This window comes from Solanum verrucosum, unplaced genomic scaffold, assembly GCF_900185275.1.
Source record: "Solanum verrucosum unplaced genomic scaffold, falcon-dt-bn FXZP01000058.1, whole genome shotgun sequence".
NCBI lineage: Eukaryota > Viridiplantae > Streptophyta > Magnoliopsida > Solanales > Solanaceae > Solanum > Solanum verrucosum.
This window is the reverse complement of record NW_026020303.1, coordinates 652,800-724,888: the sequence shown is the minus strand read 5'-3', so window position 1 is coordinate 724,888 and position 72,089 is coordinate 652,800. Positions and strand designations below refer to the sequence as shown.

Below are 72,089 nucleotides of genomic sequence, written 5' to 3'. Positions count from 1 at the left end.
TTAAGAGGTGATGTTCCGCCCACTTCTCTGGAGTATGAATTAGAGTCACCGGATCAGGTCCCTCCCAGAAGTGAGCCTATTTTTGACCAAACTCTAAAATCATTTGATGTTGGAAGCGATAAGGAAGAAAAAGAAGAGATTCCATTAAAATGGCACTCTAGGGGAATACGTGGAGCAAACCATTGTCAAATAAATGTTTCTGAGTTGGAAGCAATTAAAGGTACATCTGAGGTTGACATTGTTGAAAAATCTGATAAACGAGAAAAGGAGCAACAGAGAAAGGGGAAGGGAAAGTTGGTACTGTCTCTCTCTAAAGGGGACAAAAGGAAGTATGTTACAAGGAGCGAAGCACAAAAGGTTATGGGAAGTGCTATTGCTGCAAGCAAAGCCCACATGGAAAGAAGTAGGAAGAGGAGAAGAGAAGAGAATGGCTTAAACCTGAACAACCTGCCTCTACTCCACTGTCTATTGAGAACAGTGAAACTGAATATGAAGAAGCTGTGAAGTATGTGGCAAAAATGAGGAGAAAAGCTGAGGAAGAAAGGACTAAAACAAAGGGGAATCAAAAAGGGGGAAAGAAATCTCCTACAAAGAGTGTGAAAGTTAACAAGCAAAAATCTCGTGCAAAGGGAGAAAAAAGGAAGAAAGCAGTTAGAGAAACAAACCGTAAAAGGACCTGGTCTCAAGGTTAAAAATCAAATCGAAGAGAAGGACTTGACCAGAAAAGAGCGGGTAGAGAAAATGGAGCAACAAAAGGTCTTGAATGGTAGAGTCTTTGACCCTGTCATTCTAACACAGTTTGGTATGGGAAATTTGGTTGATGCTGTTACCATTCAAGGCTGGAATCATTTATTTGAACCACCAGTTCCATACTTACACGAACCTAAAGTGCGTGAGTTCTTCTATAAAATGGAACTACTGGAAGGAGGTGGCATCACAACTACTGTCAGGAATGTGGAGATTCATCTTGATGAAGAAACTCTGGGAATTATTCTTGGAGTGCCTGTAATGGGAGTTCGAACTATTGAGGGATGAAAACCATCTGGTGATTTTTCGAAGCTTGCTACCAAACAAGGAGATGTCAAGCTTGTAGGGCTCCCTAAGAAGTTTCTTAAAAGGGAGTATCAATTGATGTTTGAGTTCATTAACAAAGTCATGGTGCCCAGGACTGAGAAAAGAATCGTGGCTTCTGCTGCTGATCTTTTCCTCATGGAAAAACTTGATGAGCTTGAGGAAATCAACCTCCCTGCAATTATGCTGGAACATATGCATAGAGTAATGATATGGAAGAATGCTAAGCAAGGGATTCCCTATGGGTATTTGCTAAACTTTATCTTCAACCAATTTGAAGTTCCAGTGGGAAAAGGGGTACCTGATACTACCAAACAAATGTTCACTATGTCTACTCTACTAGAATGTGAGTGCATTAAGGAACATACTAGGGGAACATCTTAGGTGGCAGATGTTTTAGAACAGTAGGCTACTCTTAGAAGGGAAGTGACTGATCTCACTAAGATTCTGAGTGATAAGGAGGTTGAAATCACCAGGCTGAAGTCTGAACTGCAGAAGGCCGTTTCTAGGGGCCTGGTACCAGTGAGGGTCACGAGCTAATGCTCAAAGAGTTAAGGGATGAAAACACAATGTTGCTGAAGACAAATGCCTCTCTCTACGAGGAAATTAAGTCCCTAAACAAGCAACTGATATAGGCCCATGAGAGTGCAAATGAGCGCATGATGTTATTGATGCGTACTTTTACTCCCTCCACTCCTCCATCCTAAATGTCTCTTGTTTCTTTTGTTGTCTGTCTTTTCTTTTGAAGTTCCACCTTGTCATCACATACTCTTGTGGCTTTTTGTTAGTATGACAAACTACAGTGGTCAGTATATATGATATGCAACTCTCTTTTGTTTTGTCCCCTGTTCATGTGTAGTTTAATTTTCTCTTTATGCTTACATACACATGTTATGTGTGGCCCAAAGCCTTGAATTCTTTATTTCCTTGCATTTAACTTGTATATGTTTACTGCTTCACCTTTTCAATGATGTCAAAAGGGGGAAGTTTTTGTTGTAAAGTTGGCTGTGGAATAGGAGCACTGAACTAGGGGGGAACTGTGATTGTTAGGGGCACTGAACTAAGGGGGAATTATGGTTGTTACTGGTGCACTGACAAATTGGGAATTTGTTATGTAATTGAATGAATGTGTTTGATATCACTCACGTGAGGAGGTATGCAGGTTGTTTGTCATCATCAAAAAGGGGGAAATTAATAAGTGCTTATGTTCCTAGATGTTTTGATGATCTCTTCACAAGTGCAGGGACCTGGTCCTTTGTAGAGTATGAATTCTCGTCCAGTGGTCAAAGTGCTATACAACTGGAAAGCTGTCTGCGTCAGAAAGTTGGTGAAGCTGCAAAGTACTCCACCAATCAGAAGCGACGAGGTTGCGTGTTCATTGGATAATAACTTTTCATTTCGAAATATATCCAAGGAAAAACAACAAACTAATTCATTCATTTTCAAAGAGAGAAATATTTCAAGCTTGAAGAACAGCAGGGACCTGATCGATTGCTTCAAGTGCTTCGTGTACCAGCTGTTATTTTGTTTGCTTGTAATAGTGCTTACCTTGTAGGATTCGTTTCGTTATGATAAGAAACGTTTCAACTTGTGTGAATCATTGTGAGTTCTGAGTTAAGTTAACTTGGTTCTTACTCTAAAATCTATATTAATCAGGATAGGATTAGTATAGTGGGTAGTGTGGTATCTACTCTAGCTCATCTAAGTAATATGAGGTGTTACTTAGAGCAAGGGTTAGCAGGCTAATCTCGGTTTGTAACTGACTTTTACTTTTGCTTTGAGAAGATTAGTGAAAAACAGTTCTAAAAGTCCTGGCAGGCCAGGTCGTGGTTTTACCCCCTTGAGCAAGGAGGTTTCCACGTAAACTCTCTTGTCAATCCTTACTTTTCAGCACTTGTTCTTTACTGTTTTAGTTTCAACTGTGCTGAGGACCTGGTCCCATTGACACTGGTGGACACATACATTCCAACATTGGCCTTTCCTTTTACCAAAGCTAGGGAAACAACTTTGTGGAAGGAACAAACTTGGAATATTGAACTCTTAGCTGATTCTATTGATCAAAACGTTTTCATTTGGGTACGTAACACATCTACTTATATCAACAATTTATAATACAAAATCGTAGACCATTATTAAAAATACACAATATGTGTAGATTAGTGAAGGAAAATGGATATGCTTGTACTGAGGAAAAGATATTGAATGGATCAGATCATTCACCTCAGCAACGTAGGCTGTTGCAAATGCAGCTTGCGTTCCACTAGAGATGCTCTACGTGGGGAAAAAACCCCAAAGGAAAGAGTCCGGAAGAACTGCTCAATAATCCAAATTGAAAACTTGAGCCACATGATGCAAGACCAAACTCTAATTTGGTTAATTTAGGAAAGGCTAGAAAGCATGTGGCACTCCAGGACTTAACAAGACATCCCAGGTGAAACTGACCCCATCCTTCAGGAAATCGTGACGATTCTGAGCTATGATGGAAGTGATCTTGGATGGGCTGTTTTCAGCCACAGATTGGCTGAAATGACTAGAGGTAAATGTGATATGATAGTGCAAGTTATGAAGGGATTTGATCATTGGAGAGATGAAGTGAGTGACATTACTACATTTGTTCCTGCATTGGACCGTCAACTTCGTGATCTTCATAGTCCTCATCATTGTACTCGACTAATTCTACCGAGTACCACTGGACATGTTCCTGAGAGAGTGGTTTGTGCTGAATGTAGTCGTCCAATGGAGAAGTTTATCATGTACCGCTGCTGCACTGATTGAGGATTTATGGTACATGGATGGAATTAAATTCGTCTCAGTATGGAGTTGTGTTGCTTCTAGAGGACTATATATTTAATTTGAATAAAATGACCACTACTAGTCCTTTGTTTGTGCTTACTTTAACTTACCTTTATGTTTAGAATAAAAATGTCATGTACTTGTTTTTGAGATTTGAGTATGTGATGCATTAATGCTATAGGCTATATTGCCTTATGCAATATTAATGAAAATCAATAAACAATATTTCCAATTATGTAAAGTATTTTTTTGTTTTAAGTTTACCCAAATTGGTTGTGCATGTTATATTGTGAATGAACTCAAAATTAATTGATGGTCAATTGTAGTCACATATTTATTGGATATATCTACAAGACTAGATTTAATATTTGTAATTAAAATAATTTTATTTACTGTTCAGCGGCACTAGCCCCTATATCTCAGTGGTAGAGCGCCAGTCTTGTAAACTGGAGGTCTGTAGTTCGATCCTGCATGGGGCAGTATCTATTTATTTTATAATCATTTGACATTTTTTTCCGACTTTGCCCTCAAATATTCCTTGTATAAATTATTTTTCTCCACTAAATCTGAACAATGGCAGATTTAACCATGAATTTGTGTGTAACACCTCGCTATTTGAAAGAACTAGAAAGAACTAAAATTAGAAAGAAATCGTTTTTGAAATTATCAAATTTGGAAAGTTTGACAAAGTTAAGCAAATTATGAGTTTTGAGTCAACTGCAAACGACCATAACTCCTAGCTCAGAATGAGTTAGGTGTGCTTCTGGATACCGTAGGAAAGATCTTTGAATTATCTTTCCAACACCGCCGAGCTTGCTCAATTCCGAGTTCGTATGAGGGAGATATGTCTATTTGAAGTTGGGATGTCTAGATAAGAAATTTTTTTTGAACTAAGACTCGAACCGTTCTTCATAGTGAGTGAGATTTTACCAAGGAATTAAAAATTTCTTAAGTGTTAAAGTAACTAGATGTAGCACCTTGAGTTCCAAAAAGAACTAAATTGGAAATAACAAAATCTGAAATTTTGCAAGTTATGCTTAAGTTATGAGTTTTGTGTCAACTTCAAACGACCATAACTCTTACGACAAGATGAGTCAGGTGTGCCATAAGATGGAAAATTAAAGGTCTTTGAATTATCTTTCCAACGCCGCTGAGTTTGCTAAGTTTCGAGTTTGAATGAGTGAGAAATGCCCTTTTGAAGTTAAGTTGTCAAGTTAAGGAAAGTTACCCGAAAATAGTGAGGGGTATTTTGGTCTTTTCCTAACCCAATCGGATTTAAACGTTTTTAGTAAGGTTTTAGGAGTCTAACCTGATTAGAATCAGTTTCATTCATCCCCAAAGCATTTAGGGTTTAGAGAGAAGATTCAAGAGGGAAAAAAGTTCAAAGTTTCAAGCGTTCGTTCAAGAAATTCAAGATTTCGCCAAGAACCTTGTTCTTTGAGGTATGTAAGGTTCCATAGTGTTGGGTTCGTTCACCCACACGGCAATCATGAGTTTCTTTTGCGAATCTATCCATAAATATTGAGCAATTTAATTTCTTGATGAGTTCTTGATAAGTGTTCTTGAAGTTTCCTTATCGATTAAGTTTTGATGCAAGATTCTACTTGGGTCAACTTTAAATGACAATATCTCTTAGAATATAAAGAGTTATGTGAGCCATAACCTATGGGATATGAAATTAAAGGTATTTGAATCTACTTTCCAACGCCACCATTTTCGCGTCAATCCAATTTCTGAGTAAAAAGTTATGACTATTTTAGTAACCTATACAATGCTGTTATGAATTAGCCGATGGGAAAACATTAAAAAACATCGTTTCTGTCTTCTTACCTCCAAGAAAACCCTAAACAAATTTCTTTACTAATAAAAGGTTCAAAACAATCAGATTTTCATTTTTTAATCCATCATTCTCTTCTCTCTCAAACCCTAGGGCAAAACCCTAAGGAAAAATCAAATTAGAAGACTCCATTCAAGATTCTTCTTCAAGGTAACGTTTTCTCCAAGAATTCCATTCTTTCTAACTCAAGTTTCTCCATACAATTATGAATCACTAATGAAAATAATAAATCTTAGCCATAGAGATTTCAAGAAACTAATTCAAGAATCTCAAGAAAGGGTTTCTTGATTGTTTACCTTCAAGCTAGGGTTTCAAGGCTTCTAATCAAGTTCTTCTTCAAGATTCTTCAATATTCTTCAAGAACCTTATTTTTTTTAAGTATGTAAGGCTATCATAGTGTTGGACTAGTTCATCCTCACGCCCTACATCTACTTTCGAATCAGTAAAAGAGAAATCTAGGATTCTATACCCCTAGATTTGAGTATTGTTGAGATAAGTTGATTTTGAGTTCTTGAGTTCACGTTTCTTTTAAAAGTTCTATTCCTAATTATCGAATTGCTATATTTTTATTTAGATCTTTCATATCATGAATCATAACTCTTGAATTCATAATTCAAATTCAAGAAAGAGTTAGAGTAAAGTTCAAGAAAGTCTTTGAGTTCAATTGTGAATCCTTTGAGATCAACTGTCGGTTTGAGATAAAGTTTTGAGGAAGTAAGTATGAGAATGAGAAGAGTCGTATACCTGAGTTCTATATTGTTATTTAGACCCTTTCTTTAGCCAAGAAAAATTATTTCTAGTTTGCATGGTCTAATCATTGATCGCGAAAATTTTACAATAAATTAGGTAGGTCACGAGTTGAGTCGTTCATGCCCATAAATTCCGCATGAAATCCATCAGTTGAGTATCTTTGAGAGGAGTAGTATCTTCAAGTTCTAAGTCTTGAGTATTGAGTTCCTAATCATTTTGGGATTTTATTCCTAATCATAGGGATACTACATGTTACCCATGAAGGTCCTTGAGTTGAGTAATTCATGCCCATAATTCCGCATAAACCCTATGAGCTGAGCAGTCTTGAGATGAGAGGTATCATTAACATTCTTGAGTTGAGTCGTTCATGTCCATAATTTTGCATGAACCCTATGATTTAAGTTATAAATTTTGAAAATCTTTTTAAAGCCAACATTTGAGTTCTTAAATTGAGTTTTGAGAAAAGAGTTTCTAAAGAATGATTAGTATGACAATCGAGTATGCCATCAATGTATGAGCAGTATGATATTAGATATACCATTAATGTTTATGCAGTATGACTTCCCGAGTCATCAATGACCATATTATAATATGATTTTCAAATGTTTTGAGAAAAAGTTTTCAAGTATGAGTATAAGGGGACTATGTATTCCCCGAGGCATCAAATTTTACATTGATAAAAGAGAAACTGAGATTTCTGAATGAGTTATGAATTCAAAAGTAATTTCAAGAGTAGTCACCTCTTTTAAGAGGGTAGTTTGAGCAATTATCTCAAACCAGAGGAAGAGTTATATTTTTAAACATATGAGATGAGTATATTTTTGGGAGTAGTATTAAGCACCGATATGGGGACGAGTTTAGATAACTCAAGTCTCCATAAACAATGTAGCCAACGTGGGTAGAAATGGTCATACTTTTTAGATGATTCCTTAATATTTTTTAGCATATACTTGTGGATCCACTTAGTTGAGAGGTTCTATACCCCGGCAAAGTATATGACAGTTCTGACAGCGTGGGTGAGACGTTGTATTATCACATAGCTCTTAGTGATGGTTGTCGGTTAGAGAAACTCCACAGAGTTATATTATATTTATATATAAATACAAACTGAGTTATTATTGTATTCTTCAATACATTGAGTTGCTATCTACTTTTTTAAAAGCTTTCAATATATATTTAATCTTTTACTGTTGCTTTATCCTTGAGTATCATGAGTTGAGTACCTTTGAGTTAAGTATCATATCTTTGAGTTTAATATCTTATTCTTGAGTTGAATTGATTTGAGTGAGTTCAGAAGAGCTACGTATGTTTCCTTTTTATCAAGTTCAAGTCTATGTTTATGCTTTAGAATTTCCCTTACATGCTTGTACATTCCACGTACTGAGCCATTTGGCCTTCATCGTTTCATGATGCAGATACAGGTATTCAGGGTCATCAACATGAGCTTCGTTGATACCACATAGAGTTCGAGTTAGCTATGGTGAGACTCTTTGCTTCCGGAGGGTTCCACTTGTACTTTCAGTTATTATTAGTTGTTAGGATGTCATGGGTATTGTCCCGACTTCCATCTTTGTCAGTTAGAGGCTTCATAGATAAAAAGTAGAGTTGTTTCATTTAGCTTATTAAATATTTTAAAGACTTGAGTTGCCTATTGTTGGCTAGTTGAATATTCTATTTATATTCAGAGTAAATTATTTGAGTTAAATCTTTGTATTTGAGTTTCATGAATTTTATTCAGTTTTTAAGCTTTTGGATGCTTGAGTTTGTCTTCCACTTGTAGTTAGCCAGGATGAGGGTTCGCTTGGGGACCATCAATGGTTCTCGAGTGCCACCCACGTCTAGGGTGTAGACTCGGGTCGTGACAATGAACTCAAGCACCTTTGGTTCCTTCATATCAAGGGGAAATAACCTATTAATAAAAGCAGCCTTAAACTTCTCCCAATCAAGAGGACCCGCATCTTTCAGTCTTCCTTATTTCCATTGATTATACCATATTTGAGCAACACCTTTTAGTTGATAAGCGGCCAACTCCGCCTTTTCCACTAGCGTCACTCCCATGATCATCAAGACCTTGTAGACCTCATCAATAAATTCTTCAGGATCTTCCTCAACCCTAGAACCTTGAAACTCTGGAGGATTCATCCTTATGAAGTCCCTCACTCTAGAACCCGTCGTACCTACATTTGGGTTCACGGGGACCACAACCTCCCTATTGGCTTGGGCCGTCATGGCTTGAGCCAACACTTGGAAAGTAGCCCTAAACTCCACATTTGATACTTGCTCAGCCAAAGGATCGGCCGGAACTTGAGGAGCTTGGGGAGGAGCTTCTTGTTCCGCATTTTCCTCACATTCCTTCTAGTATAAGCTCTTCGAGTAGACATATCATGTAGAGCATCAGGTAAGGATTAGGAGAGAGACTTTATAGAGTTAAACTCTATCGCATGACTTTAGAGTAATGAAAGAAGTGGAGTTCCCTAATCATCTTGTAGCCTCTCATTCATAAATGTGGAGCGCTTTACACTCATGAACAAGACTCTAATAGATGTGGCTTATGAGACATCCTAGGACCATTCTAAACCTTGTGCTCATATTACCAAGTTTGTCACGACCCATGGGTACACTCTAGATGTAACATGGTGTATAGGATCCCGAGAGACCCCATACAAGACACTTAGAATTTATAACATAATAAATAGAACATAAGAAGTAAGGACAACATTTCAAAGTCCAAACATTTTATAAAGAAAAGTGGAAGTCTAGACATTTTGTATGTTTAGCCATCTAATACAATAGAATGAAATTGGGCCTAGCCCATACATCATGTCCAAAACCGAAAAGTAAGACAAAAACTGAAAATAATATAACTCCGTCCTCGAGCATGAGGACTCACCAAAGCTCGGGAAATCAGCCAAGCCAATCACTAGCCGCGAAACTAAGAACCCTAAATATTAGACCCTACATTTGGGGAAATATGTAGGCAAGAGTATGTGTTAGTACAAAACAATGTATCAAGTATGATAGCCATGCATAAAACATTTAAATCATGCTAAAACGGTACATTTCATGACACGCATTTGACCAAGCTAAAACATGATATAAGAAGGTTAGAAAACATAATTCATAAAACATGGTCAATGCAAGCTAACATCTTTCAAACGTTTGAACACATATTAGATACTTCTTGAAGTAATATTAGTTTATTATTCATATTATTGTGGGAATGAGCCTTAACCGACATAAATACCATATGAGCTATAACATGATCCTCCGGTGTCTCCCACACCGAAAAGGGTTGTCCTACTTGCCAAGGTAAGGACCATGAACTTCTAGCTTAAGTGGACCATTAGCTAATCATCCTAAGGGGCACATAGTTTAGGGGATAAGAAGATTGCTACTAGAAACCCTACCTCTACTAACGGGAGAGCTTCCATCTCAAGAGATTGCTTCTAGAAACCCGGCCTCTACTAATGGGAAAGATTCCATCTCAATATAAATATCCACTTGGTGCTAAGCATACGTCCCACAGAATAGTCATTCTTACTTGTTCTTATCATTCATGGAAAGGTACAACTAAGTATCCGATCAAAGCTAAGTTTCATTAAGATAGATCCTTATCTTTGATTCAATTAGGTGAGAAAACCTTTCAACCTTAGAATCCTAAATATGTGAGAAGACCTTTCACAAGTCATGTTTTATAGTGTTTATAAGAAATCCTTTCAACAACACAACAACAATCATCATCATTGATACTTCACTCTCAAAGCATCCTTAAAAAATTTACATTATTCTCATGAAAACATGCTTAACTTTATAATCTCCATCTTCATAATTCAAAACCCACATTACATCATCATAATTGGGAAACATGGGGATTTACATGGGTTAATGGGGAAACATCATAAAAATCATAGTATTTCATCGATTCATGCATAATAGAACATAATTCAATCATTTAAATCTACTTTGAAGAGAACCCATGGCAATTGAAGAAAACCCTAACTCAATTGGGAATTTCTACCTTTGAAAATAGGAGAATTTAGGAACTCCATGGATGAAAACTATCATACCTCAACTCCAACTGCTTATCTTCAATGGAGGAATTGCGACCTTGACTTGAAACCCTAGATGAATCCTTCTTCTTTTATAAGTTTCTAGAGAGAGATTATTTGGAGAGTTCTTCTTTTCGGTGAATTTGGAGAGAATGATTTCTATTGAGATATTTGGGGGTAAAATCCTTATATATGGGTCTTACTTAGGCAAAATGACGTAGTATAGGATTAAAATAATTAGGAAAAGACCCAACTACCCCTTATATAACCGCCAGACCCTGACCCACATAGGCTGATCGATGGACCGTGGACTGGCCTACGGTCCGTCCTGCACGAGCGTCGCAAACTTTAGAGATTTTTGGCTCGATCTACAGACCCTGGACCACGGACCGTGGTCTGACCGACGGTCCGTTGTTCAGGTCGTGGTTCCTCCCTCTGCCAACTTTTGGTTGGACAACCCACGGATCTACCTGTGGTCTGTGGTTCAACTTGTGGGCCATGGTTGGCCTTCGTGGATGGCATCTTGAAGTCCTGAAAAATGGAAACTTTTCCCTAGCTCGAATCCGAGGTGTTACAAGTTCACAACTACTGTCCGTCAAAGTTTATACGTACCGTAAGTCAAACCGTCAATCCTAACTAAGGCTATTTTTTGTGCTTCAGGATGACGGGGCTTGACCTACGATCCTTAGGAATCCTTACGTCCAGTAGATCGAAGTGATCAACGAAAACATTAGCAATTTTTAGGACCAACTTGCATGCAATACACATTTTCAACATCAACCCATCCTATCCTTGTCTGATTATGCATCTTAACATAATTTCATGTAATTCCTTCATCCTTAGGGTTTACAGTTATCATTTAATCACAAAAACAAGTAGCAACAATCATGAAACATTAGTCATGAACACAATTTGGAGTAATTTCTTCACATATTTACACATAATTGACAACACTCACATCTACTTTCATTCCAAGGGTATAATCTAATGAATTTAGGCATACAAAACAAGCATCACATACCCTAGGTCAGGTAGCAACTTCAAATTCAACTAATTTAGTCTAGTTAGGATAAATGTCACACCTTTATATTAATTTCCAAGTTTTGTGAGTGTATCTCCAAACTTTAGATGACTACAATTATATGACCAACTCGATAATTCCCCAGACCCGCAAGTGCCTTTCTTTTGGAGGAGTGAAGATTTGTGAAAAATAGAAGAAAGAATAAAGAAATGGAGAAGATGGGAGGAAGGGATTAAATAGTGGGAGTTGGAATTAGAAAGGGGTGTGATTTGTATGTGAAAGGGTGGGAAAATGGAGGGGTACAATAGTTTTAGAGAGGTGTAATGGTTTGGAAGGGAGGAAATAGGGGATTATTTTTTGAATTTTGGGAGTTTTATTTAGAATGGGTTGTGGATAGGGTCATTAAAATTAAATAGACAGGTCTTACGAAACCCCGTATAGGGTCCGTAGTCAATCCTATGAGCCGTAGATGGATTTTGTCGTTCTACTCAACACTTAGAAAAAATTCAGGAAACATACCTGGGTCTACCAGTGGAAACTACAGATCATCAAAGTTTATACGGTCCATATTGTGCACCCCTAAACTTAAAGTTGTAGCTGTACTTCGACATTGAATTCTAAGAATATTATTTACGGTTCATTGAATGAACATAACTCATAGATAGGAACCGTAGAACTAGTCCTTTAAGACTAACATGACACCAAGATTCTACGGATCAAACCTACGACCCGTAGGTTGCCCTACGACTCATAGGTCCAAACCGTAGTTACTTCTGCTCTTTAACATTTTCAAGAATTTTCTTTTTTTCGTGAACATGTAGCGAACATTAGGACTTACTTTTACATTTTCTTGACTCTTTTTGGGCACGGACCTTAGACTAACCTAATCTAGCCAAAACTCAAACTTAAGAACATAAAGATCATTAGAAACTTTCAAACATAAAATCACTAGAATAGTGTTAAACTAGCTAGATTACATCTTGGGTCGCCTTCTAAGTAGCGCTTGATTTTACGGCGTGGAACGACCCAAACCCATCTTGGATCGCCTCCCAAGTAGCGCTAGATTTAAAATCGTGGCACGATGCAGACCCCTTGACTATTTAGACTTAGTCAAGATCTCATTATTCAATTACCTTTTTGACCTCTTCCAGTTGACCCAAGTAAATTTTGATCCTTTGACAATTTATCTTGAATCTTTTTCCTTCCTCATTCTCATGTTTAACCGTTCTGTGTGAGAGCACTTGTACAACTCTAAATAGTCCCATCCACTTTGAATTTAGCTTGCCAAGAAACAAACACAACCTTGAATTGAATAGAAGTACCAAATCATCGAGAGAAAATTCACTCTTTTCGATCTTCCAATCATGGTAATTTTTCATCTTTTCCTTTTACAAGGATGAAATTTCATATTCTTTTAGGTGAAACTCATAAAGCTCATTCAACTCATTCCACCTTTGACTTGATGCGACATCCCAATCAAGATTCAATTTCTTGAGTGCCCACAACGCTTTATGCTCAAACTCTACTGGAAAGTGACAAGATTTCCCAAACATAAGTTGGTAGCGAGACATACCTATGGGAGTCTTGAATGCAGTTCGATAGTCCCATGGAGCATCTTCAAGCTTTCTTGACCAATTAGTTGTACTCTCTAGACTTGGCTCTTGACTTTCCTTGAATTTGAATTTATGGACTTAAGGTTATGATTCATGTTTATGGATGATATCATGATGTTTATACATACCTTAGAGTGTAGAAATCAACTAGAAAACATAGGTACGTTTCAAGGGAACTCAAACAGAAAGAATTGGGAAAGGGTAGAAGGCAAGATGACCCTGGCGTACTGAGTGGCACCAGGCGCCAGAGCTTGGACAAAAGAACTAGGGTTGGGGCGCTCTGAGTAGCGCACAGCCACAGAGCCCTACCTACAGAACCTGCTGTGGGGTGCTTTGAGTGGCGCGGTTCCCCACCTTCTTTCCTCAGAAACTTGATGATTTTTCTTGTTCGTTTTTCAACTGTACACCTTATAAATTCGATTGGTTCCTTCCCCAAACACTTAGATTCAAATACAACCTTATATCTCATGCAAGTAACTCAAGAACTTCTCTAAACTTCAACAATCAAGATTCAAACGAAACTTTCCACAACATTCATCAAGAACTCATAAACTCTTTTTTCAAGAACATAATTACGCTGAATTAAATCATGATTGGCGCGTGGGTGGAACAAATCCAACGCTATGTGATCTCACATACCTCGTAGGGATCAACCCTTGGCGAAATCCACAAGTGAAAACTCAAGAACGATGAACTTTGTCTCTTTCTCCTCTTTTTTCCTCCTGCGTTCTTTCTCTAAAAACCCTAGCGTGAAATCTTCGAGCGCGTAAACTGACCCAATTCAGCTTAGACCCCTAAGTAATTACCAAAAATGAAATAAATTAATTGGGTAGTGAAAAGACCATAATGCCCTTCTAAAATCCATTTTTGACTTTCCTTATCTAGACAACCCATCTTCAAATGAATATATCTCCCTCATACAAACTCGAAATTGAGCAAACTTAGCGGTGTTGGAAAGATAATTCAAAGATATTTCCTACGGTATCTTGTAGCACACCTAAATCATCCTGATCTAGGAGTTATAGTCGTTTTAAGTTGACCCAAAACTCATAGTTAGCTTAACTTTGTCAAACTTTTCAAACTTGATTGTTTCCAAAAATGGTTTATTTCTAATTCTAGTTCTTTCAAATAGCGAGGTGTTACAAATAGGCTACGTAAAACCACTTATTTTTATAAAGTAGTTTCGTATCAACATTAAAGCCTAATTAATTATTTGTCTCAAGTAGGGCCCATTTGAGGGGTAACGTTCGTACTAAAGATTTTTCTATACCCATGGCTCAAAACTAGGACTTCTTGCTAAAGGAGAAACAGTAACATCTACTGCACCCCATTCTTAAGGTTGTTTCCCCATCCCTATAGGGGTCGATGCCAACCAACTCCCCTGTTTACGAACACAAACCTCAGGTTAATGGATGAGCAATTTTTTTTGTGTGCTAATTAATGGCTGGCTTAAAAAAAATTAAGTTTTAATGTTGGAAAATCTAACAAATTCTTCTTCAGATTTGAGGTATTAGTAGAACAACTGTTGCATTCCTTATGCTCTGGCACTATGATCAGTTTCTCCACATTTATTGCATGCTCAAGTAAGAACTTCTTGAATTGATGGAGCTCTGTTGCGTCAAATGTATCTGTATGACTACATAATGGCATAACATTGACATTCTTCAAATTTTGTAAGGAAACTTTGAATATGTTTACTTCAAAGAAGAGGTACTTCCTATTTTTCAACAACTCATTCACTTCGTCCTCAAAAAAAGGATGCTACTACCAAACAAGGACAAATCAGGTTCATCCTTGAGGCTGTAGGGGATCAATATACATTTGACATAAAGATATTGTGAAGTAAGAAATGAATAGAAAATATACCGTCGTATTAGGAAATATCATCAAATTTTGCAACTTAGGAGTCGTCCTTAAGAGGTTGTCTAGTAGGGGAATGAAAGTTTTGAAATACAAGAACTTATTGTCAACCATTTGCATTTCAGCAACGGTAAGGAGATGTCTTCCTTTTCCAACATCAAATGGAGATTACCTAATCAGAAGAGTGAGGCAGAAAATAAAATAGGAGCTCTATTCACAATCAACATAAAAACACTGGACACATTTGGAATTGATAACTAACCTTGTTCAACCAGGATGACAGTATTAGCTCATTAGCACAATGTACGCTTACCAATAAATCTTTCACTATGTTTTCATCCCTTTCAACAAATTCATCACAGTAGAGATTAAGATTGACATGGTTCAAAGATGACAAGTCCCCTAGCTTAATTTTCGTATAATTAAAAACCCCAAATTTTTTTAAATGTTCAACATATGGAGCAACTATTTCAAAGCAACATGTATCACCTTCGAATGGATACCAATCCCCACAAGGATGACCATGATGGATCAATAACAGTCGCCTACATTTTGGAGAAGTTATGAGCAAGTGATTAAAACAAAAAAAATTTATGTAGCTTCAAAGATTCCAATTGAGGACAATTTGACATTATTTGTTTAATGTGTTCATCCCAGAGAAGCAAATTTTCCAGCATTAAACTCTTCAGAGATGTCCAATTTAGTACACAATCTTCGAATATGCTGCAATTCTTGCAGTTGAATTTATAATCGATGAACTACTACAAAGAACTTATGGCAAGCTATAGGTTGGTCATGAACACTCGGATCAACAATATAACATATATTCAGGCGTAAATCCTCCACTTTCTTTTTCACAACAAATTCAATCTACTTGTCAATTACGGGAAAATAAGATAGGCCATCATCATATCTGAACACAAAGTTTAGACTCAACTTTTTAATGGTAGATCGGCTAATAAAGAGAGGTAGTACATTATCCGTTAAGAAAATGAATTTGTGCACTTCGAGCTATTTGAACGATCATACTCCCCATTGTCATAAACAATGTTGTTGATAGAAGTCCAGAAGTATTGTCAATCTTTAGAGAGAATAGTTGTTTTGAACGCATCTGTTATGGACAACAAAGAAAGAATTTGGACGATAAGAGTATAAGGTAGCTTACTAATCCTATTAATTTCTTCACATTTTGTCTCAATCTTCACTTTTTTCTGACGTGAGTTTTCAATAAGCATACTTTCAGAGTTGCCAGATAATTGGTCTTGGTTGCTCATGTTGTTCAAACTGTATTACTATTGCTGCCTAAAACTGTGGTGTCAGCAAACCACTCCACGACGCTAAAGTACACTAGAATTTGTTTGTGCAGAATATAAAGAATGCATAAAAAAAATTGTTGAAAAATAATAGGAAACCCCTCTATTTATAGACAACAACAGGTAGTGTAAACATGTGCTTATTGTGTCTTATCGGAAAGGTCACAACACCTTGGAAAAGTCACAATCCTTTGGAATAGTCTCAACCATTCGAAATAGTCACTACCTTTCAAAAAAGTCGCAACTCTTTAGAAAAATCACAACTTTTTAGAAAACTCACAAATCTTTATAAAAGTTATAACTCTTCGATCGGTTTCCATTCGCACATTTTAAAATCCAATAGCTCATGGTTGTCATGCTACTTTTCCTTTGTTGAGAAACAACAACTCATGGTTGTCTAGCCAATAAAATGAAAATTTAGTAGTCAATGCTACTAAGATTCTCCCATGTAATAGTATACTAGTTTCTAGGAACGTGCTTTGCACGTTTGTCCTTTTATCATTTGTAATTTTTTTATATTTTTTAAATGTTAAGTTATAAAATATGAAAAATGGTTAAATAAGAAATTATGAAGTCCACAATATTCGAACTTACAGAAGAATGCTACTATATACACGTTAACTCATACAAATCACATATCAGAATCTAAATAAAATATGAATCAATCATTCTGGAGTAGTATTGAACATGATGATTTTCTTAATTAATGGTAGAACATTTAATTAATTATATTGTATAAAAAATTAATTTAGTGTAGAGATAGAATGGTAATTCAACTTTTCACTTTGATACTTCCCACTTTTAATAAGATATGATATGATGATTAGACTTATTTTAACATGACTTAATACTTTTAAATTATGATTATTTTTATTATGACTATTAATATGAAATATTTGTTGTATGAGATTTTTAATTTTGTTAATATTTAGTGATGTAATTAATACTTATTAAACTTATTTTAACATGATTTAATATTTTTAAATTATGATCATTTTTATCGTGACTTATTAATATGAAATATTTATTTTATGGTATTTTTTTGTTTTGTCGTATACATATTGTCATCACTCATTACATATATAAAAAAACCTTCTGACAATAATATACATAATGAGTACTATATATACTAGATACAAAACCCCGGGCGAGCCCGAGCCCAATATATATTAGTTTACTTATTTTAATTTATGTGATATAGATAAAAATAGAAGAATTAATCAATTTTTTAAATATTTTTATTGTTAATTATTTTTATTATATTTTTAACGTAGTTTTCAAATTATATTTGTGGCACATGTGATATTTTGAGAGTAATTAATTTTTAATATATGTTTAAAAATATTTTAAGTTGTTAAATTTTTGTAATTTATGTGTCACATGTGAAATTTTGATAGTTAATCAAATTTTTAATATATATTTTTTTTAAAAATAAGTATGTAATTTTTAAATAATATATGTTATTTCCCTTGTCCCAATTTATGTGGCACATGTTAAATTTTGAGAGTTAATCAAAATTTTAATATGTTTTTAAATACTTTAAGTTGTGATTAATAGTACTTTTAACGTAATTTTCATATATATATATAAGAAAATTACTCCCTTTGTCCCAATTTATGTGGCACATGTGAAATTTTGAGAGCTAATCACATTTTAATATGTTCATCAAATATATTAAGTTGTTAATTATTGTGATCTATGATACTCTTAATGTAATTTTCAAATAATATATGTTACTCCCTCAGTTTCAATTATGTAGTACGGGTGAAATTTCGAGAGCTAACCAAATTTATAATAGGGAAAATTACGCAGTTAAGCAAATTTATACTACTTAATTATTCATCATAGCTATTGTTTGTTATAATTAGCACTCGCGACTAACATTATAAATTAATTACGTGGGGCTGACTTCGAGTTTGTATAATTAGCCACGTTTGTATAATTCGTAACTAGCAATTCTCCGTTTGATTTTTATTTGTATACGATGGTTTATATTTGTATATGACGATGATTTCCTTTGGTTTTTCAGTTTTGTCATCATATACATTCAATCTTTTTGTGTATAACTTTTTAAAATTTGTATAAACGTGTAATTTTCAGAATTTGTATAATATGATTTTTATAATATAATTTGTATAATATATTTTGTATAACAATTTAAAATTCATATGTTTATGTTTGTATCAATTTGTTATTTCAAGTTTTATCATATTTGTATAATTCCAGACTTTATATTACTCAATTATACAAAAACACACGAATTATACAAATTATCGCAATTATATACATTATTGCCCTCTATCGCTCGCATCTCTCAATCTCACTCGCCTCTCTGCTCCCTCTCCCAATCTCGCTCGTCTCTCTCCTCCCTCTCCCAATCTCGCTTGCCATATATACAAATGCATATGTATAATATACAATTATCTAACCGATATACATATACAATTTACCTTCTCCCACTCTCTTCCCTCTCTCGCTCGCCTCTCTCCTCCCTCTCCCAATCTCACTCACCTCTCTCCTCCCTCTCCCAATCTCACTCACCTCTCTCCTCCCTCTCCCAATCTCTCTTGTCATATATACAAATACATATGTATAATATACAATTATCTAACCGATATACATATACAATTCACCTCTCTCTCACTCTCTGCCCTCTCTCGCTCGCCTTTCTCCTCGCTCTCCCAGTCTTGATCACCTCTCTTCTCCCTATAACATGTAGCTACGAATTGTAATTATCAAACTATAGCAATGGAGCGTAATTAGGCTATTTTTGAGTGGCTATATGCGAAAGTTCATCTTTATATTATTTTAAGTTTATTTTTAGTACTCTTTTTTTGTAAATACATTAAAATGGATAAAATAAAAAAATATAGATAGAGGAAGTTGAGGAGAAGGGAAAACCGGTCTATTGATCGGCTGACCATAAGCTCCTCAACATTCACACTTATAATATATAGTATGGAAAACAGTCAAAAATATCATTGCATTATTTGAAAAGATTTATATATATCACTCATTCACCTATTGGGCTAAAAATACCCCGCAATCCTCCTTTTTGGTCCATTTCTACCCTTGAATCTAACACCATTTTTTTTTTTTTAAAAAATTATTATTTATTACGTGACATTTTCTTATTGGACAAAATTAAATCCAAACCCAATTAATTTTCTTCTATCCCCTCCAATCGATTCCAATGCTCCATAACCCAAATCCAATTAGAAGAACCCATTAGAAAGATTGATTTACCATTCTCCTTTAAGCCTAAGAAGAAGAAATGGTTTATAGTTAAAAGACTAATACCGGTAAGTTTATAGTTAGTGGACCAAACTTGATAAAATTTGAGATAGTTAAAGGACTAAATTTGGTAAGTGTATAGTTAAGAGACTATTTTAGACCTACTCCAATAGTTTAGGGACCATTTGTGACATTTAGTTGTATTTTATACATTCTGAGCTAGTTGTTGCATTTCACAATAAATTTTTGACATAATACATAAATACGCCATTTAACTTGCCCTCAACTCAAATTTATGCCCTCTAACATTGGGTGTGCATAATTAGACAATTAAACTTGTATAAAGTTAAATAAATAGACACACACGTCCTACGTGACATCCTACCTGACAATTTGAGTCTCACTGGTGTTCTAAGTGTATTATGCCACATAACTCATGTGTCTACTTATTCAACTTTATACAAGTTTAAGAGTCTATTTATGCACATACAATGTTAGAGGGTATAAATATGAAATGAGGTAAAGTGAAAGTGCATTTCACGTCATTAAATATGCTTAGTTGGCTTACGTACCATGTCAGGCCCCACGTCATTAAATTACTTAGTTGGCTTACCTGACAATTTCTGCATACAAAACTATTTGATTGATTGTCTCAAGAATCTCCAATTTCCTTATAATTTGAAGAAGATGAAGATTGCAAGACGAATTACTGATAATCCGTATCTTGCCGATGATATTCTTGAGAGTATTTTTCAAGTTAAAACTCTGTTGCGATTGAAGTGCTTATGTAAGCGCTATTGCACTCTGATTTCAACCTCGCTCCTGGTTTATCTCAAGACGTTTAATTCAGAACCTGATAACCATTGTATCATTGTTCAGACTGGGCAGAAAGAAATCGTTCGATCCGTATACGAAATCCTGGCTACTTGATAAAGCTTAATGAACCCTGTACATCCAATTATGTTGTTGTAGTTGAGTTCAATCAATGGCTTGGTCTGTTAGTTACTACTACTAGTTCCCGTAAATTGATTTGCCCCTTCCATAAATCAATTCAAGGTGTTCCCTTCTATGAACCATCGAATGACACACTATATTGATGTTAGTATGGGTTTTGGATATGAAAAAGATTCTTAATTTAAAAAGTCATGACTATAAAATAGGTTGGCGATCGACTATACTTCAGGTTTACTCAACCAAACTGGAATCATGGAATGTTGATTTTCACTTTAAAATGAGTACCTGCCGCTGTGATGTAATTGTTGAAGGGTTTACTTACTGGGTTGCCAAAGTAAACTTTTATTCCATAATTATGCTTCCGCTCAATCATTATAATTCTTTTACATGTTTATATTTAGTTGCTCATGACTATACCAGTATCAACAATTTTCTTGAGGTCACTTATAACTCTAAGCACCGTGCTACGACTAGGGGTAGTCTCTGGTCGGAACAGTAATTTTTTGTTTTACTGTAATTACTCATGTAATTAGTTTCAGGTCTCTTGTAATGGAACTAACTTTATGTACCTATAAACTATATGCTACTACTTATTTTTGGATCCACCATTGATTATCCCTATGCATATTCTATTATAAAAGTTAGCTAAATTTCATAAATCTTTTTGGTGCTAAAATGGATTTCCCATTTTTCTAAGGTGTTTGGTATCTGCATTGGAGCCTAACTAATTCTTTGCCTCATGAAGAGGGGCAATTCGGGGGGCGGGGGGGGGGGGGTAACTCTCCATTCTCCAACCAAAGATTTTTCTATATCGAGTTGGAATGCCTTAAACGGATGTGTGGTAATAGGTAAAGCCCGAAGGTTGTATCCATCCTTGTAGGGGGAGATATCTCTCTTTTATAAAAGCACAATTCTTAGGTTAAGGGATGATCAACTAATTATTTTGTGCTAATTAATGGCTGGCATATAATTAAGTTTTAATTACTTTAGTTAATGGAAGCTACATATTTATGCTTTTAACCGGTTCATTTGGATACAATATTAAATCTATGATTTGTATATCACCTCCTGAATGTAACTTGTAACTTCATCAAATGATATTTCCGCATTAAAAAGTGACTAAAGAAATTACTTATCTAGACAACCAACTAAGCAATATCTGAATTACAGTATTATGTGTCTTTATAGAGTTTCAAATATTCTCACAAAAAAATTGTGACGAACTGGTTGTAAGGAAATAATTGCACTTGTTGGAAAAGCAAACAAATTGTTCTTCAAATTTGAGGTAATAGTAGAACAACTGTTGCATTCCTTATGCTCTGGCACTATAACTAGTTTCTCCAGATTTATTGCATGCTCAAGTAAGAACTTCAAGAATTGATCAAGCTTTGTTACGTCAGATGTAGGCATACCACCATATAATGGCATAGCCTTGACATTCTTCAAATTATGCAAGGAAACTTTGATTATATTTTCTTCAAAGTAGTGGTACTTCCTGTCTTCCAACAAATCAATGTCTTTGTCTTCATACTATAGATACCGAAGAAGGACAAATCATGTTAGTCGTTGAGGCTATCGGGGATAGGGCTGGCAGGGGGACCGGGTCGTCCCGCCCCGGCCCGCGATCGGTTCGAGAATTTATTCGATGGACCCACACCCGGTCCCGTAAAGTTTCGCGGGTTGGGAGGGGTTCGGGATAGGGGACCGGTTAGGGGCCGGTTCACCTTTTGGGCCCGGTCCCGGCCTGGATGAACCGATCGGTTCGCGAGATCCCCTAATATTTTATTTTATTTTTGAATTATATCCGTTGGGGCAACGGCTAGTGGCCCCCCCCCCCCCCCAATGGATTTATTCACTGTTTTTTCCCTTCCCCAACACCCTCTACCACCCCAACTTTTAATACTTTAATTTAAACCCTCAAGTTATCATAAATACACTTTAAACCACTTTTAATATTATAAATACCCCTCTATCTCTTATTATTTCTTACAAAATCATATATTCTCTCATCTATTTTTTATATCCTCTCAAGTCTCAATCTTAAGTCTCAATTTTTTATTCCATTTAAGTCTCATATTATATCATAATACATATATTTCAATTCTAAATTTTCATATTATATATCATACTATATATAATTCGCATATTTGCTATCAAATATTGGAGTTCCAAATTACAAGTTACAACAAACTACAAGCTTCAAGAATCGGTTATAACGTCTGCTATTAACGCAGTTTGATACATTCGTTTCATAATATTTATATTTTATTTTTCGTCATTAATTTTTGTGTTATTATTATTTTATATTATACTTTACATATAATTAAATGAGTTCTAACAAAAAAGATACCGATAAAGAAAAAGAGAAAGAACCAAGTGGCATTAGTAGATTATTTAATTTTAATAAAAAAAGTAGTAAGGAAAAAAAATAAGAGTAAATGTGGTGGTACTTCTAGAGTTAGATTTAATACAAATGATTATACTTATGTTGATGATATTTCTTATGATATTGATTCAAATGCTCAACTCGATCGTGAACTTTTACAACAAATTTATGGTGATATTAATCCTTATCTTGATGAAAATTCAGGTGAAGAAGTAGAAGTTGGTTCGGGAGAAGATGAATTAGAAGATACACCTACTAGTCCGGTGACAAATGTTCCAAATGAAACTACAAATTCAACGGAGCAAAATTCTGGACGCCCACCCCTTATACCTCCTACAAGGGAGAAGGTGAAGTATCAACGCCCTAAAACTTCTGTTGTGTGGCAATTTATGACTTTAGATAAGGAAAATTCTATGGCTATTTGTAATAAGTGTAAGCAATCTTTTAAACATAAACAAGGTGGAGGTCAAGGTGGGACGGGGGGCTTAAATAGACATTTGTTATCTTGTGTGCCGATTCAATATAAAGAAGCTAAATCATTAGCCAATAGAAAAACAATGGAATTCCGGTTAATGATTTTGATATTAATGTTAATGAATCGGTAGGGGCTTCTAATATGGTTCAAGGAACATTAGATCCTTGTAACCCCGATGGTCCACTAACACAACGTAAATATAATAAGGAAAGAGATCGCGAAAATTTAGCTAAAATGGTTTCTGTTTGTGGTTTACCTTATAGTTTTCCTTCACATCCCGGTTTTATTGAATATATTCAACAAACTTATAATCCTAATTATAGAGGTTTTTCAAGAAATACTATTAAATTTGATGTTTTTGTATATCAAGGTAAACATTGTCAATATCTTCGTTGTATATTTAGCGTATTAGATTGTAGAGTGTCTACAACTTCGGACATGGGTCGTAGTGTTAATGGACATGATTATTTAACTGTTACAGCACATTGGATTGATCATGACTGGAATTTGCAAAAAAGAATCTTAAGTTATAAAGAATGTGTAGAGAAAAAAACTGGTGCATATTTAGCTTCAAATATTTTGAGTGTTATAGATTATTACATGCTTATAGATAAAGTAATGTATGTCGCATTAGATAATATATCTAATAATGTAAACGCTGCTAGTATGTTAAAAACTAGATTATGTCCAATTGATGTTAATTCTTTTCATGTTAGATGTGTTGCACATGTATTAAATTTAGTTGTACAAGATGGTATTTCATTATTTGAATGTGGTTGTATGAAAATTGAATATGATGTTGCCTGATTTTTTATGCTAATAGAGCTGCTAGAATTAGGGAATTTAATGAGTGTTGTGTACTATGTGATTTGCCACCAAGAAAAATTCCAAGACATATTAAAACAAGGTGGAATTCTTTTTACGAAATGTTTTCAGTTGCTTATGAATATAGAAGACCTATACAAATGGTGTTTAATGCTCATAATGCTGACCCATTAGACAAAATTTGTGAAGAAGATTGGGAAGAAACTAATGAACTATTAGAATTTTTAAGACTTTTTTATCATGCTACAACCATGTTTTCTGGAATTTATTATCCTACTATTTCATGAGTATTAATAAATATTTGTGCTATTTCAATTCAATTTTCTAAATACCAAAAAATTGAAAAATTTAGAGTTGCAATTGAAGGTATGGTTGAAAAATTTTAAAAATATTCTTTTCCTATTCCTCAATTTTTTTTAACTTCTACTTTACTTCATCCTGACTATAAATTACAAGGTGTGCAGGGACTTGTTGACACTTTTTATGATACCTTAGAAATTTTACCGAAAATAAATCCAACTTGTGAAATGTGTAAGTCTAGCATAAAAGTAGAAGAAAACTTTTTGTATGAAAAATATAGAACTACAGGAAATACTCAAGAAGTTGGTCAAACTTCTAATCCTCAGAGTAAAGCTCGAATTTCAAGTTATATGCGAGATTTTCTTGGTCTTAATTTTACTAACCGTGATGATTTTGAAGAATATCTTAATCAATCTTTAGAAACAGTGGAAGATGGAGATGGCAATGAAGAATTATTAGCATGGTGGAGGAGGCGGAGCGTTGCATTTCCAATTTTGAGCAAAATGGTTCGTGATGTTCTAGCTATTCAAGCTTCATCAGTTGCATCAGAGGCTGTTTTTAGTGCGGCAAGGTTTCAACTTGGCAATCATAGACATTCATTGGCGGAAGACAGCTTGGAAATATCAGTTTTATTTAGAGACTAGGTCAACGCAGAGAGGAGGAATTATAATTTGCCAAAGTTAAGTTCCAAACAAGAAGCTTGGATTAATGCGGTAATTGGATCTAGTGATGATGAATTAGAGTTACAAGAGTTTCTAGCAAGTTTGCCAACACCGGAGGATGTTACCATCGATATGATGCGACAATTAGAATTGAATTTTAAAGGAGAATACAAATATTAGATTACATCCGAGAACTAATTGAAACAGAACCCTTCCTAGAAGGTGGTTGCGTAAATTAGTTACTCATCTAATAATTGTAACAAACATTAGTTTTACATATGAGAACTTATTGAAACAGAACCCTTCCTAGAAGGTGGCTGCATAGATTAGTTACTCCACTAATATTTGTAAATTGTAACTTCTAAGTTCTAAGTTGCAATTAGATTTTATTGAATAAATTTGAAGGCTTTATTCAAGTCTTTTTTATATAACTATTGTCTTGCATTTTAATTTTAATATATTCATACATACTTACATATATACTAAACTAACTTTAAAATACTTAATTTAAAAATCGAAATTTCAAGTTTAAATTACTTTAAAATATTTAAAATACAAATTTGAACTTCTCAAATTTGAAATTTGAAAATTGAATTTGAAATTTGAAAATTGAAAATTGAAGTTTGAAATTTGAAAGTTGAATTTGAAATTTGAAATTTGAAGTTTGAAATTGAAATTTGAAATTTGAAATTTGAAAACTTAAGCCTTATTTATTAGCTAAAAATGTTATTGAAAAAAAATCAAATAAACTAAAAATAATATTCAATAACATATAATTTCAATACAAATAAATAAGTATATAAAAAATGAAAAATCCCCCGTCCCGTCCTGTCCCCCCAAAACCCGTCCCATCCCGTATATATAGTGGGACGGGATGGGACCTATTTTTGTCCCCCCAATCCCGGTCCCCCCAAATCCCGCCCGTGCCGTCCCTCATCCCGTCCCATCCCCCTTCGTCCCGTCCCCCTTCATCCTGTCCCCCAGTCCCCGTCCCCTTGTTAGCCCTAGTCGGGGATCAATATACATTTGACATAAATAAATGAATAGAAAACATACCGTCATATTAGGAAATATCATCAAATTTTCCAACGTAGGAGTCGATTTTATGAGGTTGTCTAGTAGGGGGAACGAAAGTTTTGAAATATAAGAACTTATTGTCAACCATCTGCATTCCAGCAACGGTAAGGAAATGTCTTCCTCTTCCAACATCAAATTGGAAATCATCTCAACAGAAGAATGAGGCAGAATATAAAATAGGAACTCTATTCACAATCAGCATAAAAAGACAGTACACATTTGGGACTGATAACTGACCTTGATCAACCAGGATGACAATATTAGCTCATTAGCACAACAAACGCTTACCAAAACATCTTCCACTGTATTTTCATCATAGTAGAGATCAAGATTGGCATGGTTCAAAGATGAAAAGTCCCTCACCTTAATTCTTGTATCATCAAAAAACCCCAGAAATCGTTAAATGTTGAACATATGGAGCAACAATTTCAAAGCAATATGTATCACCTTCGAATGAATACCAATCCCCGCCAAGATGACCGTGATGGATCAATTCCAGTCGCCTACATTTTGGAGAAGTCATGTGCAAACGATTAAAACCACAAAATTCATGTAGCTTCAAAGATTTCAATTGAGGACAATTTGACATTATTTGTTTAATGTATTCATCCCGGAGAAACAAATCTTCCGACGTTAAACTCTTCAGAAATGTCCAATTTAGTACACAATCTTCTAATATTCTGCAATTCTCGCAGTTGAGTTTTAGAATCGATGAACTATTACAGAGAACTTCTAGTAAGCTATAAGGTTAGTCATGCTCCGTCGGATCAACTGTATACCATATATTCATGCGTAAATCCTCCACTTTCTTATTCACAGCAAATTCAAGCCACTTGTCAATTTTGGGAAAGTAAGACAGACCATCATCTCATATCTGAACACAAAGTTTAGACTCAACTTTTTAATGCTAGAGTAGCTAAGGAGGGGTAGTATATTATCCGTTAAGGAAATGAATTTGTGCACTGTCGAGTTATCTGAACGACGATACTCCTCTTCATAAACAATGTTGTCTACACAAGTTCAAAAGTATTGCCAATGTTTAGAGAGAATAGTTGTTCTGAACACATTTGTTATGGACATAGAGATATAATTTGAACAATAAGAGCATCAGGTAGTTGACTGATCCTATCAATTTCTTCACATTATGTCTCAATCTTTGTTTTTTCATGAAGTGAGTTTTCAATAAGCAGACTTTCAGAGCTGCCAGAGAATTGGTCTTGGTTGCTTTGTTCAAATTGTATTACTATTGCTACCTGAATCACAGTGCCAGCGAACCACTCAACCGTAAATATGTTGTTGAAAAATAAGAGGTGTGACCTTGGAAATGTCAAAATCCTTTGAAATAGTCACAACCTTTTCAAAAAGTCACCACCTTTCGGAAAAGTCGCAATTCTTAAAAAAAATTCACAACTCTTAATAAAAGCTACTTCTCTTTTGTTGAGAAACAACACAAGGCTAAGAAGGGGGGGGGGGGGGATTTTCAAACATCAATTCTGAGAATAAGTTTACTTGTAATTATAATTTCTATAGACAATTTCTGTTTCTTTTTTTGTTTATTCTTTCTTTAATGTCCAACTAACAAATTTATATCACATGACACTGTTTTTTTTAATGTGATAATATATGATATTTTCTAATATATTTTTGTTTTAAAAAAAGGGGGTTGGGAAAGGGAAAAAATGAAGGAGGAGATTACAATTAAGGTGAGGAATCAAACGATCTCACCAGTAAAGTGAAAATTTAGTAGTCAATGCTACTAAGATTATCCAATGTAAAAGTATATCATTACAATTTGCAGTGGTTTTAAACCATATTCAAACCATAAAAAAGAGCAATAAGGTATTTTATGTAAACATAATTATTCATCAAAATCTAAACACAAAACTTAAGAAATGAAAGGATAAAGGATACATACACAAGGTAGCTAGACTTTGGTTGCCATTTCAAAATCTTGATTTTTTTTTTGTTGTATTTATATTTTCATGAAAGGGTAATGCCACAGTACTTATATAGTGGCCATGGAGTTGATCATTTAATTTTTTTCTTTTTTTGGTCAGACGTTTATGTCATTAATGGTTATTAGTTGATTATTTATCCTAAATAGGTTGTTGATGTTATGCTAAAATCATTGACGTAATAATTTACTTCTTAAATATTTGAAAAAGATATACACCCTTGTTTCCATTTTGTCACACCTACTTTCCTTTTAAATCCATTTAAAATATAATTATTATTTTTCTTTTTATATATTTGAAAATTAGATATGTTAGATACATGCATCTGATGATCAAAATTTGGCACGCTGATAATTTTGAAAACTCATAAAAATGTACGTATTAGTCCCTAAACAAATAAAATTTGTATTGTTTACCTTATTAAATTCAATAATGTTGAAAGCAAAATTCATGGGATAATTAACATTTAATAAATTTGACCAATAAAATACAGTAGAAAAATACATTCAACCTTTCCCTCTTTTTGAAATGGTCAAAAAAAGTTATAAAGTGAATTTATAAGTGACATGTGTCACTATTAAACAGTTACCTCTTGTGTCAGGCTATTCCTAGAACAACCATGTATTACTTTTCAAGGGCTATTTTATTATTTTACTAAAGCCATGGAAATGAAATATCTCTTCACGTTTTTTATACCTTTCCACCTAGAAATTTTCTCCTTTATAAGCTCCCCAAATGGCCTAATGGTTTCTCTGCATTGAAACTTTCATTGAGTTTTTCTTTTTCCATTTTATAATTTTTTAGTTTGAAATTCAATATATTTCTCAATTTTTAGATTTTGCTAACATGGAGGAAGCTAAAGTAAACATATGAACTTTTAATGTAGAGAATGAAAATGTGGGATTGAATTTAGGGATTTCATTGAATGGTAATTTTGATGTTCACTCAAAAAAATGAATCATTTTTTTGTGAATAACTAATGAAAAATATTCTTTGATGTTTTCAAGTGGATCTCAAGGAAGTGTTGCTTCAAGTGTAGCTGAGGTTGAAACCCAATAACCACCTACTCAAGGTATCAAAATTTTGTGAATTGATTTATATAGCAAGTCAATTTGAATTTATATCAAAATTAAAGTAGGAAATTATTATTTTTCCTTTAGTTCTCGATGTGAAATCATCTTTCGTTGAACAAAAATCACCTGTATATTCAGAAAATTATATTGCTAAAGGGAAGATAAAAAACGTCATGCTCAACCATATGACTTTTGTTTCCACAAGAGGTAAAGGACCAAATGGAAAGAAGACTGAAGGACTGTTATACCCATGTAACAAGAAAGATGAAGTGGAAATAGTTTGTCTTTGTCATGTTAATCTTCTAAATGCAGTTGAATTTGTCGAACACGCTGGTGGAGGTTATGTCGAACACCCTTTAAACCATATATTTATTTAAGCAGCATTGTTATTGATGTTATTTGATATTTTCTTTTGTTTTTTTACCAAATAAATTCAATGGCTATTTCCAAAAAGGCATTAGATTTTGTATCGTTGTTATTTCATCGTTCCTTTTTTTGTTGTACCGACTAAAGTTCCTCCCGTCAATGTTATATTAAGGTTATTTTCCAATGATTTGGCTTATTGTTTTCTATGTGATGCTTATTTTTTTAAGGCTAATTAATTAGAAGCAAGTGATAGTTTCTATTCTACATAAATATTGACCCCTTATTCTTTTTTTTATTTAAAAAAATCAATCTCAAGCCACTAAACTAAATTAACCTATTTTAAAAACATTACGCTTGTTCCTCAACACGAGAGAGGAAAAGAGAGTTACATGCGAGTGAATATCACCGGGATATTATCATCTGTCTTAACTCGTCTAAATGTTGTAAAATATGTTGTTTTTTAATTATTTCTGTTCAATTATGTGTAGTTTTGTTCCTCTTTTGTAAGATTTTTAAATAGTAATATGTTTATTAGGGTTTGGGGTTTAACTTTTTATAGGATTTCTATGTTATTTTTTCACTAAAAATTTTCATTGCTTGCTAAATAAAAATTGTTTTCTTTAAGTGTTAGGATTTGCTATCAACTGCTACTTTTCTAAGTTTATTTCCCAAGATAGAATTTCTATTTCTTGCTAAATCTGACAATTATGTGTTAATATATGTGTTATCCCTCTTTGATTATGTGTATTTTTGTTCTTCTTGTAAGAATTGCAGTATTTATGTGATAATTAAAATTTGGGGGGATGGCTTTTTAAAGGGGTTTTAAGGAATTTTCTTTTGTTGATAAATCTTGAAATCAATTGTTAAAATACCTTATATTTAGTTGTTTTATTTATGTGTTAGGTTTGGTGTTAACTATTTTAGATTTTTCTGAGTTTATTCGTAGAAATTAGAATTTTCATTTCTTGCTAAATCTAAAAATTATGTGTTAATACATATGTTATTAATTGCATATTGTATTGCGTTGTTTATATATATATATATATATATATATATATATATTTATTTATTTAATTTTTTTTTCCCATATGTGACTGATTTTATGGGTTTTTGAGTCCTAATAAATTTATATTTTAGGGTATAAGGATAGAATTTTACGTAGGCAATTTAGGACACGGATGAACTGATTGAGAGTACTCGATTAATATTTTTATCGCGACGTAGATTTCATTTCTTGATTCCTTATTTAAAAGCTGAAATGTATTTCCTCTGAATATTTTTCAAAATGTGATCCAAATTTTATATTCTTGTGGCTTAAAAAAAGTAGAAATGAGAGACCTGTAAGTGAATCGACTCATCAAGTTTTCATTTTATTCTTTTATAAAGTCAATAGAGTATATTATAAATTTATTTTTATTTGATTTCCTCTGTTAAATAAACTTAACAAATATATCTTAATTCTAGGATCTTTCACAAATGTGTGATCTCACATTTAATTACCACTATGATTAATTTTCTTTTATTTTTTGACTAGTAAAATTATCCGCGCCTCGCTCGGGAGTTCAATATGAAGGAATTTATAAAATAATACTTAAAACCTTCAGTTATTAAAACTAAAACATTATATAATCTTACACACAAGATTACGTAGTAATGAACATTAATAATGTAAAGAAAAATGATAGTTACAACATGTTTTCATTTATCCTTCAGTCAATTATCTTTAATTTGATTTTATAATTTATCCTTTTGCTTCCATGAAGTGTTACTATTTGATATTTTTGGGGAATCAAATGTACATCAACCTGAGATATTAATTTTTCTAATAAATAAATAATCATTGGTGAAGGGATAAATAAATTTTAAAGGGCTGAAAAAAGTGAACAAATATTCTAATTCTAATTTGTAGAAAGTTCAGCCCTACCTTTTGTTTGTACATATATCATTTTAAATTTTTTCATTTAAATATATCATATGTAATTATTAAAATGGAAAACTAAAGGGATTCCACTAACTTCTTCTCCGTCGTATGTGTATACGGTATTTAACAGTCCGTAGTTGTAACATGTTCTCACTAAATTAGCGTTAATTTTTGGTCGTGCAATTAACTTATTATATCCTTGTAACTTTTGTGTCAAATAATCTTGGTTTGGTTCTTTTGTAGTTGATATAGGGTTGCGGTTTAAATAAGTTTGGATTTTGTGTATATTTTCGATATAGGTTCGTGTGATGTAGTTATATGTCTTTTTCTCATTTTGGTTTTGCAAACTATTTGCGTATGTAGATGTTTGTGGTTCTATGGACATATGTCTAGGTGTCCTTTGGGTAAATGGTTTTGCAAATAGCTTGTTTAAGTTCGCATTTTTATGTTGTTTATCGCTAACTTGTTTACTTGTACCTGCATCTGTATTTAAACAAACATTATGGGTTTTAAGGAGTTTCCCATCGTCTCCTTTTAGCTCTGGCTTTTTTCCGTCTTCCGATTGACGTAGCTCCACATTTTTATAGTCATGTTGCTGACTAGCTTTAGACTTCAGATTATCTTCATTTGTCTTTAGCTTTTGTATCTCGTTGTCCATACTATCCACTTTTGTACAAAGTGTAGTAATATCTTTGAGTATCTTTTCGATTGTATCTTCTTCCTCAGTCTCAGTCTGAGTAGCTTTGTCGTGATAGGTAATCTGCAATAACATTCTTATCAGTTTTTATTACTTCAATTGTAAATGTAAAATTTAATATATTTAATACCAATCTCCTTATTTCTTTTGTTGTTACCGAATCTTGTATTTTTCTTGTTAGCCACCATTTTACTTGTGTATTATCTGTTCTTATAATAAATTCGTTATATACAATATATGGTTCAAATGATAATAAACACTTATACACTGAATATAGTTCTTTTCTATTTATTTCCCATTTTATTTCTGTATTATTAAATGTTCCTGAATAATACTTACAATGATGTTCTATCGTATTGCCATTATATCGGTATTTTAATATTCCTCCATAACTTTTTTCACTCGCATATGATTTTACTATATAAGTAAATTTTTTGTTTTCATCCGAAAAATATAGTTTAGGTAAGTTTTTACATAATAATTTTACCTTTTGTATTTGTATTTGGTCTTTTTTATCAAATTGATATTCTATATCTTTCTTTAATTTTTGTTGTAATGGTTTTAAATTCTCTGCTAATTTTGGTATGTATTCTCTTACTTGATTTACTAGTCGTAAGAATGATTGTAATTTCTTTTTTGTGTCTAGTTGTTCATTTGAGTTAATTATTTTTTGTACTATATGTGTTTGCATTTTTATTCCGTTTTTATCAATTTGTATTTCTAAGAATTCTATTTGATTTTTCATTATATCTGCTTTCGTTTTACTTAAACTTATACCTGAATATTCTATGATGTGTATAAATTTTTCTAATAATCTTATATGTTCATCTTGTGTTTTGAAATATAATAATATATCATCTATGTACACTACACAATTTTCTATTTGTTTAAAGTAATTGTCCATAAAGTGTTGATATCTACCTGGTGTGTTTTTATATCCAAATGGTAATACATTCCATTCATATAATCCTTGTGGTACAGTGAATGCTGTTAGTTTTTTAGATTCTTCTTCTAGTTTTAAGTGATAAAATCCTGATTTACAATCAAATTTGCTAAAATAATTATATCTTTGTATTTGTCTTATCTTTAGTATTTTATTTGGTATCGGATAATTATATGTTTTAGTTTTTGCATTTAAATTTCTATAATCAATAACCATTCTGTTTTTTCCTCTTTTTTGTTCACTATGTTTATTTACGATAAATGCCGGGCTTGTATGCTTACTGTTGCTTTCTTGTATATATCCTTTTTCTAGTAATTCATCTATATGTATCTTAAATTCGGTTAAATCATTAAAATTATACTTTAATGGTTTTTGGGTTATTATACTATTATTATCTTTGCAAGTATATATTTTCATATTTTTATCATACTAAAGTCCTTTTTATTATTACCCTCTTATTTTCATAATTTATTATTAACTGTTTGTCTTCTTGATTATATAGTTTTACTTGTTCTAGCCATTTTATTCCTAAAATGATATTTTCATTTCCTTGATATATTTTGAATTTTATCACTATTGGTACTCCTCCAATGATTATTTCCTTTTCTGTTGTTTCTTCGGTATACATTAATGCTTTTGGTAGTTCGGGGCATGATTGTTCAATAGTTATTATTTCATCTTCCGTCACTAATTCTCTTGTAATATAGTTTTCTTCTCGTCCTGTATCTATTAATATTAAATATTTTCGTTGTTCCATTATTTCCGTTATGTAGTAATGATGTGGTTTTATATCTTCTTCCATTGATTTTTGTGGGGTTTTATCTATTCTCCTTGATGTACTCATTTTTGATGATATTTGGGGTATCTCATTGTTTATTCTTTTCGATGTGCTTAGTCTTTCTTTTACTATTTCTAAATCTTCTTCTATATCAATTTCATTATAACTATAATCGTTTTTATCTATAACTATAACTATTCTTTCAAAGGGATCTTCTATTTTTATTTTATCTATTTTATTTTTTGCTGTCATTTTATGTTTTGTTGTTAGAACATATAAATTTTTACATCTAGCTGTAAATATTTTACTTCCTGGGGCTAGTTCTATCCCTGACATTCGCCAGTATAATACTAGTGATTTATCTATATTTCTGTCATTTATTGCTACTGAGTAGTTAGCACTTATTATAAACTTAAATTTTTGGTATATGAGGTTACCTCTTACTGCACTTATTATACTTTTTTCTATGGGTTGTATAATTCTATCATCCGCTAAGTATATTTATATGGGTGTATCTATTCCTTCTCTAAAACATGCTTTTATTAATATTTCTATTCCTCCTAAATGTACATATTTAATTGGATTTTTAGCCTTAATATCTTGTATTTCTTTATTTATTATTCGTTTATTTATTATTGGTATTTTGGCCTTTTCTTTAGTGTATTTACAATCTATGATATGTTCTCTTTGACTTACTACATAATATTCTTCTTTTTGTCATTTAAACCAGTTTCTTATTGTTAGTATTTCGAATATTTTTTCTACACTTAGGTCTAATTCTTTTCCTTTTATTTGTTCAAATATACTATTATCGAATATTATTTTCTGTTCTAAAGATTCTTCGTCTTGATGTTCTTCTTTATTTATTATTTGTATGTCTGCTTCAGTCATTTGTTATATTATAGAATTCATTATCTGATTCTATTTCTATGTTACTATCTATTTCATTTTCTGATATTTCATATATGCTATCTTCACTTTCTAATTCATAATCTATGTACTCTATTTGTGTATAGTTTTCATCCTCTATTATTATTTCTGATATTTAATTTTTCTTTGGATTTTTAGGTAATTTACAATCTCTAACTATATGTCCTAATTTTCCACAATTATAACAAGTACATTCCGTTAGTTTTCTTTTTGGTCTATATGGTCTTTTGGTTTTGTAGTTTTTTACATAGTACCTTCTTCTTGGTTTTTTATATTTATATTTTGATCTATATTTTTTATTATATTTCTTTCTATTTTTATAATACCTATCCGTACAACCAAATTGAGGTGCTATTTTATTTTTGCAACATGCTAAGTTTTTTATTAATATTTTTTCCATTTTTATTTCTTCTTTATGTTTTTCACATAGTTCCATAAACCATCGTTGCAAGAATTTCATTCTAGCTCCTAAGGTGTCTGTTAATTCAGCTTCATTCCAACTTTTTATTATTTTTGAATTAAAAGGTTCTGGTAATTTTGTAAAATATAATTTTCTTATTTCTTTACTTTCTTCTGTGCTATATGTTCCTTTATAATAGTATTCTCTAAATGCACATGTATATTCATCTATGTAACACATATTACATATTGCTAATTTTGTCATTAGATTCCGATTTATGATTTATTATTTATTTTGTTCTTCTACCTCTGTTGTCATACTACTAAATTCATTTCTTATAGCTATTTCGTATTTATATAATATTTTCATAGTTGTAGTGGCTATTCCACCATCAAATTTTTTATTATTTCTTAAAGTTGTTAAGCTTTCACTTGTTAAATTTTGTAGCCATAATTTTACTGTTCCTATAATTGTTCTTTCTATGTATCCTGGTGCCTCTGCTATTCCTATCTTGTTATCTATTAATTGTTTTGATATGTATCCTATCCATAATTGGATTGTTTTATTTATATCTGCTACACAGTCTAAATCTAAAAAATCATATTGTCCAGTTATTGGTTTAGGCGTCCATTTTCTACTTAATCTTTTATCCCATGTAGTTTTTTCTTTATCATATTGTTCATAATTTTCATTATAATATTTTGGATTAAAATTTTTTGGGTTTTTTACTCCTGATGTGCTAGGTTTTTCATCCATGTCTACGTCTTCTGTATTTACTTCTAAATTCTTTGTATTATCTATGTTTGCTAAAAGTTTCGTATATGTTTCGCTTGTTTCCGAATGTTGTTCTAGATCATCGTCGTTTATTTCATCAACTCTTACTTTGGGTAGATTATCATTTTCTTCTTTTTCTTCTATTTCATCTTCTAGTTGCAATTTTTCTTTAAATTTAATTATCTCATTTGTTAATTTCGTTTTTTGTTCTTTTTCTTTTTGTTTTATTTCATACATTTCTTTTAATATTGCTAGCTCTTTTTCTAGCTCTATTATTTTTGTATTTTTTACTTCTTCTAATTGTTGTACTTTTTTGCTTGTTGTTTTATTTTTTCAATTTCCGTTTTTCTATCTATTTCTTCATTTTCTTTTGTTATTTTTATCATAGCAGTTAAACTATCTTCTAGTTTTATCGTTTCTTTCTCTAACATTAAACTTCTATTGTCACCTATTTTCTTATATCTTCTTCCTAGATTAGAAAATATTATCTTTATTTTTAATCCGTCATAATTTTCATATGTTTTTTCATCTATTGCGTATTCTTCTTTATTCATTTATAAATTATGTTGTAGTTTATATTCTAAGTTATTTATTTGTATTTCTAGATATAAAATAGTCTTTCTTTGTGCTATTATAGATTTATGACAAATTCCTGCGAATATATTATTGTTAAATCTATTTTGCCTATGTTCTAATTCTTGTCGTTTTGCTATGTACTCAAAAGCAACAATTAATATCATAAGCATAAATTAATGACTATAAAAAAACATATCAGGATCAGTAACAATAGAATGGAACAAAAAGGAAAAAATCGAGCCCACTGAATGTACAGTGTCCCCTTAAGGAAATTATTTCCCTCTAGTACTCGAGGTTTAAAAGAATAGATCCTCTCAGGATGGAACGATTCTATTCACCAATGTATTGATACAAAAAACAATGGTGCCAGTGAGCCGCTCAACATGAGCAAAGTACACAAATATTTAATTGTGCAGAAGAAAAAGAAGAATAAGAAGGAGTTCAGAATTTTCGTTGTTTTAAAATTTAAAATGAGAGGAAATCCTCTATTTATAGACAACAAAGGGTAGTGTGAACAAATGCTTATTATTTCTTATCGTAAAAGTGACAACTCTTTGGAAAAGTTACAACCTTTCAAAAAGGTCACAACCTTTCATAAAAATCACATTTTTTTATAAAAGTCGCAACTCTTCCTAAAAGTCACAACTCTTCATAAAAGTCACAATTTTTCATAAAAGTCAAAACTTTTAGTACAAGTCACAACTTTTCATGAAAGAGGAAGACTAGTTTTGGAAATAAATAAATTAAAATGGAATCTTGGTTTGTGGTGGTGCCACGTAGTTGGAAATATATAAATTAAAAGAGAATCCTATTTTGTGGTGGCGCCACGTAGGTGAGCCTAGCGTTCTCTTATATATATAAATATATAATATGAGAAGAGAAAGAAGTGTAAATAAAGATATACTCCCTCGTTTCAATTTGTATTATTGCATTAGTTGCTTGTACACGTGACAACCAGGTTTTGGGGATATTTTAAAATGACTAAGTTTTTTCCACACTTATTGTCACGACCCAAGCCTATACCCTGGATGTGGCCGACACTCGAGAACCATATTTGCTGGTCCCACGCAAATCCTCATCACGGCTGACTACAAGCGGAAGACTAACTCAAACATACATAAGCATTAAATTGAAAAAACATTTAAAAATAGTTTACTGAATCTCAAAACTGAACTGGATATACTAAGTATGAAACATAAGTTTTAAGTAAAATATCTAAAACTGAAAGACTCTCCAAAACTATCTATCTCTGAAGCCTCTACTGTATACAAGGATGAGTGTCAGGACAAGACCCGCGAATCCTCAAGAAAACTACTAGTAACAACTCATAAAAACTGGAGTCCTCCATAAGCAAGGAGGTCTTACTCAAAAGCTGACTAAATGATCTCAAGGAATTTTGATGAGTATCCTAAGAAGTTGTATATACATCATTAAAAGATGTAGGTCGAATGACATCAGTACAATGAATGTACGAGTATGTGATATAGATGAATAACAAAGAACTGAATGAAAGGACTACACTAGATATAGATATTGTCATGACCCAGGAGTACCCCCTAGACGTAACACGACATACTTGACCCCGAAGGGGTTTCATACGAGCCTCTAGCATCATCATAACATAAGACATATAAATAATGCGGAAAATTTAAAACTTTTACAATTGAAGTCCAACTTCATTATTCATAAAGGAAAATCATAGGAATCTAGACTTTGTCTCATTTACCGTCTAAAACATAGGAATACAACGTTTGAGACTTAGTCCTTTACATCAATAAAAGTCTCAATATAAGAAGTACAATAGGAACTAAGAAATGACTAATCCGTCCTCAAACTTGAGGACTCACCACAACTTGGAGAAAAGCAATCCAAGTCTTCTTCAAGAAAGAGAGTGTACATCACCTAGCCGGAACCTACACTTATAAAAATGTAGGAGAAAGGGGTTAGCACATAAAGTACTAAGTATGGAACATGCATAAAATCCTTGAAATATGATAAAAATGACATTTTATTTGAAAAGTATGCATTTGTGAAGTTTAGAAACCAACATGCATCTTCAATGTCAAATACAAGCCAAAAATCACATTTATGTTCATTACCTAGTAAAGCCATTACCTTAGCAACCCCTAAAGAACACTTGTGCAATGTATGGTTGGCATCCCATAATACCAACCATACTAAGTACTCCTTTGAAGCTACCTTAGTCATACATATCATATTTAGACCTCATCATAATCAATAGTTATATGTAAGGAACTAGTCATGTACATTACTTGAACATAAGGAAAGTCATTCATATCAACTATCCATTCAAGATACATACATACATTCATATCTCATTGTATCATAAGGGAACCATCCCATAACATCCTACTAAGTCTACTTGTGCAATGTAAAAGTGAAGTCACATACCCCCACTCTTACTAAGTAAACTCACCAAGAAGTCATAGTTTAGTTCATGTCTCATTCATTATCTTATCATACAGGGAATAATAGCCATAACCGACATAGACCATGTGAGCTACATGGAATCCAGTGTTGTATAACCCCACACCGAAAGAAGGTGTCCTACTTGCTTAAGGTAGAACTAACATGTTTAGCCTTTAGATGGATCCACTAGCTAAAGTCCTATGTTGGCACATAGTTATGGGATAGGGAGATTGCTTCTAGAAACCCGACCTATTGCATTGGCGGAGGAGCTTCCATCTCATGAGTTCACTTAGATGACCCAACCTATTGTATTGGCGGAAGGGCCTTTACCTCATTGTCTATATCCACTCGGTGCTAAGAATTATTTCCCAAATTATACATAATTAGTCTTGAATTGCATTTACATGTGTGAAGGAATGCTTTACCATTCATTCAATAAAATTCATCAAAATAGCTCATAGATTCATTAAAGGTGAGAGTGTACTTTCAACCTTAGAATCAACATTAGTATGTGAGTAGAACTTTCACATTACATCATAGTGTTTACATGAGAATGGACTTTCAATTAACACAATAACATCATCATCATCCTAGACTATTCATACATCATCAAGTGTAAGGGTAAGGGAAGGAAAACCTTTCAACAATACCATACTTTACACCTTAGCCATAGGAGATTTATTTTCGAAGTGAATTAATAGTTTATACACATCTTGCATCCATATGTACAAACCCTAGCAATTTACCCTTTTTCAAGGTCATGAATCATGTCTCACAATTACACCTAAAGATACTACAATAGGTATGAATAAACCAAGATTCAATAACTAAATCACATAGTAATAATTCATAGTAATCATCTTGCATCAATACACCCATCACAATATATGAAATTGGGGTCATGGGGGTGTTCATGGGTTCAAGGAGAATTTTACAATGAAAATCACCATTTAACATCAAATCATTCATAATATAATGCAATTAACATAATAAAATCATTTTAGAAAGAACCCATGGCTAGAATTAAAACCCTAGTTTTTGAACAAGTTACAGATTTCGAAATCAAGAGATGAAGGGCATCAAGGAGAAAGGTGTTCCATGAATCAAGATCCCCATACCTTAATTGATGTTTTCCCAAGAAATGTGAGTGAAAATCTTAGAGCTTGAACCCTAATCTTGACCTTTTTCTTTGTCCTTCAATGGAGTTTAGAGAGAAAATATTTTTGGGAGGGAAGTTGGTTGAGTTTTGAGTTTTTGAGTTATGAGAGTTAAAAGGGTAGTTATTAGTCCTAAAAGCCTTAAATATATATTATAATACTATAAAAATCGTCCCCTAACTCTAATTAATTAATTAGGAAATTACCAACTTAACCTTCTTAATGGCTGAAAATGGTGAACTCCAAGTGTGACCTACAACTGCCCCACCTACGGACTGTAGGTGGGGTGACGCCACGTCCTGCACACTCCTTTTTTGCATCAGAGAGGGGGAAGATCAAGGCAAGGGTGAGGAGACTAAGTCTCAACCCACGACACCCACCTACTGTCCGTAGGTTGGGTGACGCCACGTACTGTATAGTCGTGGTTTGGGCCCGAGAGAGGAAATTGGGGGACCAACGTGGGTAAACTAAGTCTCGAAACATGCCTTCTAACCACGGAGCGTGGTTCCACCCACGGCTCATGGGTGCCCAAACGTGGTTCAAGCTATTTTTTGACAGTTTTTGGACCTTCCTTGGGTCCTCCTCAAGGATCCTTGAGGGATCCTAGAGGGTCGTTCCTTGATGTTTAGGCACTAAAACCCTAGTATTACATTAAAGAAGTTATTTTAGGACTCTAACCTTTCGTTTTTACTTCATTAGGCTACTAGATTACATGTTAGCCTCTAGCTTATGTCATTAGATTTCTGGGGTGTTACAGATATAAACTCAACTGAATGTAAAGAAATAAAGAAGAAAAAACATTAAAACTTTACAAGAGTATTTACTCATCTCTGAACTCAACATATTAAGTAATATAATAAATATACACTTTTTAACTTTATTTGAGAGATTCGGTAATCGACAACTATCACTATGAACTATGTGATGATACATCGTCTCATCCACGCTATCAGAACTGTCGTATACCTTGCTGGGGTATAGAACACCTCAACTAAGTGGCTCCACTAAGCTCTTCCCGAAGGCACTTAGGATTCATCTAAAAAATATGATCATGTAACGATGTTGACATACATGGTTTATGAGGAATGTGAGTTGGCTTAACCCATTCCTATATCAGTGCTCAATACTACTCCAAATAATATATACTCCTTCTCAATGTTTTAAAACATACTCTTCCTCTTATTTGAGATAATTCCTCAAACTATCCTCTTAAAAGAGGTAGCTGCTCTTGAAATATGTTTGAACTTATAACTCATTTAGAAATCAAAGTTTCTCTTTTATCAATGTAAAAACTAATACCTTTGGGAATACTTAGTTCTCTTATACTCTTACTCAATTCATACTTGAAAATTCTATCTCAAAATATATCAAAATCATATTGTGATTTGATCATTGATGACTCAGGAAGTCATATTGCATAAACATTGATGGTATATCTAGATGCCATACTACTTAAACATTGATGGCATACTCAACTCTTATACTAATCTTGTTTTAAAAACTCTTTCTCTAAACTCATTTTTACTTTCCCAAAAACACAGTTTAGAACTCAAGTGTTAGCTTTAAAAAGCTTCTCAAAAATTATAACTCCATTCATAGGGTTCATGCGGAATTATGGACATGAACGACTCAACTCAGGGGTCTTAATAGCAATATGGGAACTCAGTACTCAGAACACAAGAACTCAAGGACTCGAGAACTCAGAACTCAACAATACTACTCATCTCAAGAATATTCAATTCATATGGTTCATGTTGAAATATAGACATGTATGAATCAACTCAAGAATCTTAATGCATGATATATAGCAATTCAATAATTAGGAATATAATTTCAAAAGAATCAGGAACTCAAGAACTCAAAATCAACTCATCTCAAGAATACTCAAATCCAGGGATAGAATCCTAGATTATTGTTTTACTGATTTGAAAGTAGGTGTAGGGCGTGAGGACAAACTAGTCCAACACTATGATAGCCTTACATACCTAGAAGAATAAGGTTCTCGAAGAATCTTGAAGAAGAACTTGATTAGAAGTCTTGAAACCCTAGCTTGAAGTAGAACAATCAAGAAAACCTTTCTTAATATTCTTGAATTGGTTTCTTGAAATCTCTATGGACAAGAATTATAATTTCCATTAGTGATCCGTAATTGTATGGAGGAATTTGAGTTGGAAGAATGAAATTCTTAGAGAAGGACTTACCTTGAAGAAGAATCTTGAAAAAAATTGAAAGAATCTGGAAGGAAAGTCTTCTACTTTGATTTTTCCTTAGGGTTTGAGAGAGAAGAGAATAAGGGATTAAGAGATGAATATCTAATTGTTTTGGGCATTTAATTAGTCAAGAAATTCGTTTTTGGTTTTCTTAGAGGTAAAAAGACAAAAATGACCCTTTTAATGTTTTTCTGTCGGCTAATCTATCACTGCACTGTATCAGGTTACTATAATGGTCATAATTTTTTACTTAAAACTCAGATTGTTAAAAATTTGGTGGCGTTGGAATGAAGATTTAAATACCTTTAATTTGATAGGTTCTGGGCCATATAACTCTTTATATTCTAAGAGATATGGTCATTTGAAGTTGACCCAAGTAGAATCTTACATCAAAACTTAATCGGTAAGGAAACTTTCAACTCAACTTTGTGCTAGGAGATTCTAGTAACCTTCATTGATAACCAACATCATTCTCACAATAAAGAATTTACCTTTATACAAATGGGTAAATTTAAGAATCACTCGATACGACATTTCATGTAAATAAAGAATAGTTCGGGTCTTAACTTAGAAATTTTTGGGGTGTTAAACTTATATTATTATTAGTTTATTTTTGCACTTCTTTCGCATTGTTGGATTTTAGGCTGACTTGTCTTAATGAGATTAGATGGGTCTCATCACGTTCATTTTTGGGTCAAGACAAAATTTACTTTTTGAAAAATGGCAATCCTTTCCTTCTCGCTTCTTCCTTGAGGAGAGAATCTGGGAAGCAAGGGGGTGGAGCTATCCTTTCCCAAGGGGTGTAGTGACACCCCTTGGCCAGAAAATTACACTTTATATATAGGTCAAATTTTGATTTAATAATTTAATAAACATGTGCTAACACCTCCTAAAAAAAGTCCATGAAGGTTTAGTGCGGTGGTTAAGGTGTTGCAGAAGTTACTTAAGGTCAATCATTGACACTCTTTACTCATTGTCAACCATTGACACTCCTTGAAAATTCTGACTCCGCCACTTATTGAAATCAATTATTTCACTCACCACCCCTAGGTTATTCTTTCTTCTTTCTTAACCCTCCGCCTCTTCGGTTGAGGATTATTAGTGGTTCCATCAATGGTGTTTGAGGAAGAACTGGATGCCCTTCTTATTCAAGCGATCAAATAATCAATCTTCCACACACTACTTCATTCATGGAACGGAATTTTATTAGTTTAGCACGAGATACCAAAGTATTCTTAATTGTTTGCTAAAAAGTTCTATTGTTGTCACCTAGAGTCTCCACTCATATGCTCTTCTTCTACAAAGTGTAATCAGTCTGTACTTTCGGTATTTGGTTAGGAAAAATTACAACCAAATGTTCATTCATTAGATTTTCATGGTCATTATCGGTAGTTAATGAGATGAGTGGTCTCCTTATTAGGTTAGAAAAATCCTCCTCCCTTTGAGCTAGCTATTGGTGTGTGACTTAGGTCCAAAGCCTATAATTTTGCATTGTCTCAAAGCAGGGTTCATCTAATTTGGCCCAATGTCAGGCTTCCAAATTTAAATTATATATCCATGCAACAGTTGTCCAGCCCTAGGCGTGATGTGGGGTGTTAGAGAATGAAAAAGTCTCACATCGATGATTAATGAGATGGATTGTCTCTTTAGAAGTCTTGTTCAATCCTCCTCCCTTTGAGATATCTTTTGGGATATGAACTAACCCAAAAGCCTAATTTTTACATGCAGACATTATCTTGATTCTTAGTCTGAAAATGAGGAGTGTGATTGTGGATGGAGTTCTAGGTCCTCAAAATGATATCAGTCGTTGTCAATAAATGCTAGTCAGTTTTCTTTGACGATAGAGACCATTAGAGGGGAGAGATGATAATAGTAAAAATAATATTGCCAACGGTGGTGATAGATAAGTTTTCAATAGGTGACGTAGGGTTTAAACTCTCCACATATATAAGTAAAACAAATGTTGAGAAAGAGTAGAAAAAAGGATAGAAACTAGAAAAGAGAGAGCTTGATTTTTTCTAAAAATGGAAGTGTAATGAATGGAGAAGATGCAAAGTATATATGGGTTTCAAAAGGTTAGTGTAAATCGTTCCCTCGGTAGCCTGAGTTAAAAAATGGTCCACTCACTAATCGATGCATGCCTTGATCACTAATTACATGGAGGCGTATGTTACTTCGCTAATGTGAGAAGACCTTTCATCTCCTTTCCCTACAAGAAAGATAGCTTTTCCCACATTCCTGACAAAATTCAACGAATACCTAGAAAATGAGAGGACTATTTTGTGTTGGTCAAAATCAAAATTTGACAGTTGGGCGTATCAAAAGATGCCACATAGCAATTGAAGTCCAACTGAATTTAGTTAATTAAGAATGGTATGTGTGATAACAAATAGATCATGATCCTCTTATAAGGGATGATTAAATCCTAGTTGAATCCTACAAGGAAAGTAGTTCTTTACTTTAAACAATTTTCCTTTTCTTTTTTATAAGGAGTCTTCTGCAGTTCTTTTCCTTTTTTAGGAGTCTTTGCTTTTAATGTGCATTTACTTCTTACTCATTCTTTTATCTCAGTTCTGGTACAAGATTGTGAGCCCAGTTCACTTTACCATTACCCAAACTTTTACTTAGAGTATTATCAAATCATCAATTTCCTCCTTTTTAATAATTACAAAATATGTCTTTCATATGAGATACCTATTTCTTGCAATAGAGTCAACACAACCACAACAAATAAATACAATACTTTCCCCTTTTGACATATCAAAAAGAAGGTAAGAATACGAATAACAAGCAAGGAATCAAAGCAAACTCAGAGCCAAGAGTGGCAACACACACAAACCCCAACACAGCTGAAACTTGCAATCCAATGATATTAGTCATCCATATAATCAGACATACAGAGCAAGCATATATGAGACATATACACAATTAACCAAATAGCACATTGATTAAGCCCAAAGTGGGCACCAACAGAGTGTTTTGAACAAACAAAACACAACAAATATAGTTATTGTCTCTAAAAGAAGCAAAATGAGCTAAATGTAGAAGGATCTAAGGGAAGTGTTAGGATGAGGAACAGATGGGGACAGTAAGGGAGTGAGAAGTTGCAATAGTGTATCCACACAAGCGTTGTTTTCCTGCTGCTAATGGGGAACTAGTCATTCCGTTATGCAACTTTCCCTTGAGACTCAACTAGAGTAGTCCGTAGACACCCAATTTCAGTTTGAAGCACCCCATTTTGACTCCTTGCATCATTAAGATTAGCAAGTAACTGTGCAACAGAGCCATTAGCACGGAGATCAGGTTTAGAAGCACTATTGTCATCAGGCACGTAAGAGCATTCAGCAGAGGGTCAACCGATTAATCATATCTTTTTTTGTTAGCAGTCGTGTTTCCCTTTCAAAATCTTTATTCTTTTTTTTGTTGTTGTATGTATATTTTCATTAAAGGGCTAATGCCACACTACTTATATAGTGGCCATGGAGTTAACCATTTAACTTTTTTCTATTTTTGGTCAAGACTTTTTTGTTCATAGATAGAATATATATTAATTAATTAATTAATGGGATCTAGACATTCAAGATAATTTTTTCATTAATGGTAATTAGTTGATTATTTTTCCTAAATAGGTCGCTCTTGTCATGCTAAAATCATCATTGACGTAATAATTTACTTCCTACATATTTGAAACAGAAAAAGAAGGGTAAATAAAGATATACTTCCTCGTTTTAATTTGTCACACCTACTTTCCTTTTTAATCTATTTATAAATAATGATTATTTTCCTTTTTTGTAATCTTTTTACTTACATATGAATCCATAAAAGATGAGGAGAGATGTGACAAACTCATGACATGTGTTATTTAACGTCTCCGTATTGCATTCTTATTTTATAGGAGTAACAACTAATAGAACTTGGTTTCCATTCTGCAAATAATTTATGTTGATTTAGCTAAGTGACTATACATATAATTGATATCTTACCACATTGCATTAAAAAAGAACCATGATCAAGGTATCAAATTCTCTAATTAATCTTTATATATGTTGATAGATACTTTAGAAATTGAGTCCTCTGAGGAGAAATAAATTAAACAAAGGTAAAACTTAATTTTGAGAAATGCTAATCCTTTCCTTCCCACTTCTTCCTTATGGAGAGAAGGTTGAAAGAAGGAGCGGAGATATCCTTGTCCAAGGGGTGTTGACACCCTTTCGCCAGAACTATACATAGGTTAAATTTTAATTTAATATATATATATATATACACACACACACAAGTGTTGACTCCTCCTTACATAAGGCCATGAAGTTTTAGTGTGGTGGTTAATTAAGGTGTTGCAAAAGTTGCTTAAGGTCAGTCATTAACTGTCACGCTCGGAGCGTACAACTTGGGCGGGACTGGCACTCGAGAACCATTGCTGGCCCCAAGCGAACCCTTGGCCTGGCTTAAAACTTAGCGGAAGACTTAAATAACTTGAAACAGTCTCAAAAGATAAACTCATGAAATAAACTTAGAATGTCTTAAAATAAACATTCAACTAGCTAAAATGGAAACTCAAGTCTCAACATCAAACAACTGAAATATCAGACTAAAGAACTCATATCTAGCTGTCTATGAAGCCTCTAGATACTAAGAGGGATGTCGGGACAAGACCCCCGATCATCTTAACAATTGAAATAGCCAAAAGCAATAAAACAAAGCATAACCAAATGGATCTTTCAAAAAGTAAGGAGGCTCACCAACTGACTTTGATGCTCGACTTGATCAACGAGGCACTGGATGTTGATTCTAGTTACCTGTATTTGCATCATAAAATAATGTAGGCCAAAAGGCATCAGTACATTAAATGTACGAGCATGCGAGGGGAAAACTAAACATGACATAAGCTTGAACTGAATTCTGAAAGAAACACTTACCTCAGCTTTACTCAACTCATGGATACTGAACACAATGCAGAAATAAACAACAGTAAAGGTGTAGTTTATATAAAGCATTTAAATAGTAAATAGCAACTCAATGTATTTAAAGATATACAATAACAACTCAATGTATTTATATAAATACAATAACAACTCAATTTATATATAAAGTAATATAATTTTGTGGGAGTTTCTCTAATCGACAACCATCACTATGAGCTATGTGATGATACAACGTCTCGCCCACACTACTAGAACTGTCCTATACTTTGTCGGATTATAGAACCTCTCAACTAAGTGGATCCACTAGTCTATGCTAATAAGCATTAAGGAATCATCTAAAAAGTATGACCCTTTCTACCCCCGATGGCTACATGGTTTATGGAGACTTGAGTTATTATGAACTCGTCTCCATATCGGTGCTCAATACTGCTCCCAAAATACTCAGTTCATATGTTTAAAAACAAAACCTCTTTCTGTGGTTTGAGATAATTACTCAAAAACTAGCTCAAAGGCTCTCTTGGAAATCGGTATTTCCTCTCTTGTTTAAATGTGAAAACATTTACTCTTTAGAAATACTTAGTTTCCATATACTCTTTTTGAAGAAATGAACATCATTTGTTACTCTCACTTAACTCAAAACTCAAGTCTTAAAACAAGTTTAAAACATTTGCAAAAGACTTTTTGAAAAGACTCTAAGAACCCTCTAGACTTTGCTCTTAACTTTTCTTGAATTTGAATTTATGGATTGTGATTTGTGATAGGAAAGATCTGATGATGTTTATGAGTGATTTTAGATAGTAAAACTTGAGAAACGATCAAGAAATCACTGTCTAGAAGCAAGTCTGCAACGTGGAGATGCATTTAAATATTTGATCGCAAAATTTATTTTGAAACAAAGGAGTCCGTGTCCTCTCCGTGACGCGGAGGTGATTTTTGTGCACTGGGGGAGCAAGTCCGCGACACGAACCTACGTGCCGAAATTTGCCAGACTTTTTCCTTCTTCGTTTTCTCACCCTAATTTGCCTAAATTTGATTATTTTTCTCAATTAATCTTTAGTTTCATATACCTGGTACATGAACACAAGAATCTTATCAAACAAAACTCTAAAATCGACAGGATTCCATCAAGAACTCAACAATCCCATCAAATCTCAAGAACTAAAGCAAATTTCAAGAACATAATTCAAGAAACATCATACTTTCAACTTTATAGAATGAATTTCGCTGAAACAAACATGCTTGGCACGTGGGTGAATGATCCCAACTCTATGAAACTCTTACATACCTCTTTAGGGATCAACCCTTGGCAAAATGACTTCGATTCCGCAAGAGATCTCCAAGAACGCCTTGACCTTTCTCCTCTTTTCTCTTCTCTCAAAGCCCTAGCGTATTTCTTAATTGCGTAAACTGAACTAACTCATTTTAGACCCCAAATAACTTACTAAAAATGAAATAATTTAATTGGGTAATGAAAAGGCCATAATACCCTTCTAAAATCCGGTTTTGACTTTCTTTATGTAGACAGCCCAACTTCAAATAGGCATATCTCCCTCATACAAACTCGAAATTGAGCAAACTTGGTGGAATTAGAAAGATAATTCAAAGATATTTCCTACGGTATCTTGTAGCACACCTAACTCATCCTGAGCTAGGAGTTATGGTCGTTTGAAGTTGACCCAAAACTCATACTCAACATAACTTGCCAAATTTTAGATTTTCATTCTTTCCAAAAATGGGTCTTCCTAATTTTAGCTCTTTCAATTAATGGTGTGTTACATTAACACTCCTTACTGACTGTCAACCATTGACATTCCTTCCTGAAAATTCTGGCTCCGCCACTGGTGGAAAGTAATTATTTCACTCACCTGCCCTAGGTTGCTCTTTCTTCTTTCTTAACCTTCCGCCTCTTTGGTTGAGTATTGTTAGTGGTTCCATCAATGGCAGTGGAGGGAGAACTGGATATATGCCTTTCTTGTTCAAGCGATTAAAGAATCAATATTCCACCCACTGCTTCATTCATGGAAAGGAATTTTATTAGTTGAGTGCAAGTGACCAAAGTATTCTTAACATAAATACCTATTAAGGAAGAAGAATGAGTTCAAACTGTTTGATAAAATGTTCTATCGTTCTCACCTAGGGTCTCCACTCGGATACTCTTCTTCTCCAAAGTGTAATCAGTTCGTACTTTTTGTATATGGTCAAGACATATCACAACCAGATGATCATTCATCAGATTGTCATGGTCATTGTTAAAGAATGAAAAAAATTCACATCGGTAGTTAATGAGATCAGTGGTCTTATTGTAAGGTTAGGGAAATCCTATTCCCTTTGAGCTAGTTTTTAGTGTGTGACTTAGGTCCAAAGCCTATAATTTTGCATGTATCAGAGAAGGATCATTTCACTAGGCCCAATGTTAGGCTTCCAAATTTAAATTGTTCATGTACCAGTTGTCCAGTCCTAGGCATGAAGTGGGGTGTTAAAAAATGAAAAAGTCTCACATCGATGATTAATGAGATAGATGGTCTCTTTGAAGGCTTAATCAATCCTCCTCCTTGTAAGCTATTTGTTAGGGTATGAGTTAGTCTGAAAGACTAAATGTACATGCAGATATGATATTGATTCTTAGTCTGAAAATGAAGAGTGTGATGCGAATGAAGTTCTATGTCATCAAAATGATATCAGTTGTCGTCGATAGACACACTAGCCACACTTCTTTGATGATAGGGACCATTAGAGGAGAGGAGCTGCCAACAATAATATGATCGCCACCAGTGGTGATAGTTAAGTTTTCAATTGGTGAAGTAGGGTTTAAACTCTCCACATATAAGTAAAACAATTGTTGAGAAAGAGCAAGAAAAAAGACAAGTACTCAACAAGAAAAGAGAAAGCTCGAGTTGAAAATGAAAGTGTAATGAATGGTGAAGATGCAAAGTATATATGGGTTTCAAAAAGTTAATGTAAATCATTCCCTCGGTAGCTGGAGGTAAAAATTGGTCCACTCATTGATCACTACATGCCTTGATCATTAATTACGAGGAGGCGTATGTTACTTAATTAATGTGAGAAGACCTTTCATCTCCTTTCCCTACATATAAAAAAGATAGATTTTCCCACATTCCGGACATAATTCAACGAATACCTAGAAAATGGGAGGATTATTTTATGTTGGTCAAATATAGATTTGACAGTTGAACATATCAAAAGATGCCATGTAGCAATTGAAGTCCAACCGAATTTAGTTAATTAAGAATGAGGTGTCTCATAATGATAGATCATATCTTGACAATTGATATTATTCATTCAAGACCCCGAGCAATGATGTAAGCTAGTCTAGCTCCAGAAGGGTGAATTCAAAAGAATTTTAACAACTAGTCAAGGTAGACTTCTTTAATAACTGTTTCGAAAAAATTTGAGACTCGCTCCAATAGTTTTTCAATCCTATACTTAATGATTCATACGTGCAAATAATGATCGTTATGAGGGTCTTAAAACACGCAATGCATTATTAACATCATATGAAAGTGGACTAACATTCACAAGAAATGAAATTGGGGAAAAAGTGCTCCATGTTTTCTTACCATTATAGCATTCCGCATTTTAAGCTTCAATTTTTGACAAAACTCTTAAACAAATAGTATTAAGCAGTATTATTAACCAACCCAAGTCATTGCCATATAAATCATAAGTTTTATTTTTCTCCCTTCATTGGAGAACACGAGTTGCTTCTGCGAACCAAGCAACTTCATGTGCTCCACACTCTTGCATTTCGGCAACATCATGCTCTTCCCTTCAGATGCCCAAAACAACATCAATTCGTCTGAGAACTTGTAAACCAACCTCGAAGAAAATGTATTACCGGCGCTAGAGAGCTCAACTGAGAGCATCAACATGGCAACACCATCGTCAGTAGTACAACTGTCGTAAGAGGATATAATCTCCATTGAAGGAGATGGAAGAAACAAAGCCCTCTAGGTTTTTGTAGGTATGGAATGCGGTGTAAGAAAGAAAGTAGAGTGAAATGGCCATTTTTTTTAATTTAGATGTCGCAGAGGTTTTACCCACTGCAAATTTAATAAAATTAGCGAAGTGTATAGAAACCCCCTAAATTTGATACATTTTGCGGAGGTTGATTGTAACCCAAAAATTAAACCTCCACAAATCAGGTGCTTTTTTAGTGAAGTGGGTCCCACTGATTCCAAATTGAATTAGAATCAAATAAGAATAACAATCAATTATCTTCCAATTGAATTTTTGTTTATCGAATGGACAAAGAAGTCAATTATAACATATAAACATGAATTAATGGCTAACCTTCTAAATTTTTTTTTTCTTAATTTTCTTAGATATATTCATACTATAATAAAGTTGATAAAAAATAGGGATGGCAACGGGGCGAGACGTGTTTACACATATGTGGGGAGGGTGGGGTGGGGACGGTTCGACTATATGCTGGTGCGGGACAGAGTGGGATGGGTCAAAATAAAATAATTTAATTTGTATGTGGGTATGGTGCAGGTGCATGTACGATTTATGATTTAACATGATATGGAAAACTTAATCTAACCGTTCATCAATGTTCAGAGATATTCTAGTAATTTTTTTAAAAGAAATTTGAATTATAAAAATAAAAATAAATTTAAAACATTCTGTTTTTCTAGTTGCAGTGATAGGTGCCTTGGAATAAATTTCTCAGTCACCTTATCATCTCAACTATGCTGCCTTCCCATGTGTTTTCTTTTTTATTGTGTTCCTTCCACTACTTAGTTGGGAGAGTTGGCAAAAGAGGCACTCTAGTCTTGAAAAATTAGTGGTATACCCACTAATTATTACATCATCCAAGTACCCTACTTGGGACATACAAAAGACCTCCCTAAGTTTCCATATCTCCACTATGGTCCCCCCACCCCTCTTCTTTTCCAACAAATATGGAATAATATATATCTATTTGCATTTCTTAAAAATTATATTAGAAAAAAGAAAAAAGTCAAACGGGAAAGAAGAGCAGCTCTTTTTTGCTGTTGTCGAAACTGTCGATTCCGATGAGTTTTCCGACCATAATATCCATTTTCATGGTAAAATCATCATCATCTCCTACTCTATTTTCATTTTTACTCCATCTTCTTTCAAAAATCAAGCTTCAAAATGATTTTCCCGCCATTTTATAAATTTGAGAAATCTTTCATAATCACTTGATAACTCATTAGGAGATACATTTGTTTAGCTTAAAAGCATTAAAAAACGTTTCGCCATTGTAGGAGCTGAATTTTGTAACCTAATCTCATCCAGTCGCATTTTTGTACGGATTTCATACCTCATAGAACGTTAAAGACTGAAATTGTAATCTAGTATCGATATTTGCAGTCCATAATGGCAGTAGTTGAATTTGTTGTTGCTGGTGGCGATTATATGGGGGTATGGGAGGAGACTCCCAAAAGATGGAATTGGAAATCTTTTAGTAAAACGACAGTGCCCATTGTGTTGCGTCGCAATGGTTCATATGACGATATGATTGCAGGCGTAATTGAGCCTGGTCAGTTAACTTGCAAGACAAATGACTTGGTGATTAGCTATCAAATTAATGGGAGGGGAAAAATACATCCCACATTCATAAAAAATGATCGGCACATTAGCTTGTACATGTTAGAGATTGGTATTGATGGCTCTAGGCCTACATTGAGGATACACATCAATAAGAGGTCTCCAATTGAACCAACAAATTCATTTAACGATGACAATGATTCTATTGAAATTGAAAGATTGGGTGATCATTCAACGGAGAGCTTGGGTGATCATTCAAATGAGAGTTTGGGTGGTCATTCAATGAATATACATGATGATTTAACTAATGTGGAAAATCAGCCAGTAGATGCTGAAGATCCCGAACGTGAATGTTGTGAAGAAATGCAGGGAGAACAGGAATTGAGATCACAATCCAACCATTCCTTCTCTGATAGAACTAATTTATGCATAAATCAAACTTTCATTTACAAGAATGAGTTGCAATTGTTATTAGTTGAAGCGGCGACAAAGAAGCCTTTTGATTTTTCTACTTTGAGGAGTTGTACTAAATATTTAAAGGTGAAATGTGTATCTCACAACTGTGCATGGATGTTGCGGGCGAGGAAATATGAGTGTTCGGATAGATTTCGTATCTACAAGTACATTGGCGAGCATAGTTGTGGCTTTGAACATGCCAACAGTAGCCATAGAAAAATCTCAATCAAAGTCATTGCTTCACTTTGTGTAAATATGTATTGTGATGGCAAGGGTCTAAATGTTAAAGAGATTCAAAGGGCTATGATTAATTATTTTCGTTGTAGTACAAGCTATTGGAAATGTTGGAAAGGAGGTGTGGTTTCCAAGGAAATGGTCCGAGGGACAGCGGAGAACGGATGTTCATGCTTACCGGCTTTTTCCTACATGTTCAAGACACTTAATGTTGGTTCTGGCTATTGTATCATGGTAAACAAGGATAGTCGAAAGTTCATGTATTATTTCTTGGCCTTCGGTGCTTGCATTAAGGGATTTGCCCACATCAGAAAGATAATTGCGGTTGATGGCACTCATTTACATGGTAAATACAAGAGAACCACATGTGTGAACAACAACAAATCTTAATTAAGCTTGGTTGAATTTGTTTTTGTAATCAAACTACTATTTTTTTGGCTGCCAACATTTTGGTAAATTTATTGTCAGTTATTATCGTAATTACTTACGATCTAATATAGATCAATCAAAAGATGACATACATTTTATACATTGTCTATTAATGTTTATTATCGAGTCCACTCATTGTGTATTAAGCTGTGAAAAATATTAATATATGAAAATTCATGGTATTCATAATGCAATGATTTTAATACATGAATTAGAATATGATTAAAGAAGGAAGTTCTCTACTAGCTACGATTTATATTTAAGCGTCATATTCAAGTAGGTGTAGTATAGATCATTTTTGGATCATGATATCAACTCGTATACATCTTATTAGTGTTGAAGTGTATATGACGTTGGTACAATCTAAACCAAGCACATGAAAAAGTATCGACTGTCTAAATTATCTATATATTTTGACCAACAGTGACAAAACTCAATTATCCAAATTTTATAACAGTAACAAAGTACGAATTGCTACTTTTCAACGATAACAGTTGCATTTTTTAGTGTATATAAAGAAGGATTCATGAACTCTTCCATCCTATTCTATTTTAAAATACTTGAACATCTCCTTTTATTATGTCTCAAGCATCTCAAACATCCAATGCAAAAGAGTCTTGCGTTTGTCATTGTGGTAATTTAGTTATGTTGAGGACGTCACACGCCGATACAAACACAGGTCGACAATTCTTTAATTGTGCAATTGGTGCATGCTTTTTTTGTAAGTGGCTTGAAAATGATTCATCAACGAGCAACCCATCAAAATTGAGTCTAGGACTTGAGACATCAAATTTTTAAGGCATTATCAAATTTCAAATATTAGAAAGGCTTCGAAACTTTGAAGAAAATAGGAATTTGCTATTGAGTTTATTCAAAGAGGCCGAAGAGCAGGAGGATCACTTTAAAGGATTGCTAAAAGACACCGAAATAGATAGGCATCAACTAAAACAAAAGTTGATAATGGGTGAAGAAAAAGAGAAAGGCCTAAAAATAATATTGTATGGTTTGTTGTTAGTGGTTGATTTTTGGAAATGTGTATCAGAGATGCAGTTATATCTTTTACTCATGTAGTAGTACTACAGTCTATTAATAAATGAAATCTTTTTGGAATTGGTAAGACAATGCATTATATATACAATTTAAAGTCGACAACTGGCAACAATATCCATCAAAACAAAAATAACATTTACATGATCCAACTGTCTTAAATATCACTTCAAAAACCAACTACTTCAACCACCAAAAACACGCGGTTATCCTACGACTTGACAAAAATATTTTTGGACAATTTTTTAGGAAAATAATTATAAAAATAATTTACAATGTTCGATTAACTTTGGAAAAATAGTTAAACAAAGAGCAATTTTTTTTTAAGAAAAGAGGACCTTGATAGAAACATTTGACTTGAATTACAAGTGATTAGAATTTTAACAAAACTAGATTAATTAAAAGTTATTTGTATTATTTCAAAGATAATAACTTAAACCAATTGAATTAATTAGAGAGAGTATCTCTTTAAATTAAATAAAGACAAGTGAAAGTTTTGACTAAAATATTTAAGTGTGTAAAGAATGGAAAAGTTGATAAAATGAATTTTTTTAAAAACAAAACAACACAAAGAAATAGTTCATCTTTTGGGGAATTCGATTAAGTTAATTAACAATTCTAAAGTTAAGAGTTAATAAACAACAAACAATAAATAATCACAATTAAATAATTTAAGAGTAAGAGAGATTGAATTTGGGCCTTTCTTGGGCCAAATTCGCTACTACTTTTAGGGTTTAACCCAATTTCCGTTTTTATATACACCTGATGTATATCAGTGTATACGAGCTCTTTCCACCTATGTTTTTATTTCCATTTTGCTCGTTTCAGCTTCCCTTACATCATTTATAAGCCACCATTTCACTTTTCTTCATCCCCAGAGCAAACCCGAAGAAAGGAACATGTCGGGCCTCTACGACCCAAGATGAGAATGCAAGTAGAAAGAGTTCACAAAGAACTCGGAGGCAAGTCAAGAGCAAACATAAGAAAGTATTTGAGTTAGAGAAGAAAGGAAAAAATAAATTAATTAATAACACTGAAGCATTTTTTAATTTAAACATTTCATTGTATCAAATTAGGCACCAAACAGGAGAAAAAGTTTGGGAGGGTTAATGTGTAGTCATGCACATTTAAATATTCAACAATCTAACAACCCTTTACTCAACTAGTGAAATCTAAACATTTCAAATGAAATTACAAAGAAAGAAAAACAAAAGAATGATTATAGAGATTTACCACCAATGAAACAACACTAAATCAATGGACTATGAAAATTCCAAGTAATAAGCCAAACTTCCAACAAAGAAGAAATCTCACATATTAAATTTCATCAAGCTATATACAGTGAAATACTTAAACTAAATGGAATAAAGAGAAACCAAAATTTAAGCTAATGAGGAAGGATCTAAGCTACTAATATGCATTAAACTAAAACTAAAAAATAAATAAAAGAGTAACAGGAGATCTAATTTACTACATAATGTCAAACCTAAAAAGTCCTAAGTATCCTTTGTTCATTTAACTGAGACTAAATAAATAATAATAAAACAAGATGGAAATAGCTAAGGTGAAATATTAACATATACTAAATATATTAATTCAAGTCATCGATATATAAAGAAATCACTCGAGTTCAAAGATTTATAGAGAGATACTATCACAAACATTCAAATATCATATTAGAATAGAAAATTAGTATTAGAAGCTGAAATCGACACAGAGGTACGCAACATTTAAAACAGAAAAATCAGGATGGCTGATCAAATATACGAAACACCTATCAATAAGAAATTGAAATACTTGAGACCTTAATATGCTTGAAAGCTAATTGCAGTAGTAAAATATTTTAAGAAAAATAGAACATGAAGGAATTAATCAACACCAAAGCATAGAGAAATGGACATTCACAAAAGATTTAGACATTCTTCATAACTAACAAAAATAAATAGGAGGAAAATCTTACCCATTTGAGGGCAGCGAATAGAAGCGAGAACGAGCTAGCAACGACGAACTTCCACCACACGAGAGATTCCGGTAAAAAATCGACTTCCAAATCGGAAGACCCAAAAACTTTTACCTATCACCATAAATCTCACACTCTTTTACCTATCAATTCTCTATATTTAAGCTTTTTCTTATTCTTTTTTATCACTGCCCCCCTCTCCGTTTGAATGTATATCACTCTCGTATATTCTTCCCCGCCCCAACACTAAACAAAATGGAGGTTTATATAGAGGGAATTTGGGGTCAATTTAGGGAGGAAATTGGTGAAATTTCAAAGAAAATTTGAATTTTTCTTTTGCTCCTTTTCGAAGCCATAGTGAAAGGAGATGGGAAGCGCTGAAAAGGGGAAAAAGAGACGTGGGCGCGGCCACTGCAGGTGTACGAGCGTACTGTTGCGCCGCGCTTTTCCAGGTTTGCCGGATCGATGCATCTTTTCGCTGGTTTTCTCAGCAAGCTAAGGAAGAAGACGTATAGGGGTCTGGTCAGTCGCATGTTTGCCGTACGATGGGTGTATTGTACGCTGGGTAATTGTTGACGTATGCTGGTGGGCTGGGAATTATTTGGTGGGCTCAAGAAATAGGGTCGACTGATTGTTTCGGCCCAAATTGATTTAACAAAGTGGGGTTTAGATTGGTTATAATTAAAATAAAGGACAAATTACTTAACTACACTCCTTTACTTACCTTGATATCCATTTATCCCTACTTATTTCAAAAATCCCTTATTTACCTATGTATCCCGCATGTATCCTGTGCACAATGCTATGTATCCCGCTATGTTGAATGTATCAAACGCTATGTATCCCGTGCACAACGCTATGTATCCCGCATGTATCCCGTGCACAACGCTATGTATCCCGCTATGTGGAATGTATCAAACCTAATGTATCCCGTGCATAATGCTATGTATCCCGCTATGTGGAATGTATCAAACCTAATGTATCCCGTGCACAACATTATGTATCCCGCAAACATCATTTTTAAGGGATTTTTGGTAAATAGAAAACTAGAAGGGATAAGATGTTATTTAGTACTTATAATATGTGGTTCCTATAATTTATACTAAAATAAATGGGCTAGGTTTTGAATTGTGGATTTGGCCAAATAGGTTGAAATTATAGCCAATTGGATTTAAGAAGTTAACCAAATTGAGTTGATTTGCGAAGTCGGCTAAAAATAGAATGAATTAATATAATTAATTTACAAGCTTTTTAATCTTAACAAAACAAAAATAATTAACTTAATTATAACCAAATGACTTAAAATTATAACTATAATTTAAACTAAACTAATTTAATAGAATATTAAAATAAAATCTTTTTGATACGATTTTCGAATATTCATGAAATATACTAATTATATACATAATTACGTAAAACATATATATTATTCAAAAATGATAGAAAAGGCGACAAATCTATTTAAAAATAACTTGTAAACTATTTATTATTATTTATTATTATTCTTTTGAAATTTTATAAAACTAATTATTTTAAATCGTTTGAAATTGAAGAAGCTCGATGATTAATTTATATTGTGGAGGGTCAAAATTGAATGTGAACAACCAATTGTCTTAATATTCAACCACCAGAAACTAATTATCTTAAAAACCAACTGTCTTATCATCAACACCAAAATCAACCATTTCAAAAACCAATTGTCTTAAAACCCACTTCAAAAATCAACTGTCTTAATAAACCAATATCACAAATACCTTACTCATCACCATTTAGCTCACCATTGAGCTCCATAACAGTACCATCACATCCACTGAATTTTCATCACTGCCTTATTTTCCCTCTTCTGTCAAGCCTTTATCTACCTTCTCTTCCAGCTTCTCCTGTTCTTTTTCTTCTTCTTCCTTCTCTTTGATCTACTCCTCTTCTTTTTCTTCTTCTTCCTTCTCTTTGATCTGCTCCTTTTCTTTTTCTTCTTCTTCCTTCTTTTCAATCTGCTCCTCTTCTTTCTTCTCTTCGATCTGCTCCTCTTTTTTTTTCTTGTTTCTTCTCTTCGACCTTCTCCTCTTCATTTTCTTCTTGTTTCTTCTCTTCCCGCTTATCTTCTTTTTCTTCTTCGTTCTCTTCCAGTTTCTCCTCTTCTTTTTCTTCATCTTTTTCTGCCATCTTCTCCTCCTCTTGTTCATTAAATTCTTCTGCAAAGTGTTCATCAACTGCAACAAGATCTTCATCGACTATTACTAATGGAAGGATTTCATCAACATCAACTGCAGCACCATCTTTATCGACAGTTGGTGTTGTATAGTCTTCATCAAATGCTGTAGTGGCTTAGCATTCTTACAAATAAAATATTTTACACAAATAGTATATAAATTAGTCTACCTTTATTTTTCTTGTTCTTTAGAGCTCTCCTCAATTTCTCATCTCGTATAAATGCAACAACATCCATCATTGATTGTTAAAGGGAAGCAACACGCTCACATAAATTATCATCTTTATTTTTCTGTCCACTCGAAACAGAACTCTCACAAGGTTGGTTGGACTTGTTCTCACCCAATATTTCATTCTCCTCGTTCTTTACTGCTGAAGTGAGGACAGTGACACCTTTCAAATTGGCCTTTAAAGCATCTATGATTGTGTCCTTCACTTCGTCCATATGTGGCTTTAATGTTGCCATGTAATTTTGTTTTGTCTCATGGACAATAGGTGTGAGGTATGGGTGCACAATCTACAAAAGAAAATTATAAAATAGTACAAGACATTCACTAATTTATAAATATTGCTAGATAATAATAATAAAAATTATACCTTTGTACTTCACCCTTTGTACTTAAATGGATCATTGATGTGCCGTGAAATATTGGCACATTTGATGCTCAAAACTAAGGATTAATACTAGAATCGAGTGTATTTTGGTAAGCTTTGATATGTTTGTTGAATGTGTAGACAAATTCTCACCTTTGTGGAAAAATAGAAAAAGAAGCAGAAGATGATTGTGATCAAGTGAAGACCACGAGCACCTAGACGGGTCATGGTCCTTGTCACGAACTGTGGTGCCAATCGTGATGCATTTCCAGTGTGAAGGCTTGGAGGAGCTGAAATACAACTTGGACAAGTAAGGATCACGAACACATAGAAGAACAATGGTTCTCACTACGATTTGTGGTAGTGATCGTGAAGATGATCCAGTGAATGGGTATCAAAAATCTGAAAATGGAATTTGTTCTAAGTGAAGACCACAGACACTTATACGGACCGTGGTACTCACGAGTTGTGGTAGCATCCGTGATAAAGATCCAGTGTGCAAGCCTTGGAGAACCTATTTTGGATGAGTGCAAGTGAAGACCACGAATGGTTTCACAGACCGTGAAGCCCTTGACGAACTGTGAAGATAAGCAACATCTCAGTCCTACTTCAAGTAGGAATCTATTTAAACATTTTATTTGAATTAATTAGGTTGTTTTTTACTTTTTATCTCGTCATATCTGGAACGAGCGACTAAGTTTCAAATATTCTTAGCTTTGGTTTTGGACGATTAACATTGAATCAAGTTTTGAAGTTGGATTTTTGGTTTTGAATTATCAAGTGCTTATCAATTTTTTCATTTTTTCGTAAGTACTTTCTTATCATGTTTTCAGTTTATAATTTTGTATATTTACGTTAAATCATGAGTGGCTAAATACCACGACTGAGATTGTGGGATCTATGACGTAAATATAAGTGTAATCTCATAAGACGGGTGGAAGGCGATTTATATTTGTAAATCATAATTCAGATTTCGTTATTCATGTATTCTAATGAGTGCACACATTACAGTTAGCATGTATCTGTCATTTGTTCGAGAGAAAAATGATAGTTGGGAAAAAGATGAATTAACCTGAAGAAATGGAGTCAAAGTTCGAGTTTGAGAGAAAAGAACTTTAACACTATCGTAAGCAAGAGTAAAACTTGTTAACACTGTAGGACTGAGAGGGGATGAGTGAAAGTTATCTAATTAGACTGAGAAGTGTTAGATATATCTAACTCGCCTATATTTTTACAGAGATGAATTGCCTGAAACTCATTTACGGAAAAACACTAGATGCAACGTTATAGGGAACACAGTCCTAGTTTTATTTAATTATCAAAATAACTTTAGAATTAATACTCTGTTAATTGTTAATTTGGATTTTACTTAACAATCGTAGTTACTAGAACTTTACAATTAAACCTAATTTACATTCCCTAATTCTTTTCTTTAGGAAATAATAACAACATTTGGGTAAATGCAATAGTGAAATCATTTTTGTAAAGGAATTGTCTGTGGGATCGACCTCAACTCATGTTGAGTTCTACAAATTGACTTCGACCATTTATACTTCTTAATTGAGGTGTAAGTTTGGATGTATCAAATTTTTGCACCGCTGTCGGGGAATTTCAATTTAGAAGTGTTTTACTAGCTTTTATTCAAAGCGTAGTTATATTTCCTAATTTTACGTCTTGTTCTTTGTCAGTGTCTCTTTTAGGTGAGTTCGAATGTGTATGCCAAATACTATAAGTAAGGGAGCTCCATTGATTCCTTACGACTCGAAACTTCGAACACAGGAACTTGACGCTCAGAGACAAAGACTGGGACTAGAAGCTAAAACAGCTGCAAGAGGTATTCAGCAGAATGCTGTGAACAACCCGCCTAGGGTGGTGGAAGCAAACATATGAGTGGATGACATAGTTCCTCCCCACCGCCAACCACTAGCTCCAAGGGTTCGAGCACAATATCCAGCTCACATTATGTACAAGGAGGATGACTTAGATTTGGATGGAGCTGGAACCACGGGAGCGATAGTATTACCTGTACTACCTCCATGTGTAAAATTCACTATCACTAGCACCGTGATTCAATTGTTGAATTTGAAAGGTATGTTTAGAGGTGTAGCTAGTGATGATGTGAATCAACATCTAATGAACTTCGTGGCTATATGCAAATCACAGGAAATTCTTAGGGTTAGTCAGACAGTCATGAGGTTGAGGCTATTTCTGTTTTCTCTTACGGAGAGGCTACAAATTGGCTAAATGAGATGCCATATGACTCAATCAGAACTTGGAATGACCTGAAAGAAGCTTTCTTGGAACGATTATATCCTCAATCGAAAGAGATGCAGATGAAAGACACACAAGCAACTACCAGGGGAGGCAATGCCTGATACTTGGTGGAGATTCAGCCAAAAGCTGAAAAAGTGTCCAAACCACGGTCTCACTGAGAGACATTTGAAACAAGCTTTCTATAGATCACTTAATTATGTTACTAAGCTTGTTGTTAATGCAGTTTGTGGTGGATCATTCGTGAGGAAGCCTTTTGCTGAAATCATGTAGCTAATGGATGAAGTAGCCAAGAACAATAGAGCATGGCACACTAGGGATGCTTAAGCTGAGGATCTGGGAGTCAACTTTGGGTTATCAGCTGAGCAAAGAAGGAGAGAAGAAGAAATGGATCAGAACATGGCTCATATGCGAACTCAAATGGACCTACAACAAAGCACATCATGGCAGGTTCTGAAAAGGTGAATATTGTAGGAACTCCAAACAGGTAAGAAGATCAGGACATCGATCTAGATGAGGAGGCTAAATACTTGGGAAACCAAGGAGGTTTTTGGAGTTATAACTCGGGAAACCAAGGTTATAATTTTGGAAATGCAGGTCGAAACTATTCCAGGGAAGGACAGTATGATAGGCCAGCAAATAAAGAGCAGGGAAACTGGCAGAACAATGATGGTTACAGAAATGAGTGCAGTGGTATGTATGTGCCCCTAGGTAATAGAGACCGTGCAAGTGGTAGTTCCAGCGGGACTAAGCTGGAAGACATGTTGGCTAAGGTGCTCCAAAAGGTTGAGTCAACTTATGCAGGGGTGAAGGAGATGAAATGTGATTTCTCCATAATGAGTCAACTGGTGGACTCTCACACCACCTCCCTCAAGCAAATAGAGCAGTAGTTGGGGTAAGTATCAACATCACTGAACCAGAGGAAGAATGGGTCACTACTAAGTGATATTATTCAGAATCCTAGAAAGGGCGGGCATTGCATGGTTATCGCCACTAGGAGTGGTAAGATTCTTAATGAACCATTTTTTGTAGGTACTGAGCAAGAATAGGTGTTGGAACAAGCTGGAAGAGATGAGGTTGAAGCTGGACAAGTGGATGACGTGAAAGATGCTCAACCAATATAAAATCCAACAAGAGCAAAGCAAAAAGGGGTTGAGTGAACTATGCCCCTACAACAGATACCAAGACCACCTCCTCCGTTCCCTCAAAGGCTTAAAAGAAAGTTGAAGATGGGAAATTTTCTAAGTTCATCACCATGGTGAGACAACTATTAATGAACATCCTATTGGTGGAAACCTTAGAGAAGATGTCAGGATATGATAAGTTCATGAAGGACTTGGTCATGAAGAAAAGAGCTGTAAATATTGATTTTAGTGACAATGTTCATCACTGTAGTACTATTGATACCAAATCTCTGGTACAGAAGAAGGAGGATCCGGGTGCATTCACTATACCATGCACCATCGAATCAATCGAATTTGCAAAGGCCTTGTGTGACTTAGGGGCCAGTATCAACTTGATGCCACTGGCCATCTACAAGCAACTGGGGTTAGGAGTTCCAAAACCCACAACAATGAGGTTGATTATGACAGATAGATCAGTGAAGCTACATGTGGGCATCTTATGTGATGTGCTTGTAAAGGTGGACACTTTTATCTTTCCAACAGACTTCGTGATCTTGGATTGCAAAGTGGATTTTGAGGTTCCCGTAATTTTGGGAAGACTATTTTTGGCCACAAGACGCTATTGGTAGATGTTAAGAGTGGAGAACTGAAATTCAGACTCAACAAGAAAGAGGTAAAGTTTAAAATTTGCAGGTCAATGAAACAGCCGCAAGACATGAATGTGGTGTCTGCAATAGAGGCCTTTGATGAAGAAGAGATGGGACCGACTATTGAGGAGAGGTTGGCTATTGAAACATTAGCAGTCGTGTTGATAAATTTTGAAGCAGATTTCTGGATTGACTATGTGGAGACCGTAAATGATTTACTGGGCATGGGAGCACACTCTTATGCTCCAAAGAACTGGACCTGGATCTGAAAAACAGGCTAAGTCCTCCAGTAAAACCATCCATTAAGGAGCCGTTTGTGCTGGAACTGAAACAATTACCCAGTCACCTGAGGTATGTATTTTTGGGCACTAACAACACTTTGCATGTGATCTTGGGTGCAAATTTGAATGATGAACATGTTCAAGTTGTGATCAAAGTGTTGATAAGGTATAAAAGGGCAATTAGGTGGACCATTGCTGACATCATCGGGATACCTCCAAGTATATGCACGCATAAGATCCAACTTGAGGAGGACTGCAACCCAAGCATTGAACACCAGAGGAGGTTAAATCTACCAATGCAAGAGGTGGTCAAAAAAGAGATCATCAAGTGGTTAGATGTTGGGGTTGTGTAACCCATTTCTGACAGTCATTGGGTCAACCCAATGCAATGTATGCCCAAAAAAGGTGGTATGACAGTGGTTGCAAATGCAAAGAATGAATTGATCCCACAGAGACCAGTCATTGGATGGAGAGTGTGCATAGACTACAAAAAACTAAACAAGTGGACCTTGAAAGATCACTTCCTATTGCCATTCATGGACCAGATGCTTGACAGGTTGGCTGGAAAAGGGTGGTACTGTTTAGATGAATACTCTGGCTACAACCAGATATCAATTGCTCCTGAAGAATAGGAGAAGACTACTTTTACATGTCCTTATGGCACCTTTGAATTTAAACGCATGCCATTTGGACTATGTAATGAACCATCAACTTTCCAGAGGTGTATGATGTCTATCTTCTCGAACATGGTGGAGGACACTTTTGAGGTATTCATGGATGACTTTTCAGTGGTAGGTGATACTTTTGATGACTATTTGTTCAATCTTAGCAGGGTTTTACAGAGATGCGAGAAGGAAAATCTAGTGTTGAACTAGGAGAAATGCCATTTCATGGTCAAGGAAGGTATAGTCCTTGGTCACAAGGTGTCACAAAAGGGATTGGAGGTTGACAAAGCCAAAATTAAGGTGATTGAAAAGTTGCCTCCACCTATTTGTGTGAAGGGTGTTCGAAGCTTTTTAGGACATGCCCGATTTTATAGGCGTTTCATCAAGGACTTCTCAAAAATTGCACATCCCTTGTGCAAGCTTTTAGAGAAGGATGTGAAATTTGCTTTTGATGAAGCATGTCTAAAAGCCTTTGAATACCTGAAGGAGAAGCTAATTTCTGCACCAGTGATTATTGGCTCAGATTGGGTTGAACCATTTGAGATAATGTGCGATGCTAGCGGTATTGCCTTAGGGGTTGTGTTGGGGTAAAAGCGCAACAAGATGTTCCATCTAATCTACTATGCTAGCTAGTCACGCAATGGACCACATTGAAACTACACAGTCACTAAACTGAAACTACTGGCTGTGGTTTATGCCTTCGAGAAATTCAGGGCTTACTTGTTAGGTACTAGGGTGATAGTGCACACGGATCATGCAACTCTAAGATACCTCATGGAAAAGAAAGATGTCAAAACTAGGTTAATTAGATGGGTGTTGTTGCTTTAGGAGTTTGATTTTGAGGTTAAGGATATGAGAGGTTGTGAAAACCTGGTGGTTGATCATCTGTCTAGGTTGGATGCTGAAAGGAAAGAGGAACTTGAGCTAGAAATCAATGATTCGTTCCTGGATGAGCAGGTATTAGATGTAACTCTTGATCTTATTCCTTGGTTTGTTGATTTTGCTTTCTTTTTAGTGACTAGATACCTGAGGGGCTGACATTTCAGCAAAGGAAGAGGTTCATGCATGATGTGGGTAAGTATTTTTGGGATGAACCCTATTTGTACAACTTGTGTTTTGATAATATTATCGGGCGATGCATCATTGAAGCTGAGATGTTGCATATTCTAGAGGCATGTTACTCATCTCCAGTGGGTGGCCATCATGGAGGCGCTCGGACAGCCCACAAGGTACTTCAGATAGGTACTATTGGCCTATAATTCATCAGGATGCAATGGATATAGTAAGGAGTTGTGATGTGTGCCAGCGGCAAAGATCCATCTCTCGGCGTCACGAGCTACCCATGACACCTATTTTGGAGGTGGAGCTATTTGATGTGTGGGGAGTTGATTTCATAGGCCCATTTGTGAGCTCCTATTGGCAGAAGTATAGATTGGTGGCAATAGACTATGTGTCCAAATGAGTTGAGGCAGTTTCTCTTCCTGAGAATGATGTCAAAAGTGTTGTTGGCATTCTGAAGAAGAATATCTTCTCAAGGTTTGGCACATCCAGAGCTATTATCAGTGATGGAGATTCCCATGTTTGCAATGAGGTTTTCAGTGCTCTTCTGTCCAAATATGGGGTTAAATAGCACAAGGTGGCAACACCTTATCACCCGCAGACCAGTGGCCAAGTGGAGGTATCCAATAGGGAAATAAAGGCGATTCTAGCAAAAACAGTGAATGCCAACATGATAGATTGGACACGAAAGTTAGATGATGCTCTATGGGCATATTAGACAGCTTTCTAGGGGCCTATTGGTATGTCTCCATATCAATTAGTGTTTGGAAAGGCATGTCATTTGTCGGTTGAGCTTGAGCATAAGGCACTCTGGGTTTTGAAGAAGCTGAATCTTAGTTGGAGTGAAACGACAAACCTGAGACCAGATAAGATCAATGAGATGGATGAGTTATGCTTGAGAGCGTATGAGAGGTATGCACTATACAAGGAAAGGATGAAGTTTTATCATGATAAGCATATTGATAAAATAACCTTCACTCCTGGTGACTTGGTGTTGCTTTTCAACTCCAGACTTCGTCTGTTTCCGGGGAAGTTGAGATCCAAATGGTCTGGACTTTTTAAGGTAACTCAGGTGTTCAGTCGAGAGCTATTGAGCTTGAGAATGACAAGGGTGAGAGGTTCAAGGCAAATGGTCAGCGAATCAAGGCATACTTAGGTGTTCTTGAAGAAGAAAAAATAGTGGAGGAATGTAAGCTTGATGAATTCTGAGTAATCAAGTAACCTGCGTCGCACCATAATGTTAAATTATCCACTGCTTGGGAGGCAACCCAAGATTGTAATTGTAATAGGTAGTTTACTTTTTCTCATTTTTCTTTGTTTTTATAGAGTCATTGTGTGTTGATGTGTGCAGGAAAGATTTGGACAAAGAAGTGTAGAACTGGGTGAAGACAAATCTTCATGAGCAGTCTCACGGGCCGTTGTCCCTTTCACGGGAAACTTCACGGCCTGTCATTCTCAATAGCAACATAAGGAGGCTATTGGAAACTGCCGTAAATTGGTTCACGGAAGGGTTTACGATCCATCAGGCTTTGTACGGACCGTCTAGCCTCTCGTGAACCTCAGGTAAGTTTACCTTGTCTAAGTCATGTTCACGGACATTTCTACGGACTGTGATGTCCTTAACGGGCAACTTCACGGTCCATCGTCTACAACCCAGCAACACGAGTTACCCGACCTGACCCACGTTGGAACCAAAGTTGAAATAAACGTATATTTACTTCCTAAAGAACCAAAGGTCGGCTTTTTCTTCCCATTCTTTCTACCATAACGGTTAGCAAATGCATAAAAAGGTTTTGCACCACCCATAAGTTTAAATTTCATCAAAGAATTCGAAACCCTAGTTCTAAGGATCAACATATCGAAGTCAAGTTCATCTTCTCTCTTTTTGGGCAAAAATTTGGGTCTAAATTGAAGTAAGTTCTTATATAACTTGTTATAAGTTCAATCTTATCTAAAGACAAGTTAGATTTACTTTGATTTAGTCGAACTTGCCATGATTATGTGATGAATTAAAATTGATTGATACTAGATTGTTGTGGGTTTGTTTAAATTGGTAGTTGTTGTATGTGGGTTTGTTGAAATTGCATAGAACTAGTTGTTGATGTATTGGTATGATGGATTCTTGAGTTATTAGTGTTACATGATGATATTAGTGTGTGTTTGAGTCTGAAATTTGACTGTTAGGATCTGTAGATGACATCTTAGGTACTTATATGTTGAACATTGTTAGTCTGATGAATAAATTGGTGAACTAATAAACTGGAAAATGTAATCATGTGTCATGTGTATGTGAGGTTTTCTTGAAGTTTAACGCTAGGAGCAGAAACTAGAACTTGCCCGAGTAGTCTTGCTTAAATCTGAGAATAACTGGATACGAAAGGATCAGTAGGCCATTTTTGCTAAGCCATTAAAAAGCAAAAAATAAAACAACCAAATAAAAAGCTTATCACTTGAACCCGATTTGAGCCTGAAAACCAATTTTGTTCTTACCCATTAAATATCATATCCTTGGGTCTCCAAAGATACGATGTCACAACTCAGGCCAAAGGCCTAAGTTGAGGGTGATTACAATCTGAGCAGGAAGGAAAAGTGAAAAAGAAGGTTCAACCAGTTAGCTGAAAGCACAAAATGTGCAATAAAAAAAAGAAAAAGAAAATAATGGCTGATGGGATGTACTGAAATGAAGAAAAAGAGGGAATTGCTCATAAAGAGTTGTGTGCAAACGAAAATTTGGAGAACCAAGGGACTAGTCACTCACAAACCCAAATACCCGTTCCCTAGCCTGAGCATATTTTACAAGCCGATAAAGTCCTACAGTGATCCTATTTTGGGCGTTTGAAAGATAAAGCATAGAAAGCAAGGGCAAACCAATAGTCTTTTGTTGTTAGTGTTAGAAGTTCTTTGAGAGTGCGAGCGTAGAACTTAGTCTCAATTATCATGAGTGAGGGACTTCTTTGGTGTGAGGACACAGTGATTGTATTTGATAGTTAGATTGTGTTAGCTAATAGTACACATGCATAAGCATGGTCGACTGTGAGTAATGGGATGTCATATATTGATCCTTGCATGTTAGATTGATGGTTTTGGAAACAAATTGTGTTTGAGATGGTTGCTGCATAGTTTCAAAAGTGTTTGAATGTTTGAGGACTAAATGTATTGTTTTTCTCATCACTTGAAGAGAAGTAATGGCTCTAAGTTGAGGGTGTTGATGTGTCACGAAATATTGGCACATTTGATGCTTAAAACTAAGGATTAATACTAGAATCGAGTGTATTTTTTTAAGTTTTGATGTGTTTGTTGAATGTGTAGACAAATTCTCACCTTTGTGGAAAAATAGAAAAAGAAGCAGAATATGATTGTGATCAAGTGAAAACCACGAGCACCTAGACGGGTCGTGGTCCTTGTCACGAACCGTGGTGCAAATCGTGATGAAATTCCAGTGTAAAAGGCTTGGAGGAGCCGAAATGCAACTTGGCCAAGTAAGGATCATGAACACTTAGATGAGCTGCCTGTGGTAGTGCTCGTGAAGATGATCTAGTGAATGGGTATCAAAAAGCTAAAAATGGAATTTGTTCTAAGTGAAGACCACAAACACTTATACGGACCATGGTAACTGTCACGAGTCGTGGTAGCGTCCGTGATGACGATCCAGTGTGCAAGCCTTGAAGAACCTATTTTGGATGAGTGAAATTGAAGATACGAAGGGCTTCACGGACCGTGAAGCCCTTGACGAACCGTGGTGGCACCCGTGAAGATGCGTGACATATCAGTCCTACTTCGAGTATGACTCTTTTTCAACACTTTATTTAAATTAATTAGGTTGTTTTTACTTTTTTATCTCGTCATATCTTGAACGAGCGACTAAGTTTCAAATGTTCTTAGCTTTGGTTTTGGACAATTAACATTGAATCAAGTTTCGAAGTTGGATTTTTTGTTTTGAATTATCAAGTGCTTATCGATTTTGCATTTTTTCATAAGTACTTTCTTATCATGTTTTCAGTTTATAATTATGTATTTTTTCATGAAATCATGAGTGGCTAAATACCACGATTAGGATTGTGGGATCTATGACGTAAATCTAAGTGTAATCTCATAAGACGAGTGGAAGGCGATTTATATTCGCAAATCATAATTTAGCTTTCGCTATTCATGTATTCTAATGAGTGCACACATTACAGTTAGCATGTATCTGCCATTTGTTCGAGAGAAAAATGATAGTTGGGAAAAAGCTAAATAAACCTGAAGAAATAGAGTCAAAGTTTGAGTTCGAGAGAAAAGAACTTTAACACTATCGTAAGCGAGAGTAAAACTTGTTAACACTCTAGGACCGAGATGAATTGCCTGAAAATCATTTACGGAAAAACACTAGATGCAACGTTATAGGGAACACAATTCTAGTATCATTTAATTGTCGAAACAACTTTAGAATTAATACTCTGTTAATTGTTAATCTGGATTTTGCTTAACAATCTTAGTTACTAGAAATTTACAACTAAACCCAATGTACATTCTGTAAATGTTTTCTTTAGGATTTAATAACAACATTTGGGTAAACGCGACAGTGAAATCAATTTTGTAAAGAAATTCTCTATGGGATCGACCTCAACTCACGTTGAGTTCTATAAATTGACTTCGACCATTTATATTCCTTAATTGAGGTGTAAGTTTGGACGTATTAATCACCTTCGATAATATTATCGCTCTTTGTCGTGTGCGATCTAAGTAAACGGGGAAAGGGCAAAGGAGAATCCAAAGACTTCTTGGCATACTTTCAAAGATGAGGAAAAGCCTTATATATCCAAACCTGAAATTAATAAAATAACAAATAAATAAACAGAGACTATGAAATACTATATAAATATATAAGAGTGTATTATAAATCAAGTACATAATTGATAATAAGTACCAAACATTCCCAGGGGAAGCCATACAGGGCATACGATGCATTCCCTCTTTTATTGTACACTGTGCTTCTTCAAATTAATTTTGTTCTTCAAATACATCACTGTTAGATCAAAACAATCTTCCCCCCACGAATAACTCTTGAAGAAATCTAAATCATACACCATCTTAATGTGGTTTGAATCCACAATCTTAGATCGATCATAGGCAAGCAACATCGAGTGGATGAACCAAACTAAAAAGCTCTTCAACTTCTACTCCTTATTTAATCTGGTACCCTTAATCAAACTCATCAACTTTGTAGCAGTAATATTCTTATTCTTGGTCACTTTATAATGAAATTTCTCACCTTTCTGAAGTACTTCTGTCATTTTTGCATCACGGGGGTATGCTGAGCAATTCAGCCTCGTAATCAATGCAAATTCTCTTAAGCCAAATCAAGCAGGCTTATCATTCACACAGAACCACATCTCATGCAATTTTCTATCATTTTTCACACGTCGTAGCAATATATAATGGACCATCTGTCTATTGAACTTGAAATATTCTGGAATATGCCTCAAGTATCCAAAACAAGTACCTTTAAAGTCATTATAATTTTTTTCTTGAACTAAAAGTTTTCTAAAATCATGATGAAGAGTTATTCTTGCTCTCACAGGAATTTTTGCTGGAAACAATCCTAACTCATCCATCCATGTCATTATATTATAGGACTTACCAGAGATCTCTCTTGCACAAATTGGCAAGGACAGGGGATCATCATCCTCATCTCCAGTATCTCGGGTATCTCTACTACTCTCATTATCTCCACTGTCAATTTTCTCTTCACTAGATTCAACATCATCACTAGCCTGGGCACTGCTGTCCTCATAGTTGTCAATCTCAGCCATTGTATCAGAATCCGAGTTAGACTTAAGTTCTTCAACTACAATTGTTTTCTTTTTTGAAGATCTGAAAACTTCTTCAGCCTTTCTTTCTTCTTATTTGAAGCCTTACGAACATATCGTTTAACGATGTTGCCTCTAATTTTAGCCATATTGTTCTATATACAAAAACATAATTTTCATATCAAAATATCGACCACTAGTCTATTAACACAAATAGAGTAATGCTAAAAAAACTATGCAAAAAAAGTACCACTTCCAACAAAACTCGACAATGCCATTGACATAAACACCATTAAAGTCGACCAAATTATAGTAAGAACTTTCAAATCGATAGGCCAGATAAACATAAAAAAATCAAAATTTCTATGCATTAATCAAAGCAAATTGTAGTAATGATTATGAATAAAAAGCATTAACTAAAACGGGTCAGATTTT

General features: G+C 34.3%; 1 protein-coding gene, 1 non-coding gene and 3 pseudogenes across 2 annotated transcripts; 2 read left to right on the top strand and 3 right to left on the bottom strand.

Moving 5' to 3' along the window:
• The first annotated feature begins 1,155 nt into the window (after positions 1 to 1,155).
• LOC125834995 (uncharacterized) lies at positions 1,156 to 3,846 on the top strand. Its single transcript, XM_049514139.1, has 4 exons — positions 1,156 to 1,417; positions 2,315 to 2,411; positions 2,985 to 3,147; positions 3,526 to 3,846. The coding sequence occupies exons 1-4, from the start codon at positions 1,156 to 1,158 to the stop codon at positions 3,844 to 3,846; spliced, it is 843 nt and encodes a 280-aa protein (XP_049370096.1).
• A 426-nt stretch (positions 3,847 to 4,272) lies between these two features.
• TRNAT-UGU (transfer RNA threonine (anticodon UGU)) lies at positions 4,273 to 4,343 on the top strand. Its single transcript has one exon. It is a non-coding gene; the product is annotated as a tRNA-Thr (tRNA).
• A 10,240-nt stretch (positions 4,344 to 14,583) lies between these two features.
• Positions 14,584 to 16,268, bottom strand: LOC125834994 (putative F-box/LRR-repeat protein At3g28410; annotated as a pseudogene).
• A 5,021-nt stretch (positions 16,269 to 21,289) lies between these two features.
• On the bottom strand, positions 21,290 to 21,404 carry LOC125835032 (U6atac minor spliceosomal RNA; annotated as a pseudogene).
• A 273-nt stretch (positions 21,405 to 21,677) lies between these two features.
• On the bottom strand, positions 21,678 to 51,293 carry LOC125834993 (putative F-box protein At1g49610; annotated as a pseudogene).
• Positions 51,294 to 72,089: the final 20,796 nt, after the last annotated feature.

What these genes read in the sequence shown, in the direction of transcription:
- LOC125834995 (XM_049514139.1), top strand. Translation starts at nt 1,156, where the DNA reads ATGGTGCCCAGGACTGAGAAAAGAATCGTGGCTTCTGCTGCTGATCTT. An exon ending in TATGTCTACTCTACTAGAAT is followed by an intron (nt 1,418 to 2,314) that starts GTGAGTGCATTA and finishes TCACAAGTGCAG; the next exon opens with GGACCTGGTCCTTTGTAGAG. An exon ending in ATCAAAACGTTTTCATTTGG is followed by an intron (nt 3,148 to 3,525) that starts GTACGTAACACA and finishes CCCATCCTTCAG; the next exon opens with GAAATCGTGACGATTCTGAG.